Raw genomic sequence first — 71,834 nt, 5'->3', positions numbered from 1 at the left:
GTACACCAGCCCCAAGCATCCAGTATCATGCATCGAACCTGGACTGGTGATTCGTTTCATATATGATATTATCCATATTTCAATGCCATTCTCCCAAATCTTCCCACCCTCTCCCTCTCCCACAGAGTCCAAAAGACTGTTCTATACATCAGTGTCTCTTTTGCTGTCTCATATACAGGGTTATTGTTACAATCTTTATAAATTCCATATATATGCGTTAGTATAGTGTATTGGTGTTTTTCTTTCTGGCTTACTTCACTCTGTATAATAGGCTCCAGTTTCATCCACCTCATTAGGACTGATTCAAATGTATTCTTTTTAATCTCTGAGTAATACTCCATTGTGTATATGTACCACAGCTTTCTTATCCATTCATCTGCTGATGGACATCTAGGTTGCTTCCATGTCCTGGCTATTATAAACAGTGCTGCAATGAACATTGGGGTACATGTGTCTCTTTCAATTCTGGTTTCCTCAGTGTGTATGCCTAGCAGTGGGACTGCTGGGTCATAAGGCAGTTCTATTTCCAGTTTTTTAAGGAATCTCCACACTGTTCTCCATAGTGGCTGTACTAGTTTGCATTCCCACCAACAGTGTAAGAGGGTTCCCTTTTCTCCACACCCTCTCCAGCATTTATTGCTTGTAGACTTTTGGATTGCAGCCATTCTGACTGGCGTGAAATGGTACCTCATAGTGGTTTTGATTTGCATTTCTCTGATAATGAGTGATGTTGAGCATCTTTTCATGTGTTTGTTAGCCATCTGTATGTCTTCTTTGGAGAAATGTATATTTAGTTCTTTGGCCCATTTTTTGATTGGGTCATTTATTTTTCTGGAATTGAGCTGTAGGAGTTGCTTGTATATTTTTGAGATTAGTTGTTTGTCAGTTGCTTCATTTGCTATTATTTTCTCCCATTCTGAAGGCTGTCTTTTCACCTTGCTAATAGTTTCCTTTGATGTGCAGAAGCTTTTAAGGTTAATTAGGTCCCATTTGTTTATTTTTGCTTTTATTTCCAATATTCTGGGAGGTGGATCATAGAGGATCCTGCTGTGATGTATGTCAGAGAGTGTTTTGCCTATGTTCTCCTCTAGGAGTTTTATAGTTTCTGGTCTTACGTTTAGATCTTTAATCCATTTTGAGTTTATTTTTGTGTATGGTGTTAGAAAGTGTTCTAGTTTCATTCTTTTACAAGTGGTTGACCAGATTTCCCAGCACCACTTGTTAAAGAGATTGTCTTTAATCCATTGTATATTCTTGCCTCCTTTGTCAAAGATAAGGTGTCCATAGGTGTGTGGATTTATCTCTGGGCTTTCTATTTTGTTCCATTGATCTATATTTCTGTCTTTGTGCCAGTACCATACTGTCTTGATAACTGTGGCTTTGTAGTAGAGCCTGAAGTCAGGTAGGTTGATTCCTCCAGTTCCATTCTTCTTTCTCAAGATCGCTTTGGCTATTCGAGGTTTTTTGTACTTCCATACAAATTGTGAAATTATTTGTTCTAGCTCTGTGAAGAATACCGTTGGTAGCTTGATAGGGATTGCATTGAATCTATAAATTGCTTTGGGTAGTATACTCATTTTCACTATATTGATTCTTCCAATCCATGAACATGGTATATTTCTCCATCTATTAGTGTCCTCTTTGATTTCTTTCACCAGTGTTTTATAGTTTTCTATATATAGGTCTTTAGTTTCTTTAGGTAAATATATTCCTAAGTATTTTATTCTTTCCGTTGCAATGGTGAATGGAATTGTTTCCTTAATTTCTCTTTCTGTTTTCTCATTGTTAGTGTATAGGAATGCAAGGGATTTCTGTGTGTTGATTTTATATCCTGCAACTTTACTATAGTCATTGATTAGTTCTAGTAATTTTCTGGTGGAGTCTTTAGGGTTTTCTATGTAGAGGATCATGTCATCTGCAAACAGTGAGAGTTTTACTTCTTCTTTTCCAGTTTGGATTCCTTTTATTTCTTTTTCTGCTCTGATTGCTGTGGCCAAAGCTTCCAAAACTATGTTGAATAGTAATCGTGAAAGTGGGCACCCTTGTCTTGTTCCTGACTTTAGAGGAAATGCTTTCAATGTTTCACCATTGAGGATAATGTTTGCTGTGGGTTTGTCATATATAGCTTTTATTATGTTGAGGTATGTTCCTTCTATTGCTGCTTTCTGGAGAGTTTTTATCATAAATGGATGTTGAATTTTGTCAAAGGCTTTCTCTGCATCTATTGAGATAATCATATGGTTTTTATTTTTCAATTTGTTAATGTGGTGTATTACATTGATTGATTTGCGGATATTGAAGAATCCTTGCATCCCTGGGATAAAGCCCACTTGGTCATGGTGTATGATCTTTTTAATGTGTTGTTGGATTCTGATTGCTAGAATTTTGTTAAAGATTTTTGCATCTATGTTCATCAGTGATATTGGCCTGTAGTTTTCTTTTTTGTGGGATCTTTGTCAGGTTTTGGTATTGGGGTGATGGTGGCCTCATAGAATGAGTTTGGAAGTTTCCCTCCCTCTGCAATTTTCTGGAAGAGTCTGAGCAGGAGAGGTGTTAGCTCTTCTCTAAATTTTGGTAGAATTCAGCTGCAAAGCCGTCTGGACCTGGGCTTTTGTTTGCTTGAAGATTTCTGATTACAGTTTCAATTTCCATGCTTGTGATGGGTCTGTTAAGATTTTCTATTTCTTCCTGGTCAAGTTTTGGAAAGTTGTACTTTTCTAAGAATTTGTCCATTTCTTCCACATTGTCCATTTTATTGGCATATAATTGCTGAGAGTAGTCTCTTATGATCCTTTGTATTTCTGTGTTGTCTGTTGTGATCTCTCCATTTTCATTTCTAATTTCATTGATTTGATTTTTCTCCCTTTGTTTCTTGATGAGTCTGGCTAATGGTTTGTCAATTTTATTTATCCTTTCAGAGAACCAGCTTTTGGCTTTGTTGATTTTTGCTATGGTCTCTTTGGTTTCTTTTGCATTTATTTCTGCCCTAATTTTTAAGATTTCTTTCCTTCTACTAACCCTGGGGTTCTTCATTTCTTCCTTTTCTAGTTGTTTTAGGTGTAGAGTTAGGTTATTTATTTGACTTTTTTCTTGTTTCTTGAGGTATGCCTGTATAGCTATGAACTTTCCCCTTAGGACTGCTTTTACAGTGTTCCACAGGTTTTGGGTTGTTGTGTTTTCATTTTCATTCATTTCTATGCAAATTTTGATTTCTTTTTTGATTTCTTCTGTGATTTGTTGGTTATTCAGCAGCGTGTTGTTCAGCCTCCATATGTTGGAATTTTTAATAGTTTTTCTCCTGTAATTGAGATCTAATCTTACTGCATTGTGGTCAGAAAATAAGCTTGGAATGATTTCAATTATTTTGAATTTACCAAGGCTAGATTTATGGCCCAGGAAGTGATCTATCCTGGAGAAGGTTCCGTGTGTGCTTGAGAAAAAGGTGAAATTCATTTTTTTGGGATAAAATGTCCTATAGATAACAATTAGGTCTAACTGGTCTATTGCATCGTTTAAAGTTTGTGCTTCCTTGTTAATTTTCTGTTTAGTTGATCTATCCATAGGTGTGAGTGGGGTATTAAAGTCTCCCACTATTATTGTGTTATTGTTAATTTCTCCTTTCACACTTGTTAGTATTTGTCTTATATATTGCAGTGCTCCTATGTTGGGTGCATATATATTTATAATTGTTATATCTTCTTCTTGGATTGATCCTTTGATCATTATGTAGTTACCTTCTTTGTCTCTTTTCACAGCCTTTGTTTTAAAGTCTATTTTATCTGATATGAGTATTGCTACTCCTGCTTTCTTTTGGTCTCTATTTGCATAGAAAATCTTTTTCCAGCCCTTCACTTTCAGTCTGTATGTGTCCCCTGTTTTGAGGTGGGTCTCTTGTAGACAACATATGTAAGGGTCTTATTTTTGTATCCATTCAGCCAGTCTTTGTTTTTTGGTTGGGGCATTCAACCCATTTACGTTTAAGGTAATTATTGATAAGTATGATCTCATTGCCACTTACTTTATTGTTTTGGGTTTGAATTTATACACCATTTTTGTGTTTCCTGTCTAGAGAATATCCTTTAGTATTTGTTGGAGAGCTGGTTTGGTGGTGCTGAATGAGATCCTTGCTGGGTACAATAATCTGGGCTGTAGGTTATTTTCTTTCATCACTTTAAGTATGTCTTGCCATTCCCTCCTGGAGAGGGAGGAGACAGAGGTGGCCAGGAGGATAAAAGGAGGGAATGAAAAGGACAGAGACAGATCCAGCCAGTAATCAGTTCCCTAAGTGTTCTCCACCATCTGGAACACACAGAAATTCACGGAGTTGGGTAGAGTAGAGAAGGGTTAGGGAGGAGACACAGGCGACCTGGTGGGGAAAAAAGGAGAATCCGAAGAGGGAGAGAGCAGTCAAGCCAGTAATCTCACTCCCTAGTAAAAAATGGGTACTGAAGATTGGGTTCTTAAAGGTACAAAATTGGTAACTAATACCTAAAAGCAAAAATTTTAAATCTAGACTAGAGTTTGGAATTTCAAAAATACAATGTTAAAGAAAAGAAGAAGAAAAAGAAAGAGGAAAAAAAAAAAAAAACAAAGTCACAAAAATTATAAAGAAAATATAGGTGTAAAATTGATAACAAATACCAAAAAACTAAAATTAAAAATCTAGAGCAGAGTTTGGAACTTCAAAAATACAATGTTAAAGAAAAGAAGAAGGAAAAGAAAGAGAGAAAAAGAAAAAAAAAAACAAAGTCACAAAAGTTATAAAGAAAATATAGGTACAAAATTGATAACAAATACCAAAAAGCAAAAGTTAAAAAATCTAGAGTAGAGTTTGGAATTTCAAAAATACAATGTTAAAGAAAAGAAGAAGAAAAAGAAGGAGGAAAAAAAGTCACAAAAATTATAAAGAAAATATAGCTATAAAATTGATAACAAATACCAAAAAACTAAAATTAAAAATCTAGAGCAGAGTTTGCAACTTCAAAAATACAATGTTAAAGAAAAGAAGAAGAAAAAAAAACAAGGTCACAAAAGTTATAAAAAATATATATATGAAGTTTGCTTTTTTAAAAAAAAGTGTCTTTTTTTTTTTGCAAAGTAATAGTAGGTTATAAAAGTGAAAATTAAAGGAGTAATAGAGGACTTAAAAATTTTTTTTAATTAAAAAAAAAAGAAAGAATGAATGATCGTAAAATTATATCTAGGACTTTCTATGATGTTGTTGTGGGTATTGTGGCTTCAGTTCATTTTCAGCTAGTTCCTTGTTCCTGCTTATATTTCTCAAGATCTATAGGCCCCTTCCTATGTAGTTGGTACTAACCACGGGGTTTTAATCTATTGCCTGTCGCTTCCAAGGCGGTTCCATCTGTTATAGCTTCTTCTGTTTGCTGCTCTCTTCAGTGTCTGGTTTCCACCCTCATACAAAGGGGGCGGTGGTGGACACCTTTTTTTTTTTTTTTTTTTTTTTAAGGCTCACTTGTTCAGTCACGCTGTGAGGAGGGAGGGATGCTGCAAATAAATAAGACTGGCGTGTGCTCGCAGTGCCTCAGCCACACTGGGCCTGCCCCCGCTCATGGCGCGTGTAGCCTCCCTGCCCACGCTGCTCAGGCTCTAGGTTGTTCCACCAGGAGCCATCCGAGGCGGGCCCTGGGCTGCCTGCACCTCCCAGGTCCAAGCTGCTCAGGTTCGGGCACTCGGGTAGTCCTCAGAGGTGCAGACTCGGTTGGGCCTGCATTTTGTGCCCTTCCCAGGTCCGAGCAGCTCAGGTGATGAGGTGTTTGGCGAGCACAGTTGCTGCGACTTATCGCCTCCCCGCCGCTCGGTTAGCTGGGTGTACAACCGGCGCATCTTCTCAGGCGGATGTTGACTGTCCAGAACCCCAAGAAGTTTTAGTTAGCAAAGAAGCCTGCTTACAGTTTTGTAGATAATGTCTCTCTGGGGCTGCGATTGCCCCCTTCCGGCTCTGGCTGCCTGTCACCGGAGGGGGATGGTCTGCAGCCGGCTATCTCTGTACAGTCCTTTGTTCCATACGCGGGCCTGGCAGTGTCTTAGGTTAGGGCTGGCTTTTCGCATGATAGATATCCCACAGTCTGGTTTGCTAGCCCAAATTATTTTGCTCAGGTAGCGCTCAGGGTTTTCAGGCCAGATCCTTACCTAAGCGATGCAGCCCGCGCTGCGCCTCCCTGCCCAGCCCCCGCTTGCTAATGGCGGATGCAGGCATCCACGCTGCTTATCCACTGGGGGAGTTACCGTAGGGCTCGTAATCTGTGGGTTTTAATTTTTTGTTTATTTTTCCTCCCTGTTATGTTGCTCTCTGTGCTTCCAAGGCTCAGCACAGACTTGGCAGTGAGAATGTTTCCTGGTGTTTGGAAACTTCTCTCTTTTTAAGACTCCCTTCCCAGGACGGAGCTCCATCCCTCCCTCTTTTGTCTCTTTTTTTGTCTTTTATATTTTTTCCTACCTCCTTTCGAAGACAATGCGTTGCTTTTCTGGGTGCCTGATGTCCTCTGCCGGCATTCAGAAGTTGTTTGGTGGAATTTACTTGGCGTTTAAATGTTCTTTTGATGAATTTGTGGGAGAGAAAGTGTTCTCCCTGTCCTATTCCTCCGCCATCTTAGCTCCGCCCCCTGGAGCTCTCTTGCTTTTTCGATGATCCAGCAGATGTTGGCAATTTGATCTCTGGTTCCTCTGCCTTTTCTAAAACCAGCTTGAACATCTGGAAGTTCACGGTTCATATATTGCTGAAGCCTGGCTTGGAGAATTTTGAGCATTACTTTACTAGCATGTGAGATGAGTGCAATTGTGCGGTAGTTTGAGCATTCTTTGGCATTGCCTTTCTTTGGGATTGGAATGAAAACTGACCTTTTCCAGTCCTGTGGCCACTGCTGAGTTTTCCAAATTTTCTGGCATATTGAGTGCAGCACTTTCACAGCATCATCTTTCAGGATTTGAAATAGCTCAACTGGAATTCCATCACCTCCACTAGCTTTGTTCATAGTGATGCTTTCTAAGGCCCACTTGACTTCACATTCAAGGATGTCTGGCTCTAGGTCAGTGATCACACCATCGTGATTATTTGGGTCGTGAAGATCTTTTTTGTACAGTTCTTCTGTGTATTCTTGCCATCTCTTCTTAATATCTTCTGCTTCTGTTAGGTCCATACCATTTCTGTCCTTTATCGAGCCCATCTTTGCATGAAACGTTCCCTTGGTATCTCTAATTTTCTTGAAGAGATCCTTAGTCTTTCCCATTCTGTTGTTTTCCTCTATTTCTTTGCATTGATTGCTGAAGAAGGCTTTCTTATCTCTTCTTGCTATTCTTTGGAACTCTGCATTCAGATGCTTATATCTTTCCTTTTCTCCTTTGCTTTTCACTTCTCTTCTTTCACAGCTATTTGTAAGGCCTCCCCAGACAGCCATTTTGCTTTTTTGCATTTCTTTTCCATGGGGATGGTCTTGATCCCTGTCTCCTGTACAATGTCACGAACCTCATTCCATAGTTCATCAGGCACTCTATCTATCAGATCTAGGCCCTTAAATCTATTTCTCACTTCCACTGTATAATCATAAGGGTTTTGATTTAGGTCATACCTGAATGGTCTAGTGGTTTTCCCTACTTTCTTCAATTTAAGTCTGAATTTGGCAATAAGGAGTTCATGATCTGAGCCACAGTCAGATCCTGGTCTTGTTTTGGCTGACTGTATAGAGCTTCTCCATCTTTGGCTGCAAAGAATATAATCAATCTGATTTCACTGTTGACCATCTGGTGATGTCCATGTATAGAGTCTTCTCTTGTGTTGTTGGAAGAGGGTGTTTGTTATGACCAGTGCATTTTCTTGGCAAAACTCTATTAGCCTTTGCCCTGCTTCATTCCGTATTCCAAGGCCAAATTTGCCTGTTACTCCAGGTATTTCTTGACTTCCTACTTTTGCATTCCAGTCCCCTATAATGAAAAGGACATCTTTTTTGGGTGTTAGTTCTAAAAGGTCTTGTAAGTCTTCATAGAACCGTTCAACTTCAGCTTCTTCAGCGTTACTGGTTGGGGCATAGACTTGGATTACTGTGATATTGAATGGTTTGCCTTGGAAATGAACAGAGATCATTCTGTCGTTTTTGAGATTGCATCCAAGTAATGCATTTCGGACTCTTTTGTTGACCATGATGGCTACTCCATTTCTTCTGAGGGATTCCTGCCTGCAGTAATAGATATAATGGTCATCTGAGTTAAATTCACCCATTCCAGTCCATTTTAGTTCACTGATTCCTAGTATGTTGACATTCACTCTTGCCATCTCTTGTTTGACCACTTCCAATTTGCCTTGATTCATGGACCTGACATTCCAGGTTCCTATGCAATATTGCTCTTTACAGCATTGGATCTTGCTTCTATCACCAGTCACATCCACAGCTGGGTATTCTTTTTGCTTTGGCTCCATCCCTTCATTCTTTCTGGAGGATCCTTTCAGCAGGATCCTTACAAAGAAAGACACTCATGAGTCTTAAGACTTAGTTTTATCCCTCTTATTCTTCCTGGGATAGAACAAATGGCAACAAATAAACAATGAGGCTTGGAGGAGTTGATAATATCTACCCTGAGGGGAAGTTGGTCAGAATTTTGGAGACATCTATCCTAAGACTCTGGTGCGGGGATGATGTCTGGACAAGACTTCTTTTTTTTTCTTTCTCTAAATCCCCAATGAATGAGCATTTCTTTTTAGTGCTTAGTGATAAACAATGTTTAATTCTGTTTAACTATTCTGTTTAACAGCAAATGGGTCAGGAGGAATTGAAATGAGCTATAAACATTTGGAGCCAGAAGACAGAGTGGTCCTACAAAACATCCTCCAGAGAAAAAGGACTGCTCAAAGGACCCGAGCCCAGTGATGCTCTTGGCCAGCTAGAGCACCAGGGCTGTTGTCCTGCAGGAATGCTGTCACTGCAGGGCTTCCTGTGGATGTGTCACCGGTTCCACTCCATGACTCATGGCATCATGTGATCAACTAGAGGGGAAGTTAGAGTTATTCTCTTGAGTTTAGGTTCATGCTGTCTGTCTGCTCTGCCAACCACAAAAACCATACTTTCCAAAACTTTCCTGGTGGTCCAGTGGTTAAGACTTCACACTTCCAACACAGGGGATGTAGGTTCAATCCCTGGGTGGGGAACTAAGATCCCACATGCCGCACATCATGGGGGGAAAAAAACAACATACTTCCTTAGCAAATTTCAGGCTCTCCAGTCAGAGCCTACATAGGAATTATTTACATTTTCTCTATGACTGGCATTGTGCTAGAGACCAAGACATGAATAAGACAATCCCTGCCCTCAAATACTTCAGAATATGTTAAAGGAGATGGCTGCTGCTGCTGCTGCTAAGTCACTTCAGTTGTGTCCGACTCTGTGCGACCCCATAGACGGCAGCCCACCAGGCTTCTCCGTCCATGGGATTTTCCAGGCAAGAGTGCTGTAGTGGGGTGCCATTGCCTTCTCCGAAAGAAGATGGAGACAATAGCAAATACTGACAAGATGGAGAGGCAATACGCCAGATTATGGCAAGAGCCAAAGTCGTGAGAACTCAGAATACGTGCAGTTAACTCTGCCTGGGGAAGTCAAGAAGGGATCCATGGAAAAAGCAACATTAGTGCGTTTTTGGAGGAGGAAATCCAGAGACAAAGAAGAATAGGAGTATTTCCTACCAAGGGAAGGAAATGTGCCAGAATTTCATGGGATGAGAAAATGTAGAGTGTTCAAGAAAGAACAGAACAGGTGAAGCAGACTAGGCCAGCTTTATTCATCAACGTGGCTGGGCTACAGTACTCAGTTACTCAATCATAGGTGTTTCTACGAAGATATTTTGAAGACATAATTAATATCTACAATCAACTGACTTTATGTCAGAAAACATTATCCTGGATTATCTGGATGGAACTGATTCAGTCCTTTGAAAGGCTTTAAGTACAGAAATGAGTTTTCCCTGAGAAAACAGAAATTCCAGCAGCATCAGCACCTGCCTGAGAGTTTCCAGCCTGCCTTCCTGATAGCGTGACCCACAAGAGTCAAGCTCACCCAGCTCTTGGAATCACATAAGCCCATCTTTGTAATAAATCTCTTCATTTGTACACATATCCTTCTGGCTCTGTTTCTCTGAAGGAATTCCTTCAGATACACATGGAAATGTAAAGCAGTGAGTGGATGAAGGCAGGCAGGAAGAGAGAGTGAAGGGTCAATGCACAAAGTAGATACTTTATCTTAAAGGCAGATGATTCTCAAAGTGTTTGCACTTGCATAAATGACCTAGAGGACAAGAGTGAGGGGAAGGGATGAAATAAGAGAAAAGCCAAGAACATTAGTTCACTTTATATTCAGCCAGATTCTCTGCTCTTTTATCTGTTTCCTTATAGGATTTCATTGGGGGGGGGGGGTAGGGAAAGAAAGGAATTCACTCTTCAGATTATGGCAGTAAGGATGCAAAATAAAATTTTAAAAAATATATTTTTTTTAAAAAAATAAATATTTCCAGAACAACAACATGAAGAGATCCACAAACATTCTCCAGAGTGAAACAATCATAACTGGTGAAAATTAAAAACAAAACAAAAAATATTCAAGTGAGTGGAAATTGTCCTAAAGGCATTTAGCAAATGAAGACACATTTATCCAAGAAAATCTTGACCTCAGTAAGAGAAGTGAGAGTCTGTGGCATTTAAGCCTTGACCTGCTTTCTTCCTCCTTTCCACCCAGCCCAGTGAAACCAAAATTCTACTCTGGCAATGTGTGGCCAAGAAGATAGGGCTGCCCTATTACCCGGTTCCCAGACTAGAGTTACAGTTTCACCCTGAGGGACAATCACCATTTCTCATCTCATCTGGCTCTACATTACAAAAGGTCTGTTCCAGGCAAGCTTGGCAGAAAAGTCTTGAAGCTTCTTTTTTCCACTCAACCTCTACTCTTAGAACACAAACTCTATCCCAGGTGCAGCAAATGAGAAGAATGGACCTTGAATGATCTCACCCTGGATCACTCATAGGGTGGAAATTCCATGCCAAAAGAAATGGTTCCATACTTGGAGATGCAGAAGAACAAGGGGTACTGCCTTATTCATAAATAAGGAAATCCATCTGAGAAAAGTACGCCACTGTCTCCAACCCAGGTCAAGAGCAGTGGCATGGAGAATCTGCTCACAGAGAAGTAGGACAACAAAGACTTCCATGCATCTCCCTAGAGGGGCTAACTTTATTTGGAAGAGAGCGTGGGGAAGTTCAACCCTATTCTGTTCAAAAACAGGGGAGATTTTGGTGGTAAGCAATTAAGAAGAGGATGACAGCTTTATGAGAACAACAGTCGAAACCATAAACCAACTAGACATGTGTAAGAGAAACTACGTAAGGAGACAGTTAAGGAGAGACTTCCTAGGTTTAAACAAAATTCAAAGGCAGGTTTCAAAGACTACTCCCGTAAGTTCAGCTCAGTTCATTCACTCAGCCGTGTCCGACTCTTTGCGACCCCATGGACCACAGCACAGTAGACTGAGTCACCTCAGGCCAAACAACTACAGGGAGGAAGTGCAATCCCGTCCCTCAGCAGATAATTGGAATAAAGCTCTACTGAGCAAGGCCCTGCCCACCAGAGCACGACCCAGTTTTTCCCATCACCAGTCCATCCCATCAAGAAGAGCCTCATCTGTCAGAAGGCAGCCAGAAGAAGCAAGAAGCACAGTCTCACAGCGGCTAAAACAAAAACCATTTTACAGAAAGTTAATCATGATGAAAAAGAAAGAAAGTTATGTCCCAGAGAAAGGGACAAGATAAAACCCCAGAAAAACAGCTAAATGAAGTGAAGACAGGCAACCTTCCAGAAAAAAATCAGAATAATTACAGTGAACATGACCCAGGATCTCGGGAAAAGAATGGAGGTAAAGATTGAGAAGATGCAAGAAATGTTTACCAAAGACCTAGAAGACCTAAAGAACAAACAGAGGAATAATACACTAGAAGGAATCAATAGCATAACAACTGAGACAGAAGAACAGGAAAATGACCTGGAGGACAGAATGATGGAAATCACTGCCACAGAACACAATATAGAAAAAATAATGAAATGAAGACAGCCTAAGAGAGCTCTGGGACAACATTAAATGCACCAACATTCACATTATAGGGGTCCCAGACAGCGGAGAGAGAGAGGGGGCCTGAGAAAATGTTTGAAGAGGTAATAGCTGAAAACTTCCTGAACATGGGAAAGGAAATAGTCAACCAAGTCCAGGAAGCACAGAGAGTCCCAGAAAGGATAAACCCAGGGAGCAACACATTGAGAACACAGTAATAAAACTGACAAAAATTAAAGACAGAGATAAAATATTAAAAGCAACAAAGGAAAAATGACAAATAACATATAAGGGAACTCCCATCAGGCTATCGGCTGATTTCTCAACAGACACTCTATAAGCCAGAAGGAAATGGCATGATATATTTAAAGTAATGAAAAGAAAGAGCCTACTACCAAGAATACTCTACCCAGCAAGACTCTCCTTCAGATTTGATGGAGAAATGAAGAGCTTTCCAGACAAAAGTTAAGAGAACTCAGCACCACCCAACCAGCTTTACAACAAATGCTAAAGGAACTTCTCTAGACAGAAAACGCAAGAGAAGGAAAAGACCTACAGAAAATAAACCCCAAACAATTAAGAAAACAGTAATAGGATCATACATATCAATAATTATCTTAAACGTAAATGGATTAAATGCACCAACCAAATAACATAGACTGACTGGGTGGATGGAAAAAGATACATGTATGCACTTCCACTTACCACATCACTCTGCTTGATTGCCCCCTCCACGTTGTATGCAATTATCCTAAATTGTTAATCATGTTCCTGTTACAGCTTGCAATTGTAATTTTCTTTTATTTTTGTCTGGCTATTGATTGTGAAACTGATAAACATGATTATATCACTATTACTCACTAATGCCATTGTATCGTGATTGGTCAACAGAAAAATAATAGAACTCTATATCAACAAAACTAGGATCTAAGAGGAAAACCTGTAATCACTTTTTAAAATCTAGATACATATCAGAATTATCCTGAAATTTTTGAAAAATACAATGCCCAGTTATTGCTTTTCTTCACCAGAGCTCCAGATGTTTCTAATGAGCAGTCATATCTTAAAACAACTGGACTATATGATGATCTTTTACTTTTATCTAGTTTGTTTCACTTTTTCTATTTCATATTTAGTGCTCCCCTTCCATTTAGTTTATGTTCTCCAATTTCTCCATCTCTTTTTTTTTAAATGTTCATTCCCAATCTTTTATCAAGTGTAGTAGAAAGCTTTCCTACACAAATATATGTATCAGTTCATTTCAGTTCAGTCACTCAGTCGTGTCTGACTCTTTGCAACCCCATGGACTGAAGCATGCCAGGCCTCCCTGTCCATCACAAACCCGGAGTTCACTCAAACTCATGTCCATTGAGTCGGTGATACCATCCAACCATCTTATCCTCTGTCATCCCCTTCTCCTCCTGCCCTCAATCTTTCCCAGCATCAGGGTCTTTTCAAATGAGTCAACTCTTAGCATGAGGTGGCCAAAGTATTAGAGTTTCAGCTTCTACATCAGTCCTTCCAATGAATATTCAGGACTGATTTCCTTTAGGATGAACTGGCTGGATTTCCTTGCAGTCCAAGGGACTCTCAAGAGTCTTCTCCAACATCACAGTTCAAAAGCATCAATTCTTTGGTGCTCAGCTTTCTTCACAGTCCAACTCTTACATCCATACAGGACCACTGGAAAAACCATAGCCTTGACTAGACAGACCTTTGTTGATAAAGTAATGTCTCTGCTTTTGAATATGCTATCTAGTTTGGTCATAACTTTCTTCCCAAGGAGTAAGCGTCTTTTAATTTCATGGCTGCAGTCACCATCTGAAGTGATTTTGGATCCCAAGAAAATAAAGTCTCTCACTGTTTCCACTGTTTCCCCATCTATTTGCCATGAAGTGCTGAAAGAGATGGGAATACCAGACCACCTGACCTGCCCCCTGAGAAATCTGTATGCAGGTCAGAAAGCAACAGTTAGAACTGGACATGGAACAACAAACTAGTTCCAAATAGGAAAAGGAGTTCGTCAAGGCTGTATATTGTCACCCTGCTTATTTAACTTCTATGCAGAGTACATCATGAGAAACGCTGGACTGGAAGAAACACAAGCTGGAATCAAGATTTCTGGGAGAAATATCAATAACCTCAGATATGCAGATGACACCACCCTTATGGCAGAAATTGAAGAGGAACTAAAAAGCCTCTTGATGAAAGTGAAAGTGGAGAGTGAAAAAGTTGGCTTAAAACTCAACATTCAGAAAACTAAGATCATGGCATCTGGTCCCATCACTTCATGGCAAATAGATGAGGAAACAGTGGAAACAGTGTCAGACTTTATTTTTCTGGGCTCCAAAATCACTACAGATGGTGACTGCAGCCATGAAATTAAAAGACACTTACTCCTTGGAAGGAAAGTTATGACCAACCTAGATAGCATATTCAAAAGCAGAGACATTACTTTGCCAACAAAGATTCGTCTAGTCAAGGCTATGGTTTTTCCTGTGGTCATGTATGGATGTGAGAGTTGGACTGTGAAGAAGGCTGAGCACCAAAGAATTGATGCTTTTGAACTGTGGTGTTGGAGAAGACTCTTGAGAGTCCCTTGGACTGCAAGGAGATCCAACCAGTCCATTCTGAAGGAGATCAGCCCTGGGATTTCTTTGGAAGGAATGATGCTAAAGCTGAAACTCCAGTACTTTGGCCACCTCATGCAAAGAGCTGACTCATTGGAAAAGACCCTGATGCTGGGAGGGATTGGGGGCAGGAGGAGAAGGGGACGACAGAGGATGAGATGGCTGGATGGCATCAGTGACTCGATGGACATGAGTCTGAGTGAACTCCGGGAGTTGGTGATGGACAGGGAGGCCTGGTGTGCTGTGATTCATGGGGTGGCAAAGAGTCGGACATGACTGAGCTACTGGTCTGATCTGATCTGATCTGATAGGACCGGATGCCATGATCTTCGTTTTCTGAATGTTGAGCTTTAAGCCAATTTTCTCACTCTCCTCTTTCACTTTCATCAAGAGGCTCTTCAGTTCTTCTTCACTTTCTGGCATAAAGGTGGTGTCATCTGCATATCTGAAGTTATTGATATTTCTCCTGGCAATCTTGATTCCAGCTTGTGCTTCATCCAGCCCAGCATTTCTCATGATGTTCTCTGCATATAAGTTAAATAACCAGGGTGACAATATACAGCCTTGACGTACTCCTTTTCCTATTTGGAACTAGTTTGTTGTTCCATGTCCAGTTCTAACTGTTGCTTTCTGACCTGCATACAGATTTCTCAGGGGGCAGGTCAGGTGGTCTGGTATTTCAATCTCCTGAAGAATTTTCCACAGTTTATTGTGATCCACACAGTCAAAGGCTTGGCATAGTCAATAAAGCAGAAATAGATGTTTTTCTGGAACTCTCTTGCTTTTTTGATGATCCAGAGGATGTTGGCAATTTGATCTCTGGTTCCTCTTCCTTTTTCTAAATCCAGCTTGAACATCTGAAAGTTCACAGTTCATGTATTGTTGAAGCCTGGCTTGGAGAATTTTGAGCATTACTTTACTAGCATGTGAGATGAGTGCAATTGTGCAGTAGTTTGAGCATTCTTTGGCATTGCTTTTCTTTGGGATTGGAATGAAAACTGACCTTTTCCAGTCCTGTGGCCACTGCTGAGTTTTCCAAATTTGCTGGCATATTGAGTGCAGCACTTTCACAGCATCATCTTACAGGATTTGAAATAGCTCAACTGGAATTCCATCACCTCCACTAGCTTTGTTCATAGTGATGCTTCCTAAGGCCCACTTGACTTCACATTCCAGGATGTCTGGTTCTAGGTGAGTGATCACACCAACACGATCATCTGGGTCATGAAGATATATATATATATTTTAGAAAACTTATAAATTTTTACCTAACTAAAAAAATTATGACATTTTGATTCTACTTGTTTGATTTAGTATGAATAGAATGCTGGATTTCTAATTAAAAAATAGATATGCAACAAAGGTTTGCTATATAGCATAGGAAATTATAGTCAATATCTTGTAATAACCTATGATGGAAAATAATTTCAAAAATAATACATGTGCATTTGTGTAACCGAATCACCTTGCTGTGCACCTGAAACACTGTGATCAACTATACTTAAATAAAATGTATATATTAAAAAATACAACCACAGGAAAAATCAGCACAAAAAAATCTGTTGCATATCCAAGAAATAATGAACTATCTAAAAAGGAAATTAAGAAAGCAATGCCATTTACCATAACATCAATAAGAATAAAATACTCGGAAATAAGATTAACCAATGAGATAAAAGACTGGTACACAGAAAACTGCAAAAAAAAATAGAGACAGCTGGAAAAAAAAAATAGAGACACATAAATGAAATAAACATCTCATGTTAATCTTGTTAAGATGACAATACTACCCAAAACAATGTACACATTCAATCCAATCCCTATTAAAATCCTCACAATGTTTTTTTTTTTTTACAGAAACAGAAAGTCCATCCCAAAATTCATGTGGAATGGCAAGGGACCTTGAATAGCCAAATAATCTTGCAAAAGAAAAATAAAGCTGGAAGCACCACAATTCTTGATTAATTCTTATTCCAAAGTAATCAAAACAGTGTGATATCAGCATATGTTGAAAACTTATCCTACACCACACACAAAAATTAAATCAAAATGGATCAAAGACACATAGGAAACAAACTTGTAGTTTCCAAAGGGTCAGTGTGGAGAGGGATAAATCGGGAGTATGGGATTAACAGATGCACACAGCTATATATAAAATAAACAACATGGATTTACGGCTAGCACAGGAAACGATACTCTATCTTGTAATAAACTAAAAGGAAAAGAATTCAAAAAGAATATAGATATATACGTATACATGTACAATCAAATCACTTCACTGTACACATGAAACTAACACAGTATTATAAATCAAAAAATGAAAAAAAGAGGATCAAAGACCAAAATTCAAGGCTTTAAACTATAAAACTCTTATACAAAAACAGCGAAAATCTTCAAGACATTGGATCTGACAAATGATTTATTGAATATGACAACAAAAGCATCGGCAACAAAAGAAAAAATAGAGATAGAAAATAGATAAAATTCAAAATTCTGTGTATCAAAGAATGTTTTTAACACAGTGATTAGACAACTCATGAAATGAAAGAATTCTTTACATATCATATATATGATAAGGAATTAATATCCAGAATAAAGAACTCCTACAACTTAACAATAAAAAAAATTAACAATGCAATTCAAAGTAGAGCAAAGAACGTAAATGGAGATTTCTCTCAAGACATACAGATGGCCAACAAGCACAGGAAAACATGTTTAACATCACAATTTCCTTTCCTTTCCTAGCAATTTCTAATCACTAGGAAAATACAAATCAAATCCACAATGAAACACCACCTCTCACCTATGAAACCAGCTGTTGGTGAGGATATGCAGAAACCAGAACCCTGTGCATTGTGGGTAGAAATGTAAAAACTTCCAGCTACTGTTAAAAACAGTAGTGATTCTTCAAAAAAGTTAAACACAGAATTACCATATGATCCAGCAACTCCACTCTGGGTATACATCCCAAAAAACTGAAAGCAGGGATTGGAACAGATATTTTACACCAATGTTCATAGCAGCATTATTCACAATAGCCGAAAGGTAAAAACAACCCAAATGTTCATCAACAGTGAATGGATAAACAAAACACGGTGTACTGGAATATCGTTCAGCCTTAAAAAAAGGGATGAACTGACACATGCTGCAACACACGTTAGACATTGTGCTGAGTGCAGCCAGCCAGACACAAAAGGACAACTACTGTATGATTTGCTTCCAGGAGGTACTTAGAATACCTCAAATTGGTGACTGCCAGGGGCCACAGACAGGAGGGATAGAGAGTAACTGTTTCATAGATAGAGTTTCCATTTGGAAAGCTAAAAAAGTTCTGGAGAGGGAGGCAAAACATCATAATGTACTTACAGCCACTGACTGTACACCTAAAAATTATGCAAATGATAGTAAATTTTATGTTATATGTGTTTTATGACAATAAAAAGAAACTTTCATAAAATAAAAAAATTTTTATTATAAATTTAGTTTATGTATTTATACAGAATAATAAAAAGAATCATATATCTAGCAAAACTACATTCCAAAGATGAAGGTGAAATAAAGACATTCACAGAGAGACTTCATAGGTAGCAGGCTAACCCTAAAAGAAACAGTAAAACAAGTTTTTCAGGAAGAAGTAAGTGACGTCAGACAATAATTTGAACCCACCCATAAAAACCAAGAGAACCAGTAAATTTAGTTATGTAGGTAATTATAAAATACAGTTTAATTCAGTACAAGCATATATTTTTTCCTTTCTTCTTTTAACTGATTTAAAAGACACATGTATTAAATCAGGAACAAGACAAGGGTGCTTGCTTTCAATACTTAAATTCTGTCTTGTGCTGGAGATTCTGGCCAAGGCACTTAGGCAAGAAAAAAGAATAAAAGGCATTCAGAAAGATAAATAAGAAGCAAAGTATCTCTACTCTCACATGACACAATCTTGAATAAAAATAATATGCACATACTCACATGCAAAGCCATTTGAATCAATAAACAAGTTTGGCAAGTTTGCAGAATACAAAATTAATACACATCAATCAAATGCTTTTCTATAAACTAGCAACAAACAATCTGAAAATAAAATTATAAACCAATTCCATTTACAGTGATGCCAAAAGAGAAAAAATACCTACTAATAAATTTAACCAAGGAGGCAAAAGATTACCACAAACTGTAAGATTATAATAAAAAAAATTGAAGACACAAAAAAAATGGAAAGATATTCTATGTTCTCAGATTTAAAGAATTAAAATTGTGAAGATTTATATACATACATATATCTGATAAGGGACTAACTTCCAACCTACACAAAATAATGTACAGATTCAAGGCAATCCCTATCAAAATTGCAATAGGACTTTTCACAGAAATAAAGAAAATAATCCAAAAATTCATATGGAACCACAAACAGCCAAAGCAATCTTGAGAAAGAGGAGCAAATATGGAGGTATTTTTGGTATCAAATTATATTACAAAGTTATAGTAATCAGAACAGTATGATACTGGCATGAAAACAGACACAGATCAATGGAACAGAGTAGACAGTTCAGAAATAGTGTGTGTGTGTGTGTGTGTATATATGTATATACATGTCAACTAACCCATGAAAAGGGTAGAAAGAACACACAATGGGGAAGGAATAGCCTCTTCATTAAATGATATTGGGAAAACTGGATATCCACAAGCAAAATGAAGTCAGATCCTTATCTTACACTATATGCAAAATCAAGTCAAGATGGATTAAAGACTTAAATGTAAGATGTGAAGTCACAAAACTGTAGAAGAAAACATGGTGGAAAAGCATAGGGGAAATTGGTCTCGGCAATGATTTCTGGATATGACACCCACAGGACAACAGAGGTGAAAATAAAATAGGACCATATCAAACTAAAAGCTTCTGCACAGCAAAGGAAACAGTTAACCAAATGAAATGGCAACCTACCGAATGGGAGAAATATTTGTAAACCATATATCTGATAAGAGGGGCTTCCCTGGTGGCTCAGATGGTAAAGAATCTGCCCACAGTGCAGAAGATCTGGCTTCGATCCCTGGGTTGAGAAGATTCCCTGGAAAAGGTAAAGGCAACTCACTCCAGTATTCTCACCTGGAGAATTCCATGGGCAGAGGAGCCTGTCGGGCTACAGTCCATCTCGTTAACCTTTAAGTTATACAAGGGACAAGGAACTCATACAACTCTGTAGAAAAACAAAACAAAACAAAATGTCCAATTTAAAAATAGGCAAAGGATCTGAAGCTGCACAAAGATGAACAAACGGTCAACAGGTACATGAAAAGATGCTCAGCATCACTTAGCAGAGAAATGCAAATCAAAGCCACGATGAGATACCACCTCACACTTGTTAGGATTATCAAAAAGATAAGTGTTGGTCAGGATGTGGAGTAAAGGGAATCCTTGTATATTGCTGGTATGTAAATTGGTGTAGAAACTATAGAAAACAGTAGAGAGGTCCCTCAAAAAATTAAAAATAGAATTACCATATCATCCAGCAATCCCACTTCTGGGTATATATCCAAAGGAAATGAAAGGATCTTGAAGAGATATCTGCACTTCAACGTTCACTGAAGCACTATTCACAATAGCAAGATACAGAAACAACCTAAGTTTTGACAAATGAATGAATGAATAAAGAAAATGTGATATATGCATACATATGTGTGTGTGTGTGTGAGACCCAATGGAATAGCGTTCAGCCATAAAAAAGGAAATTCTGCCAGTTGTGACAACATGGATGAACCCAGAGAACATCATGATAAGTAGAACAAACTAAACACAGAAAGCAAATGCTGTATGATTTCACTTCTATGTGGAATCTTAAAAAGTCACATTAAAGCCAGAGAGTACAGCAGTAGTTACCCAGGGCAGTGGTAGGGAAAATCAGGAAAGGTTGGTCAAAGGGTACAAACTTTCAGTTATAAGATGTATAAGTTCTAGACATCTAATGCACAGCATGGTGACTATGCTTAATAATACTGCTTTGTATACTTGAAATGTGCTAACAGAGTAAACCTTAAGTGTTCTTGCCGCAGCAAAAAAAAAAGTAACTAATGAAGTAAGGGATGTGTTTACTGGCTTGACTGTGGTAATCATGTTACAGTTTGCTTTTATTTTTTGCAGAAATTTACAAGTTGATCCTATAATTTATATGAAAATGCAATGGACACAAAGCAGGCAAAACATTCTTGGAAAACAAAGAACAAGGGCAGATTCGCACTTCTCAATTTAAAGCTCACTATGCAGTTACAGTAACCAACACAGTGTGGCAGTGGCAGAGGCACACATATTGGCCAAGGGAATAAAATTGATGGTCTACAAAGAAACCCTTACATTTATGCTGAATTCACTTTCTACAAAGATGCCAAGGCAATTCAGTGGAGAAAGAATCTTCTCAACAGTCCAGGACAACTGTATAGTCATATGCAAAAGAATGAATTTGGATCCCTACATTACACCATACATAAAAATTAGCAAAATGGACCATAGGCCTAAATGAAGACTCAGATGATACAATTGTTAGAAGAAAACAAAGGAGTAAATTTTTGTGACTTTAGCATAGGCAACAGTCTCTTGGATATGGCACTAAAGTCACAAACAACAAATGAAAGTATATATAACTTGGGCTTACTTAAAATTAAAAACTTTTGTGCTTCAAATACAACCATTTAAAAAACTGAAAAGAAAGCAACAAAGTGTCTATATAAGAGTTGATAAGGGGCTTCTATCCACAATGTATGAACACATACAACTCAATAATGAAAAGATAAACAAGCTAAATATTTTAATGAGTCAAAGATCTAAATATGTATTTCTCAAAAGAATATATACTAGTGACCAATAGCATGAGATAAAGTGCTCATCATCATTCGCAATTAGGAAAGTGCAAATCAAAACCACAATGAGATACCCCTTCACCAAGAATATAATGTGTTGATGAGGATATGGAGAGAATGGAACTTTGTATATTGCTGATGAAAACACAGAATGGTACAACCACTTTGGAGAACAACCGGGCATTTCCTCAAAATGATACACACATCAAGTTATTTGGACCCCCTGGGTCAAGGGGAATGGTCCAGCAATTCTCCTCATAGTTATTTCCTGAAGAGAAATGAAAACATATGTATACACAAACATTTGAGTGTTCATATCACCATCATTTACAATAGCCCTAACTCGAATTTCCATCATCTGATGAGCAGATAAACACAATCTGGTATATCCATAAAATGGAATATTATTCAGCAACAAAAAGGAGTAAAGTGCTGACACATGATGCAACATGGATCAACCTGGAAAAAATGATACTAAGTGAAAGAAGTCAGTCACAAAAGGTCATACAGTGTATGATTCCACTCATGTGAAATGTCCAGAACAGGCAAATCTATAAAGATAGAAAACAGATTTGTTTGCCCTGACTGGAAGAAGGAGAGAAGGAAATGGCAACCCACTCCAGTATTCTTGTCTGGAGAATCCCATGGACAGAGGAGCCTGACAGGCTACAGTCCACGGGATCGCAAGAGTCAGACACAACTTAGCGACTAAACCACCACCACCAATGGGAAGTGACGGCTAATGGAGTGATGAAAATATTCTGAAATTGACTGTGGTGAAAGTCTCAGAACTCTCTGAACATTACATTACTAAACACCATTGACACATATGCTTTAAATGAGTGAAATGCATGGCATGCTAATTACATTTCAATAAAGCTGTAAAAATAAAGAAGAAAGGAAGGAAGGGACAAATGGAAAAAAGCAAGCCATGATGGACTTTAAGTAAGGCAATAGATGACTCCACCTATGCTACAGAGAATTGGGGGATGGGGTTGGGGATGGCAGTTAGACTAGAGATGAAGGTATTAGATAGGACACAGTCACTACAATCCATACAGAAGATGTTGAAAGACTGAGCCAGGGCAGAGCAGCAAGGACAAGATGGAGATATTTTGGAAACTATCCCAAGATGGCAAAGTTTCTGTTGAAACAGACATTTCATTTCATTTTCTGCATGAGAGTAAAGGGCATGAGTGTAAATTAACTCAGTGCTTGGGGAAGTAGCTTAATAACATGTTACAAAGGTTTCAAAATGTTCATACACTTTGGTCCCTATGTTAAGAAAAACTTTTTTAATGTCTTAAGCACAAAATATGTACTACAGCATTATTTATGAAGGAAAGCAATCTAAATGCCCAATAATAATGGATTAATTGAGGGAATGATGGTATATCCATATAATTATAATTAAATATTACACAGTTGACAAAATATTTAAGACATGAAACTACATAGCAAAATATCTTACAATAGTAAGGAGAATAGAAATATGACAGGAAATTACACATACAGTGTGCTCTTAATGTAAAAATATATAATGCAATTAGTGTTTACTGACTGCTTTTTCTGCACATTGTTATGAGTTTTATTTGTGTATCAAACTTCTATTTCCTACAAAGATAGTTCATTAATTTCATCAAGAAACATATTGTATTTCTTTTTTCTAGAAAAATAATGGCCATTTTATTCTTAGATTTGAAGAACATTTCCATAGCCACCCTGCATACCTTCTCCAGAGTTCCCTGGAGCACATATTTTGGCTGGCAGGGGCTGGATCCCACTTTTGTGCTATCATCATCCACCCTATCGCAACTGTAGCCAGTCTTTCATGTCCTACGATTTGATTCCCAGAGAATCCCTCTGGTATTTGTCCTCTGATAAATAAAGCCAGTCCCACTGAAATCTGCCCTCATTCCCACCTGTAGACAATGGCAGGTACTCACTCTCTCCCTCTGTCCAGAGTGGTGGTCCTACCAGGTAGAGGAGGAAGCAGAACTTGCCACCAGGCAGTCTCAGCTCCCAGAAATGAGAAATCTATCTTTAGCCTGCCGCTTTGCCTGTCTCCAAAAGTGACTGTGCAGAACAGGCAACTTGATGGACCCACCACCTCAGGTGGAATGAATTTATTTTTAAATTTAGCTCAATTCATTACTGAATGCATAGCACAGTCAGTTTTACAGTTGGGTATGGGGGAGGTATGGAGAAGGCGATGGCACCCCACTCCAGTACTCTTGCCTGGAAAATCCCATGGACGGAGGAGCCTGGTGGGTTGCAGTCCATGGGGTCGCGAAGAGTCGGACACGACTGAGAGACTTCACTTTCACCTTTCACTTACATGCATTGGAGAAGGAAATGGCAACCCACTCCAGTATTCTTGCCTGGAGAATCCCAGGGATGGTGGAGCCTGGCGGGCTGCCGTCTATGGAGTTGCACAGAGTCGGACACGACTGAAGCGACTTAGCAGCAGCAGCAGCAGCATGGGGGAGGTATAGGGGAATACAGAAGACTTCTGAGATCAGGACACAGCAGTTAGAAAGCTGAGCACCTCGGGAAGTTTCCCTCTAACACACAAAGCCTTTTACTACCATCCCTTCCGGGCCTCTGCCCATCATCAGTTACAAAGCCGATTAAAAAATAATTAAAATAGATAAATGAATAAATAAAACACTGCCAAGGAAGCAGGTTTTCCAAAACCAGCTCTAACTCCTGGAACATCCTTGCTATGGAGTCCACATCATCTTCCCTAGACTTCCGGCCATGCTTCCACTCCCAAACCATCTCCAACAAGTCCCATTGCACGCCCAGCCTTCCTGCCCCAAAGCTTCTGCAACCCTTCTGAGCGCTAGCCCCCTCCATACACCCTCCTAGGTGTCTGGATTCCAATTTTCCTGTCCTGGCCTCCCTCCCTCTCTGGCTGCCCTGCCTCCCACTACACACTGACCATCTCCAGGCCTGAGATGTGTGACTGGCACCTGACTCCCCTCAGTGCCCACCTACACCCGGCCTATTGTGACATTCCAGAAAGGCTGTGGAGGAAGCCCATGCCCACGGAAGTTTCAAAGTACCAACTCAGGTGTCACCCCTGAAAAGCTTTGCTGACGCCCCACCTGGGCTCCTCTTCCCGCCCTAGACTCCCCGAGCACCCCTGCTCTCAAGAATCACAGAACTGCCCCAGTCGCGCGGCCTCCCACTCCCCCTGGGGCCTCAGTGAGAGCAGGGGCTATGTCTGGTTTTTCTAGGGGGTCCCTGGAGCCCAGCCCTAATGCCTCACAGGAACTCGGGACTGAGGGAGGCCGAGGCAGGAGGGAAGGGTGAAGAGTGAAAACAATGACGGAGAAACGGAGTGAGTGAACGGAGGGACAGAGAGAGCGAGGAGGGGTAGCCGCTGAGGTGCAGTCAGTCCCCTGACTGCTAAAACACACGCCAAGTCGAGGACTTGAGGTGCAGGAATGGGTGACGCTCTTGATGCGAGTCCGGCGGGGTCAGAGCTGCGGGAGGGCGGGCCCGGGGGCGGGGCGGAGGCGGGAGCGGGGCGGGGGCGGGGCGGGCCCGGGGCGGGGTCAGAGCTGCTGGAGGGCGGGGCGGGGGCGGGGGCGGAGGCGGGGCGGGTCCGGGGGCGGGGTCAGAGCTGCTGGGGGCGGGCCCGGGGGCGGGGCGGAGGCGGGAGCGGGGCGGGGGCGGGGCGGGCCCGGGGCGGGGTCAGAGCTGCTGGAGGGCGGGGTGGGGGCGGTGCAGGGGGCGGGGCGGAGGCGGGAGCGGGGCGGGGTGGGGCGGGCCAGGGGCGGGGTCAGAGCTGCGGGAGGGCGGGCCGGGGGCGGTCCCGGGTGCGGGGGCGGGCCCGGGGCGGGGGTCCCGGGGGCGGGGCGGGGCGGGGCGGGGGTCCCGGGGGCGGGGCGGGGCGGGGCGGGGGCGGCGAGGACCCGGAGCGCTGGGACTGAGGAAGCTGCGGAGCCGGGGGGAGAGGTGCTGAGGCGCCCGAGGTTCCCCGTGCTGGCTGCGCCCGCGCCCCGCGGCCCCCGCTGCCCGTTGCCATGCCCTCCTACACCGTCACCGTGGCCACCGGCAGCCAGTGGTTCGCGGGCACCGACGACTACATCTACCTGAGCCTCGTGGGCTCCGCGGGCTGCAGCGAGAAGCACCTGCTGGACAAGCCCTTCTACAACGACTTCGAGCGCGGCGCGGTGAGGGCGCTCGGCCGGGACGGGCTGGGGCGGCCGCGGGGCAGGGTGCGGGCGCGTCCAGGACCCATCGGGGTGGCTGGGACCCAAGCTTGGGGGCGAGGGGCTGAGCACTTAACTGAGCACTTGCCCAGTTAAGGATTGCGCCCACTTCGTGGGACTCCATAGATGGCGCCTCAGCAGTGGAGAGAATGAGGAGGGCCAGGGATCCAGAGACCTGAGTTCCACCAGGGCCTGATCACTAGCTCGCTCCGCCCCCATCCCGGGCGTCAGTTTCCCCAGACATAAAGTGCAAGTCTAGGAGTCCTGGCTTCGGGTTGGTCTAGGAGTCCCAGCCGGTGGCTCAGTGTGGCACTAGCTGATGTCCCCACACCTGGGCAGCTCACACTCCCAGGCCAGGTTCCCAGAGGGATGCAGGGCGAGGGAACGAGAGACCGAGGCCAGGAGAAGATTTTTGCAAACCTGGAGGTTTTCACTGGCTCCCAGCAGAGTGTACACCGGGGAACACTTCCCCCCGGAATGTGAGTGTTCAGAGAAGGAAGAGGGAGGAGGGCTTCCCCTTTCCCCACCTCACCAGAAACCCTGGTGCCCTGGGAGTACAGGGAACAAAGGGACCCCGTGTTGACTGCGCCTCTAGTCTGCGGTGCCACGCGCTGCAGTAAGGTTTCATTCGGAAGTGGATTCCCAGTGTTGACCTGGGCGTGAATTCTAGCCTGTAGCGTTCTCTGTGAGCACAGAGGTGCTCACAACTGGTCCTCACCAGGTGTCTGGTGCCCAGTCCACTGGGTTTATTAAATGATCATTATACTTAAGTGCTCATTAAATGTGGTGATAGTCCCAACACACTATAGGTACACAGAAAATATCTGTTCCCTTGTGCCACTCCCAGCTTCTGAACTAGACCGTAAAGATTTAGTTTTCATGAAGCTGTCTTTTTATGTCTTCATTATTTTGTTGAACCAAAAGGAATTACTCATAGTTGACTATTTTTGACAAATAAAACTGGCAATTTCATATGGTTCAACCAAACACTTCTTGGGTAATATTCATGAAGCACGTTTTAGGTCTGCAGAGCCTAAAGTCAGCCAGTAATAGGCCACTCCTTTTCCAGACTCAGAATGGGCTTGATTCCCACCCAGCTGCCTCAGAACCTCGCTCTGTAAGTCCAACTGACACTTAGCCAGGTTCAGCATACTTATGCGGCTAGAGAGTACCCTTCTGGAAGAGTTTTTAGGCACTGAGTATAAGAACTACCTCCTGTTGTTTGATTTCCCCAACCAGGGACCTGGCCAAGAGGATGGTGGTGCAGGAGGGCTAATGAGTCATCCATTTGGGGTGATGATACCCTCAGCTGTTTCTGAAGCACCATCATTTGCTTCCATTATTTTGTGGCTTCCACCACCATGTGAGGAGGACAGGCTGCAGGCTGCTTGGTCTTTATAATCTGTCTTCAGGGGGTCCATTCTCCTTCACACACTATGCATCGGTGTCTACGCACCGGTGTGTTCATCTGTTCAGCATGGGGCACGTGGGTGTGGCTTCTCAGAGGGGAGATAAGGATGTGACCAGAACACGGGTGTTGGAAGAGAGATGAAAGCATCCCTCTGTTCACTATTTCCCCACCCTGAGAATTCATTCAAATGACATTGTGATTAAACACCTCGGTGAGAGTCCCAGAAGCAAATTTCAGAAGAGATTTGCATATCACATTTCCATTGGGGTGAGAAGGGGCACTTCAGGAGGGGCACTGCAGGGGACTTGCTGTCTCCAAAGGCTCTTTGAAAAAAATCAGCTTTTGAGAAAGTTCCCGTTGATGCAAAGTTACTCCACACTTGGTCTTGCACAGCCCTGAGCTACTTCCTCGTTCTCCAGACAATGTCTCTTTAAGGACAATCTGTCCCTTTGGGGTAAAGGTGAGGGAGAAATCTTAGAAGAAATACTTGCGGAGAAGATAATGCTATCCCATTTAACCTGAAAAACATTACAGTCATTATAGTAATAACAGTAATGGTAACAACAATAAAGACTTTTTCCAGGCAACCAATTCAGACATTTCCAGGTCATTGTCAGGTCAACACCGCACTCCCCTCACTCAAAATTCAGTCCCTGTAATGAACAGGACTGCTTTTTTCCCCCACCAATAAATTGAGTCACAAATCACTGGTTATTCTCATCAGAGTTCTGCAGAGTGATTCAGGACTGGAGTGGGAATCAGAGTCTTTCACAGGTGAGATTCTCCTGTCAAGACAAGTTGGTGTTTCTTTGACTCTGTCCATTTAAAGTAATTCAAGTCCAGGTGGGATGACTTTCACAGATCGGAAGACTTCTGGGAAATCTTAACCTGAGCCTTTTTCATTCCCTGGCAGCACTGTTAGGAAAGCAAAAGGCCATAGGTGCTGTTTAGTATATCTCCTTGAATGTAGTCAGTGAGTGTGAACAAGTCTTACAGCTTCACTTCTTAAATATTTTCAGTGAATATTCTTACAATATGTTCATGAAGAATATATTCTAGAATACTGCCTTCCCAGAAAGACTATATTAGTGAAGAATAAGGGCTTCCCTGTTGGCTCAGATGGTAAAGAATCTGCCTGCAATTCAGGAGACTTGGGTTCAATCCCCGGGGGAGGGGTGGGAGAGATCCCCTGGAGAAGGAAACAGCAACCCCTCCAGTATTCTTGCCTGGGAAATCTGAAGAAAACATATTTCCTTCTGATCCTCAGTCTATTCTTTACCTGCCCTCTCTGCGCCATCTATTCCCTGCGTTCTGCCTCTTCTTCCTCCTTCTCTTCCTTCCTCTGCTCCGTTCTCCTCACAGTTCCCCAATGCCTGGAATCTCTGTCATCTTTTCTGCTCCAGTTTCTCCCTTCTGCTGTCTCCTAGATTCTCCCAGGTCCCCAGTTCTTTGCTTCTTTAATCTCCCTAACCACTGCCCCTTTTCTCCCTCTCTCTGCCCTGCTGCTGCTGCTTCTGCTAAGTCACTAGCCTCTCCCTATCCACCCCTTAATCACCTCCCTCTCTCTGCTCCACAGCCCCCTCCTCTCCCTTCCCACCCCCCATCAGCCCCTCGTTAGCCCCCTCCACAACAGGCAGTCCAGGCTGGACCACATCATGACTGTTCTCTGTCCTTCCTGTAGCAGGAATCTGGGGCAGAGACAAAGGAACCTTTCTTTAAATGTCGATATAAAGATCAAAACAAAAACTGACCACCTAACACTTTGCTGAAATATTCCAAAGCCTTAGGGTTGTGTGTTCAATGTTGAGTTGAGAGCAACTGGATGAAATCAGCAAGCTGGCCCTTCTGAGAAAGGAGGCTAGTGAATATCAGGTTTCCCTGCCTCCACGTCTCTCTCCAATGCCCGACTGCTGCACCCACCACTTCTGCCCCAAGAACTCCATGCACCAGACTCCCTCTCCCATATGTGAATTCCTCACCTCCTTTCTCCACATTCAGAATGCCCTGCTCATTCCCCTTCTCCACTCAGCCCACCTCCAAAATCTTACCAACTCCTAAGAGCTGCCTCAAATGCTATCTCATAAGAAGCTTCTCCATGTCCTCCACCCCACTCCACATCACGTTCATACTCCATAGAGGGCTTGAACCCGGGCTGAAAGCCAGGTCACCTGGCTCCCAGACCAAGGCTTTTCCCGTGATGCGATCATCGGGAGAAGTGAGAGGAACCCAGACTGGGCCATCACACAGGTATGGGTTCTAATCATGGGGCCACCAGTTACTTACTAGCGTGGTAGCTGCCTGACCTCAGCCTGAGCCTCAGTTTCCAGCTATAAAATGAGATGATCATCCGCTCGCCAGGCACATGTGCTGTATTTAGTGTGTGCCCTGCCATCCACTGTCGGCCCTGTAGACTGTGCAGAACGGACGTGTGATGTTAATGAGTCAACAAGCATAGTATCCATCCGCACACCGGCCCAGGGAGAGGAGGAAGGAAGGTCATTACACCTCCGGCTCTTTGCTCCTTCCTAAGACCTGACTTTTTGTTTGATGGACAGGACCCTGAGATCTCCCCGGTGGCCCCCTCTATCCTTTGTGACTCTCCAGCAGCAACTCTCCCAGAAACCAGTTTCCAGTCACCAGACTGTCCCTAGACAGCCCGAGTGAGGACTGAATTCCTCGGACCCTCGTTCACCTCCTGGGGCACTGCTCCAAAGCAGGGCCAGCCAGAGACCGGCCAGACGCGCAGGCCTGTCCTGCCCGCTCCCCGTCAGATAGCATACTGAGTCCCTGTAAGTCTGTCCACTGATTCCATCCCAGGTGAAGCTCAGGGCCTTCCACCAGGTACCTGTAGGGGCCACTGGGGCTGGGGGACCTGAAGGGTCCATTCTCCTGTGACATAGGTGAGACAGGGTGACCCGGCTCTCCCTTCCCTCAAAGAAGCTACTTCATCTCTTCTTTATCAGTCGCTACCCACAGCTGGACGTCTGGCCCTCCCTCTGAGAATCGCCCTGGAGAGGCTCCGGGGGCTCCATCCCACGTTCCTGAGAATGTCCACCTCAGATACTCATGGCTCAGTGGCTGTTCTCTCCCCCTTCACCTCAGCCTTCCTGCATCAGCCCCCAGACACCTGCAGCCCCCGACCCCCACCCCTACAGAGCCTCAGGAAAGCCACTTCCCCTGGAGCCGCCACCCGGGGCCCAGGATTCACCGCACTTCACCACATGTCGACTTCCCTCTGCGGGGTCTGCGCTGCCAGCAGCAAGACGCCTGCAGACCTCACTCGGCCTCAGTTGAGTTCTCAGTGAGAAACAGTTTCTGGCAACAGAGTAGCCAGCCCATGTGGTGGGTCCCTGACAGGTGAGCCGCTCATCTGTTCTGCCGTATGCCCCACCCTTCAGGCAAAAGAGCCCTCCCGTCCCATGGTGTGTCTCGTGAGAGAGCAGGGATCACAGACAAGTGCACAGAGAATGTGACCCCCAGCCCGTGGGGCCTTGGGCAGGGAGGGGGCTGTCTGTACTACAGATCGTCGACCCCTGGGGAGAAGGCGGCAGGCCCCAGGTTGGGAAAGGAGTCCCAGTGAGGGGCTGGATGACCAGAGGAGCTGGGAGGAGGGAGAGGAAAGGTCCAGACCACAGGGAACTGGCAAGAGGCTTCCGCTTTCTGACCATAAGCGTCTAGCATCCGCAGCAGCAAAGATACGCAAACAGCTCCCTGTGCTCGGAGCCAGAGGGTTTGCTGAAAATACCCAACTTCCCACTCTTCTTAAGAAGTCCTCCCAGGGGTGTCCTGGGGTTTGGAGGGCGAGCATGGAAGTGGGGATGCACAGGGTCTTGTGCACGATGAACACCCATCCCCTCTACTTATCTCACTATTGCACTGACAACTCTTTAAGTTCTGCCAAGGAAAAACCTCAGAGATGGGTGAAATCTGGCTTAGAAAGTGCCTCAGATGGCACTGAGTCTGGGGCTTCCCGAACCTGCTGGTCTTCAGAACACCCGATGCAGTGTTCGAGCCCCAGCCTTCTCTCCCAGCCACACATAGGGTGAGGAGGGCCTCCAGCAGCACTGCCGCCGTGCCGGCTCGTCTTCTGGGGTCAGGAGCCTGGCAGCAGCCCTGGGTGCAGTGCTGCGCGTGGCCTGGGACAGACAGCAAGGCCAGCCTCAGCCCACCACTATGCCTCCGACGTGGTGGGAACCACTCATCTGATTTTCTTGGCATCACTGTGGCTCAGGGAACTGCAGAGGCCCCGGGACAACTTGAATCTGTGTGACTTCACTTTCACCCGAGCCTCCTCATTTTCACCCAGTTATCTGGGTGATAACTGATAACGAGAGACATATGGAAAGGCTTGGACTGGAAGTCCAGCTCTGCAATTAGTAGTGGAAGTGGGACTGAGTCTACTGTCTGCATCTGAGACACGGGCACAGCCTTCCCTCCTCCCAGGGTGCCTGTGGAATCGACACAGCAGCAGTGAGCCCTTTGCCAGTTGCCCCTGTGTGCAAGGACCAGTTTGCCTCGCCCAGCCCTGTGGGGAAGCAGGGCCAGCAGCCTGCTGCCCTTGTGAGTGGGGTCAGCTGCAGAGGCCCTCACAGCCTGGCCTGGAGGAGGCACTCCTGCCTGGAGACTCCACCTCCCCCATCCTGGGCCTTGTGAAGACAGCAGAAGGTCTCCCTCCAAGCAGCGCGATCACTTACTCACTTCCATCTCCCGAGGGCAGAGCTGGGGGACTCGGCCATCTCTGTCACCCAGGGCGCAGCACAGAGCCATGCCAAGAGCAGACATCTCTGCTAAATGAGCTGAGGATGATACGAAGGCTCAGGGGCTCCCAGACTCTGATTTGCCTTTTCTCCTTCGCAGGTTGATTCTTACGATGTGACAGTGGATGAAGAACTGGGCGACATCCAACTGATCAAAATCGAGAAGCGCAAGTACTGGTTCCATGACGACTGGTACCTGAAGTACATCACGGTGAAGACGCCCTGTGGGGATTACATCGAGTTCCCCTGCTACCGCTGGATATCGGGTGAGGGCGAGATCGTCCTGAGAGATGGGCAAGGTGAGCGGCTCAGTCTCCGCCCACCTCCTGGGCTTCCAGAAAATGAGAGGGTTTTGGGCCCTCCATCCCCGAAGAACTGTATCCACGGGAATAATAACAATGCCGCCCATGGCTGAGCACCTGCTCTTCGCCCTGATGCACCTGCAGGAAATGTGACTTCCTCTGGGTACTGATAAGTCCCGGGCTCAGAGGGTGGAGTGACAGGCTCCAAGCTCCATCCAGCCATGTCCCCCCTCTGCCATACAGTCCTTCAGGGGAAGATTATGAGCCCCCCACTTTTGTCAGAGGGTAACCAGGGTCTCTAGTAGCACGTACGCCTAGGACGTGTCCCTGGATGGATGGTTCTCCAGTTTAGTTCTTGGCTCTCCTCTCTGGGAGGTCACAGTGGGGCTTGGGCTCCTAGGGATCCCACTCAGGCCAGGGAAAGGAAGGAGGTGACCAGGAGTGCCTGTGCACCAGCTCGGAGGAATCACGGGCAAGGCTCACGCTCAGTGGTCACCAATCATTAAACCTGAAGTCTCACCTAAAATGTGCTCTCTTATGCAAGACCCTCAAATGTGCAGACCCCAATCTGATGCTTCCTCGCGAGGCCATTCTTGGTAAGAGACACACAGCTAGTTTGGTTGGAGGTGGAGGAGAGAGACGAGATGGTGGGGTCAGCTCAGGCCGCTTCCCCTCTGAACAATGCACCTCCCCACTCTCTCACCAGCCTCCTAACATGATTCAAATCCGTGCCTGGTGCTCTTAAACCCTCAGACCACATCCCGTTGTTTCTGACCTGGAATTTAACTCAAGAAAGAAAATTTCAGGAGCATTTCTGAACTAGATGATTGGGGCAAGAAGGATTTTTACCTTCTGTCCTCATGGCAGGGAAAGATCACAAAAGCCGTCCTGTCTTTTGGTGGCCACCATGGAAAAGGTCACAGACTGGACACTTCTCTTCTACCAAGGTTTTGAAATTGCGAGCTCCACTTCCTCCTGCCCCCCTGCCACCCAGGGTCTCAGCTGTATAGTGCAGTCCTTCTTCCCACAGACCCCAAATCTCTTTCCAGCAAAAAAAAAAAAAATGAAACATTCAAACTGGGATATTTGGAAGGCATAGGCCAGTGTGGAAGGCCATTAGCACTGCTAGTCCTAGTGGGGTGGGGGAGGGAAAAATGCCAGAGTAATTCAGAAGGGGAGAGTCCTGCAGCCAGACTTGCCTTGGGAGGAGCTATAGCCCTCAGCAGAGATGCAGACAGTCTGAGGAGACACTGCAGAGAGGCTGAGAAGAAATGTCTTCTCCTCACTGTCCCACGCCCTCCACTCTCTAGCCAGGGTTCCCAGTGGCTTGACCCAAAGTGAAGCCCACTGATGCACTGATCAGGGACCCTCAGGGATAAGACAAGATGAAGGGTGGATCTGGAGGGGCACATGGAAGCCACCCTGCATGTCTCACTGATCCGTTGCCCTGTGGCAATCTTAGTGGCTTTAAATAGCCATTTTATCTTGCTCATGACCTTAGGGGTCAGGAAGTTGGGAAGGGCTCAGCTGGGTGGTTCCTCTGTGAGCCGTGGGCAGCCACTGAGGGGGGAGGGCTAGAGAATCCACTTCTAAGATGGTTCTCTCACGTGGCTAGAGCTTTGGGGCTCCGCGGTCTCTCACTCTCCACATGGCATCTCATTTTTGAGGCTTCCCCATAGAGCTTAGACTTCTCACAGTTTGGTGGTCTCAGGGGACTCATGCTTCCTAAGTGGTGGTGGGCTTCCGAGAAGCAGAACGTGGATGCTGCCAGTTTCTTCACACCTGACTCTGGAAGCCGGCCTGCGTAACGTGCACCGTATTCTGTTGGCACAAGCAGGTTTCTGGGGGAAACCTGAACACTGGATGTTATTTCTGTCCTTCTCTAGGCTCATTTCACATATGTGCTTTCTTCACAGCGAAGTTGGCCTGTGATGACCAAATTCACGTTCTCAAGCAGCACAGACGCAAAGAACTGGAGACACGGCAAAAGCAGTATCGGTGAGTATTGGTGAGACCGAACAGCCATGGAGCCATGGTTTCTTCTGTCTCAGAGGCATAGCTGTGCCCACCACTTATGGCCATCAGTGTTGGTATGTGATGACCAAAGCACCAGATCCCTTCAATTCCTCTCAATACCCAAGCTCCACCTTACCACCACTCCAAGCAGAGATGGTGAAAGAGTTATGAAAGATGTGGAATCAACCATATTGACATTTGGAAGCAATGGGACAGCATTCTCTCACTTCCCATTGTAGGGATTACACCTCACTTTTTATGCCTTCTTATCATACTTACCATAAAGTATGACTTCCCTGGTGGCTTAGATGGTAAAGCGTCTGCCTACAATGCGGGAGACCCGGGTTCAATCCCTGGGTTGGAAAGATCTGGAGAAAGAAATGGCAACCCACTCCAGTATTCTTGCCTGGAGAATGCCATGGATGGAGGAGCCTGATAGGCTACAGTCTGTGGGGTCGCAAAGAGTCGGACACGACTGAGCTACTTCATTTTTTTTTATCATACTTAAGTTATAAATGTGATACATGATCCACAAGAAAATTGACAAATCTTTAGCAAACAGACCAAGAAAAAAGAGAAGACTCAAATTATTAAAATTAGAAAGAAAAGAGGGAACATCAATACCAACCTCACAAAAATTAAAATGAATGAAAGGGAATAGAATGAATAACTGTATACCGACCTGTTAGATAACTTAGATGACGCACTTACCTGGTGGTCCAGTGGTTAAGACTCTGGATTTCCAATGCAGTGGACACTGGGACATCCATTCAGTGGCATTGAATTATGAATGCATGCTAAACTATAGATGAGTCTCAAAAACATGCCAAACGCTATTTACAAAAGGCTGTATGTTATGTGAATCTCTTTTTGTGAAATTTCCAGAATAGGCAAGTCTATGGACAAACATTAGATCAGTCATCAGCTAGGGCTGAAAGTTGGGAATGGGTCGTGGGGAATGACTATTAGCTTGATGCAAAGTTTCTTTTGGGGGTGAAAATACTCCAAAATTAGATTATGGTGATGGTTGCACAACTCTGAAAATATGAAAACCTTATAATTGGATGTTTTTAAGGGATGAATTTTATTGGATGACTTTCATTAGATGAATTTTTACGGGATGAGAAAATTATATCTCAGTATAGCTGTTTTTCATCTTCACTTTTATTTATTTATGTGGCTGTGCCAGGCCTTTGTAGTACCACACAGGATCTTTGGTTGTGGCATGCGAACTCTTAGTTGCAGCCTGTGATGTCTAGTTCCCCGACCAGGGATTGAACCCAGGCCCTCTGTATTGGGAGTGCGGGCTCTTACCCACTGGACCACCATGGAAGCCCCTTAGTACAACTGTTTTAAAAGATAATACACATGAGCAAGAGTTCACACCTGAAAAGTGATGCTCAATGGGCTGTATGCAGCCTATAATTTAATGGGAATTTGTGGAATTCTGAGTGAATGGAGCTTTTATTATCTTTCCATTTTTGTGTGCATTTTTAAGTATTTCCTCAGGATAGATGCCCAGGAGTGAAACTGCTAAATCAAATAGTATAAATTATTAGTATGTGTTGACAAATTTCTTTTCAAAAATCTTTCAGCTAGTTTTCAGGATCAGTGTGTGGGCATCCATTTCACTTAATACTTGCCAAAGCTGAATAGTATCTTTTATTTTTTAACTTTCCTAGTTTGTGAAAGCATCTCTTAGCTCCTTATTCTTCCCCCGCTTCTCAGAGACCCACTCCTGCCCAGTGGTTGAGAAATCCCCATTGAGACCACTGATTCCCCAGTCTCAAAATTATGTTTAGCTCTATCCGCCTTTCCTTCAAAAAGTTACATTTCCATGAAACAGAATGGAAAGTGAAAGAGTCATACACATGTAGATATATTTGATATAAATACATTTTGATGTATTACAAAGGCGCTGATGGTGAGTGGTGTGGGGCTTTTCAGCATCAAGCAGAATGGAAAGGAGGCAGAGAGAGAGGAAAAGGAGACTAAACTGAACTCTGCATCACGGTGTTCAGAAAACTTACTTTTGGATTGAGTAGGCTTACATATTAAAGGCAAAACTGTTAACACTTTTAAACCATAAAAGATTCTTCTTCATGACCTCAGGAAAAAAGATTTTTCAAATAAGACTCAAAATGCCCTAACCATAAAGGAAGACTAATCTCACCTATTTCAAAGTGAGGAAGTCCTGTTCCTTACAAAACAGCACAAAGAGACTGAGAAGGCAGTTCACAGAATGATGAATGAGAATTATTATTCAGTGTGTACCAGGGATCTCTACAAATCTGCAAGAAGAGGATTGTCAGTTCAGTAAAAAAATAAAAAAGACACTTGCAGTCACTGCACAAAATGTGAACAGCAACATACAAAAAGGTGCTCAGCCTCATTTGTAACCGGAGAAATGAAAAGATCAGAATGAGCTATTGCTACTACTACACTACACACACAGGCAGAGCTGAAACCACCTGACAAGGCCCAAGGGTCAAAGAAGGCGTGCAGGGTGGGAAGGCTCAGGCACTGCTAACAGGGCTGGAAACTCAAACAACCTCTGTACAACACAGTGTTGTAACATCTGATGGAAGTCAAGCTACATTATGATCTGTGGCTCAGAAGCTCTGCTCCTGGATCCAAATCCAGGTGTGCAGCTGCACCTGGACACATGCACAGAGACGGCCACAGCAGTGTTACTTATGAGAGCAAAACAACAGAAACCACCCAGTGCCCATCAACAGTAGAAGAGAGGAATAAATTATGACAACTCCACCCTGCAAGGAAGAGCGATGAACTGCTGGCACTCAGAGCAACATGAACAGACCTCACACACACAGTGCTGAACAGAAGCAGCCATGTCTGGTCAGTTCATGAGGCTTGAAATTATATTGTTTAGGGAAACTTGTATAGCAGTAAAACAATAAATAGCAGCAGGAAGTGATTATTATAAAGTTGAGGTGATTGGGGAGGTTGAGTGGGCATGAGGGGGGCTGAGGCTACTGGCAATGTTCTGATTCTTGATCTGGATGTTGCTTACACAGATGTTTTGTGCATTTATCATATGTGAGTATGTGTGTGCATATATATATATATATATACACGCACACACACATATGTTTATATATTCTTTTTCATAGTAAAAAAATTTTAATGAAACTTTTATGATTTAAGTACCACATATGGGAGAATAAAGGGCTTCCCAGGTGGCACAGTGGTGAAGAATACGCCTGCCAATGCAGGAGACACAGGAGATGTGGGTTCGACCCTGGTTCAGGAAGATCACCCAAAGGGCAACCAACTCCAGTATTCTTGCCTGGAAAATACCATGGACAGAGGAGCCTGGTGGGCTACAGTCCATGGGGTCACAAAGAGTCGGACACAACTGAGCAACTGAGCGTGCGTGTGTAATGTTAAGGATCTATGAATTTGCGACTTGTAGAATATTTGTGAGTAAGCCTCTCAGCTCAGGCAGCATGTGAGCTTGGAGACTTTTGTGCTTGATGCAGCGCACAAGGCATCGTCCAAGAGCGCTGTGCCGCCCGTTCCCATCCTAGGGGATTGCTGTTCTCATACCCCTTCCCTTTTCAACCCATTTCAACCACAGCGGAAAGCCCCCACAGCAAGTACTCCACGTGCTTGTGGAAGGAAGGAGGAGTCCTATGCTACAGTGAGTTAAGCAGCAGCAGAGAATCTGCGAGTTTATGTGCAATTAAGAGAGTGGACAGCAGATTGTATCAGTTCCACACTAATTCTGGCTAAGATGTTAATTCTTATAACAGGCATTTTGTCTTAACCCAGTATTTTCCAAAATGCACCCTGGAGCATTGGTCCCCAAACTTTCTCTCCAGAAAAGTGTTCCATGGTAAAACAAGTTTGGGAAACTGTTTATCACATTCTCCTCCTGGAGGTTCACAGTGCACATAAGCACTGAGAATTCTGAGATGTTTTGGGGTAATGATCCCTGGTTGATCTTTTTTAACCCAAGAGTTCCCGAGAGAATTTGATGTAGGCCTCAATGTCCTGAAGAAGGAGGGCTCTGTTAAGCTCCTTTGGGAAACACCCCTTCCCCAGGGAGAGGTGGATTCAGTGGTGTGTTGATCTTATAGGGATGGGGCTTTGGCAGGGTCTAGAGAAGCCTGGTGGGCTACAGTCCATAGGGTTGCAAAGAGTCGGACATGACTGAGCACACACCACACACGAACGCACAGGGACACGGGGCAGAGGGTATTCTGATGAGGTTGTCTGCTCCTTTCGTAGATCTAATCATTATTTTTCTTCTTCTTTCTGCTCATCTGTTCTTTTCAGAGCTCCTCCTCTGTTTCCGTTTAGGAAACACTGAACTTTGCACAGTCTGCGTATTCTTAGAGTTCCTCTTTCACATGAACCCTCAGGCTTCCAGATAAGAGTTTGAAAGTAAAGTTAACAGCTAAGAATAGTCTCCAGAACATCAGAGGCTGGCAAATTCAGCTGGTTCTCTTCACTCACTCAGCCAAGCTGGAAGACGGAGAAGCCCACGCAGTGCATAACGCAGCACGCATGTTCTCTCACTGTGACCGCATGTGTGGTGCACAGTCACACACACACAGAGCAAACTAGAGTGCAGTGGGTTTTCGTCTACATCATTTAATCTAATCATTCCATGGCTTGCTTTTCCTTCCCCTGTGATTCTGTTGCAGACAGCTGCCAACTGATAGGTGCCGTCCATTCATTTCGGAGAAGGCAATGGCACCCCACTCCGGTACTCTTGCATGTAGCCTATGTGTAGCACACCGTCGTGTGAATATACCATCGTGCTCCCCACTCCCCTGCTGGTGGGCATGTTGGAAGGCTTTCATTTCTGGCCGTCACAACCCAGTGCGATGAGTCTCCTCATACATCTTGGCTCCTGATTTCTTCAATGAGTTGCTCCAGGGAACAGACAAAGGAGCGGACCGCAGGGTTGCAGACCACGTGTTAAGTTTTCCAAATATTGCCTATTGTTTTCCAAAGGGCTTCTGCCAGTTTTCACCCCAGGAGCTGTTCCTGAGTTGCTGTTTCCCTACGTCATCCACCCTCTTTACACCCTGAGACATTTTCATCCTTGTCAGTATAATGTATGTGCAATAGCATCTCACTGCTTTCCTCATCCTTAAGTTGCCTCTGTTTCTTGCTTTATGTGACGGTGTCAGAGTTTATTCAGCCGTTCTCCTACTGATGGACATTCAGTTTGTTTCCCATTTGTATACTGGATTATATTTTGTATTAAAACCAGTGCTGCAAGAAGCAACCTCATACAAACATCTTGATGTACTGGTGCTCGAATTACTGTCAGATTAATTTCCAGAACTCACATACCTGGCTCACATCATCATTTGTCACTTTAAGAAATAATGACAAAATTCTCTCCCCAAACTTTTACAGCAGTTTTCAATCTCACCAATGTTATATGAAATATACTATTACCTATACCTTCGCTAATGCCTGATGACATCAATTTTTCAAATTTTTAACAAAACAAAAGGCCCTTATCCTGAAGTAAGAGCCTACTGCTGTCTTAATCTGCATGCCTCTGACCACTGGTGAGTTTAGCCTCTGCTTTGCTTCTTGTTCAAATTGCCTGTTTCTACACTTTATTTTTCTATGAGTTCATTATTAATCTAAAGGGGTCTTCGTATATTGGGATAGCATCCCTTTGTTATATGTATAGTGTATGTCATTTATCTTCTGTTGCTCTTGCCGCAGATTTCAGCTCTTTATTTTCTTAATATATGCATCCTTTTTCTTTGTAACTTTTGGGTTTCCTGCTTTGCTTAAGCAGGCCCTCCCCATCCCAGGGTTACATAAGTACTCATATTTTTCTAATATTTTTATAATTTTGTTCTTGACTTTAGGCTTTTAATTCATCCGCTATGTACTTTTATACATGATGTGAAATTGGAGTCAGTGTTTCTGGTATCATTTGTTAAGTAATAAGTTTCTTCCTGCTGCTTTGGGATGACCCCACGGCACACGGAGCTGCTGTGACAAGCGGGTGCGCAAGCTCTGCAGTTGATGCCTGGGCTCAGCCCCACTTACTGCCTCTGTGAAAGCTGTCCAGCCTCTTTGCGCCTCAACTGCCCCATCTGTGAAGTGAAAGAAATGATAAGACCACCTCTTAGGGCTTTGAATGAAATAGGTCACACTATGAAAACACATTGAGTATTTGACACACAGAAAGCAGTGGGTGAGTGTTAGCTAGTTTTAGCTGTTAGCTACATAGGATTAGCTATTTTCTTGGGTCTGTTTTTCTACCCCATGACCCAGCATCATCTTTTGGTGATCAGAACTTTCTAATAAATGTGAATGGTTGTTTTGCTATCTCACTGTTCTTTTCAGTTTTTCATAATGAGAATTGCTTTGAATTACAAATAAATGTGTCCCGTGCTGGCATTTTAATAATGTTCCATCTTTCCACCCACTTAGATCTATGTGATGTCCTTCAGTGGAATTTCCACTTTTATTCATGAAGTGCTTTCACCTTTCCAGTCACTTTATACCAACGGAAACTGTAGCTGTTACCATTCTAAGTGGGATATGTTTTCCATTTTAAATGAATATTGCTGGGATAAAGATGAATTACTCATTTTTCACTATTTACTTTGTATTGATACCTTGCTGAACTATTTTATTGGTTCTAATTATATTTAAGTGAGTCTCTTTAATTGCCTGGTTATTTGATCATGTTATAAAAGTGATGATACTTTTGTCTCTTAGTTACATTATTTACATGATGTAGCAAGGATGAACAGTAGCAAGGATGAACATCCCTTCTAAGTCTTAATTTTTTAGAAAATGCCTTTGATATTCTTATTTGTTCAATATGTTGTTTTCTGATAAACACTCTTTGCTTATTTATTTGTTCAATATATTTGCTACTGTTTTGTGATAAACAGTAACTTCATGGTTCATTTTAACATCATGTCTGTTTAGCTGAACTTGTTCAATTAATATGGGGCTTCCCTGGTGGCTCAGCAGCAAAGAATCCTCTTGCAATACAGGAGGGGCAGGAGACGCAGATTAGATCCCTGAGTTGGGAAGATCTCCTGGAGGAGGGCATGGCAGCCCACTCCAGTGTTCTTGCCTGGAGAATCCCACAAACTGAGAAACCCGCCGGACTGCAGTCCATGGCGTCACAAAGAGCTGGACGCGACTGGAGCAGCTGAGCGCTCACACGCGCACTTTCAGTTAATATATGAAGACTGGAGCAGCTGAGCGCTCACACGTGCTTTCAGTTAATAGATGAAGACTGGAGCAGCTGAGCGCTCACACGCGCACTTTCAGTTAATATATGAAACAGTAGGCAATGCGATGCCCCAGTCCATGCTCGTCCCCACAACCCCTCCCCACAAAAGTATTTCTCCTGCCCTCACGAATTCCTAGACTTGATGTAAGAGGCTTAAATAATGATCTAAACAATGTGCGTTAAACAGCTGACACTGCCTCCCTGCCATCACTGTGGCCAATAGGAAGCCTAATGCTAGTTCCTTAGTTTCCTTTTCCAGAAGCTTGTGAGTTGGTAGGAGCAGCTCTCCTCCTCTATATCCCTTCCTTCTGCTCCCCTCCTTCCTCCAACTTTCTCCTATTTGGCATTTACAATATAATCAGAATATATCTAGGAATGTCTTTTTCTTCCTTTGTTATTTTTTTCTGTATAGGATTTACTCAGAAAATTGAGGTCTCTTCAGCTTAAGGACGGAGAAGGCAATGACACCCCACTCCAGTACTCCTGCCTGGAAAATCCCATGGACGGAGGAGCCTGGTGGGCTGTAGTCCATGGGGTCGCTAAGAGTCATACACGACTGAGTGACTTCACTTTCACTTTTCACTTTCATGCATTGGAGAAGGAAATGGCAACCCACTCCAGCGTTCTTGCCTGGAGAGTCCCAGGGATGGGGGAGCCTGGTGGGCTGCTGTCTATGGGGTCGCACAGAGTCAGACACGACTGAAGCGACTTAGCAGCAACAGCAGCTTAAGGAAGTTTTTCTCCAATTTCTTTGATTTTTACTCCTCCAGATATTACTCTCTGTCCTTTGGAACTCTGGCTCTCCACATATCAAAGCCTCTATACCCAATTTCCGTGTCTCCTGTGTTTTTTTCTATGGCTTCCATTTCTGTGTATATCGGTGTTACAGTTTCTTCCATTTGGCACAGGGCAGTTCCTGTCATATAACAGGTGCTCAACAATCAGATAATGAATAGACTTTGTCTTCCAGGAGACTGATCAGATCTCACAGTGACTAGTATTCTCTTCCCATTTTTCTATGGAATTTTCAGTTCAGAAATCATGTGTTATGGTTGCACAAAGTCTTTTTAGATTCTAATTACATCTCCTTAAGACCTCTCTAGCTCTCTCTCTTTTTTAAGAAATTAAATGTCTTTTCTGCTTTTTCCTTCCGATTGGTTGTTCAACATGGTCTTCCCAATGGAGTGTGGTTTCTCTTTGCCTACTTATCTATGGCTGTCTTTGGGCCTTGCCCAGGTCAGCCTGCCAGGTCTCTCGGGCACCAGGCCTTGAGTGGAAGGAACATAAGCGTTTGGTTCAGGTGCCAGCTGTAAACTGGCTGGCAGACCGCACTGTCTCCATGCACCGAGAGGCTGCGGTCTCATGACTGCCCGAGGCGGAAGCATTTCGGAGGCTGGGGTCAGCGGGAGTCAGGGAGGTCCTGAGGAAACGTGCTCCAGGTAAACTCTGCACTTAAAAAAACTGGGAATGCATTACCTGGCACCTCTCCCCTCATTGGCTCAGTGCTCGCATACTGAAAAAAATCCAGCTCCACTAAGCTCTTAAAATTGATTAGAGCCCTTGGACTTCCAGTGCCTAAGAGAAAATGTTTAGTAATGTTTAAATTGACTTGACCAACAGTAATTGGTGGCACAGTGATAAAGAATTTGCTTGCCAGTGCAGGAGACACAGGATAGGGGGGTTCAATCCCTGGGTCGGAAAGATCCCCTGGAGGAGGAAATAGCAACCCACTCCTGTATTATTGCCTGAAAAACCCCATGGACAGAAGAGCCTGGTGGACTACAGTCCACGGAGTTGCAAAGAGTCAAACATGACTGAGCGATTGAGCATGCATGTGCCCACAATTGGTAGTTAATACCAGTGGGGCTACCAGATGACTGTCTTAGTTTTAGAAATATATAGGAGATGCCTTGAATCATTTTTTAAAACAAAGGAAAAAATCAATAAATCGGTTGATATTTGTGCATTCACCCACATTTTTAGTCTGGTTAATGTCCCAGCATTGGTGTTAATACAAACAACAAAAACAGAAGGCTCCTTAATGTCTAGGAAAAGAGAACGTTGTAAGTAAACCAACAGCAGGAAATATAAGGTTCTATGCAACAGAAAACACTTTTCAAATGCACCCTGAGTGATTATAAGAGTGCTCATATCCATTTCCTGTTCACCTCTAATGATAATAATGAGAGGCTTACTGGACAAACAGTTCAGTTAGTCACTCACTGGTGTCCGACTCTTTGCAACCCCATGAATCGCAGCACGCCAGGCCTCCCTGTCCATCACCAACTCCCAGAGTTCACCCAAACTCATGTGCATTGAGTCAGTGATGCCATTCAGCCATCTCATCCTCTGTTGTCCTCTTCTCCTCCTGCCCCAAATCCCTCCCAGCATCAGGGTCCTTTCCGATGAGTCAACTCTTCACATGAGGTGGCCAAAGTATGGGAGTTTCAGCTTCAACATCAGTCCTTCCAATGAATACCCAGGACTGGTCTCCTTTCGGATGGACTGGTTGGATCTCCTTGCAGTCCAAGGGACTCTCAAGAGTCTTCTCCAACACCACAGTTCAAAAGCACCAATTCTTCGGCTCTCAGCCTTCTTCACAGTCCAACTCTCACATCCATACATGACCACTGGAAAAATCATAGCCTTGAGTAGATGGACCTTTGTTGGCAAAGTAATGTCTCTGCTTTTGAATATGCTGTCTAGGTTGGTCATAACTTTCCTTCCAAGGAGTAGGCGTCTTTTAATTTCATTGCTGCAGTCACCATCTGCAGTCATTTTGGAGCCCAGAAAAATAAAGTCTGACACTGTTTCCACTGTTTCCCCATCTATTTGCCATGAAGTGATGGGACCAGATGCCATGATCTTAGTTTTCTGAATGTTGAGCTTGAAGCCAACTTTTTCACTCTCCTCTTTCACTTTCACCAAGAGGCTTTTTAGTTCCTCTTCAATTTCTGCCATAAGGATGGTGTCATCTGCATATCTGAGGTCATTGATATTTCTCCCGGCAATCTTGATTCCAGCTTGTGCTTCTTCCAGCCCAGCATTTCTCATGATGTACTCTGCATAGAAGTTAAAGGAGCAGGGTGACAATATACAGCCGTTACGTACTCCTTTTCCTATTTGGAACCAGTCTGTTGTTCCATGTCCAGTTCTAACTGTTGCTTCTTGATCTGCATAGAGATGTCTCAAGAGGCAGGTCAGATGGTCTGGTATTCTTATCTCTTGAAGAATTTTCCACAGTTTATTGTGATCCACACAGTCAAAGGCTTTGGCATAGTCCATAAGGCAGAAATAGATGTTTTTCTGGAATTCTCTTGCTTTTTCCATGATCCAGTGGATGTTGGCCATTTGATCTCTGGTTCCTCTGCCTTTTCTAAAACCAGTTTCAACATCTGGAAGTTCATGGTTCACATATTGCTGAAGCCTGGCTTGGAGAATTTTGAGCATTACTTTACTAGTGTATGAGATGAGTGCAATTATGTGGTAGTTTGAACATTCTTTGGCATTGACTTTCTTTGGGATTGGAATGAAAACTGACCTTTTCCAGTCCTGTGGCCACTGCTGAGTTTTCCAAATTTGCTGGCATATTGAGTGCAGCACTTTCACAGCATCATCTTTCAGGATTTGAAATAGCTCAACTGGAATTCCATCATCTCCACTAGCTTTGTTCGTAGTGATGCTTTCTAAGGCCCACTTGACTTCACATTTCAGGATGTCTGGCTCCAGGTAAGTGATCACACCATCGTGATTATCTGGGTCATGAAAATCTTTTTTGTACAGTTCTTCTGTATATTCTTGCCACCTCTTCTTAATGTCTTCTGCTTCTGTTAGGTCCATACCATTTCTGTCCTTTATCGAGCCCATCTTTGCATGAAATGTTCCCTTGGTATCTCTAATTTTCTTGAAGAGATCCTTAGTCTTTCCCATTCTGTCCTTTTCCTCTATTTCTTTGCATTGATCGCTGAGGAAGGCTTTCTTATCTCTTCTTGCTATTCTTTGGAACTCTGCATTCAGATGCTTATATCTTTCCTTTTCTCCTTTGCTTTTCGCTTCTCTTCTTTTCACAGCTATTTGTAAGGCCTCTTCAGACAGCCATTTTGCTTTTTTGCATTTCTTTTCCATGGGGATGGTCTTGATCCCTGTCTCCTGTACAATGTCACGAACCTCTGTCCATAGTTCATCAGGCACTCTGTCTATCAGATCTTGTCCCTTAAATCTGTTTCTCATTTCCACTGTATAATCATAAGGGATTTGATTTAGGTCATACCTGAATGGTCTAGTGGTTTTCCATACTTTCTTCAATTTAAGTCTGAATTTGGCAATAAGGAGTTCGTGATCTGAGCCACAGTCAGCTCCTGGTCTTGTTTTTGTTGACTGTATAGAGCTTCTCCATCTTTGGCTGAAAAGAATATAATCAATCTGATTTCAGTGTTGACCATCTGGTGATGTCCGTGTGTAGAGTCTTCTCTTGTGTTGTTGGAAGAGAGTGTTTGCTATGACCAGTATGTTCTCTTGGCAAAACACTTTTAACACTTTCCCTGCTTCATTCCATATTCCAAGGCCAAATTTGCCTGTTACTCCAGATGTTTCTTGACTTCCTACTTTTGCATTCCAGTCCCGTATAATGAAAAGGACATCTTTTTTGGGTGTTCGTTCTAAAAGGTCTTGTAGGTCTTCATAGAACTGTTCAACTTCAGCTTCTTCAGTGTTACTGGTTGGGGCATAGGCTTGAATTACTGTGATATTGAATGGTTTGCCTTGGAAATGAACAGAGATCATTCTGTTGTTTTTGAGATTGCATCCAAGTACTGCATTTCGGACTCTTTTGTTGACCATGATGGCTACTCAATTTCTTCTAAGGGATTCCTGCCCGCAGTAGTAGATATAATGGTCATCTGAGTTAAATTCACCCATTCCAGTCCATTTTAGTTTGCTGATTTCTAGAATGTCGACATTCACTTTTGCCATCTCTTGTTTGACCACTTCCAATTTGCCTTGATTCATGGACCTGGCATTCCAGGTTCTTATGCAATATTGCTCTTTACAGCATAGGACCTTGCTTCTATCACCAGTCACATCCACAGCTGGGTACTGTTTTTGCTTTGGTGCCATCCCTTCATTCTTTCTGGAGTTATTTCTCCTTTGATCTCCAGTAGCATATTGGGCACCTACCGACCTGGGGAGTTCCTCTTTTAGTATCCTATCATTTTGCTTTTTCATACTGTTCATGGGGTTCTTAAGGCAAGAATACTGAAGTGATTTGCCCTTCCCTTCTCCAGTGGACCATATTCTGTCAGACCTCTCCACCATGACCTGCCCGTCTTGGGTGGCCCCACATGGCATGGCTTAGTTTCACTGAGTTAGACAAGCTGTGGTCCGTGTGATTAGATTGGCTAGTTTTCTGTGATTATGGTTTCAGTGTGTCTGCCCTCTGATGCCCTCTCGCAACACCTACCATCTTACTTGGGTTTCTCGTACCTTGGACGTGGGGTATCTCTTCACGGCTGCTCCAGCAAAGCGCAGCCGCTGCTCCTTACCTTGGACGAGGTCGCCCCTCCTGACCTTGAATGTGGAATAGCTCCTCTCGGCCCTTGTGCACCTGCGCAGAACGCCTCAAAAAACACTGGGAATTTTTGTGACAGTAAAAATGCAACATGATATTAAAGGGCCGTAAGGCTTTTTAATGACCTGTACACTCAGTGTTTTACTTCCCTCTCATAAGAGAGATTAAAAAGGAAAGATAATTAGGACTACAAATGGAAAAGCTGAAATCCCAGAACGTAAATTTTTGTTTTTAAACAAGTATAAGATCGTTCTCCCTGCCCTAAAGAAGTTAACAGATTTTTTGTTTAGTTTGCTTCTGTAGTAAACAAAATTTTTAAAAGACTTAGAGAACTCTCTGGCAGTGCAGTGATTAAGACTCTGAGCTTCCACTGCAAGGGGCTGGGTTTGATCCCTTGTTGGGGAACTAAGACTCCACAAACCGTGAGACATGGGGAAAAAAAATTTTAATGCTGCAGAATAAATTTCAAGGATAACAGACTCTAAAGACTTTGGTGGGGTAGAGTACAGGGCCTGTGTTTGAGGGGAGCTCTTTGACTGTAGCAATGTCTGAACCCGCTATTGGCAGCTGTCTGTGCCTGGAGGTCCTTGCCAACCACCCTGCTGCCTGTGCCCCATGTGTGAAGGCATGACCACTGTCCCCTTTCCCCTGACCACCACACACAGTACAAGGGTGTTGACCAAGCTGGTGAGACTTGGACATCCAGGTCAGATGTGGGGACAGCCTACATCACTTCCAACTCCAGTGAGCAGCAAGGCAGCTCTGGGCTGCGGGCATCGCCCTTGAATGTCACCTCAAAAAAATGAGGTCTTCTGATGCTCTCTGTATGCCCCTACCTTCCAGTCCTCTGCTGGAAGCCTAGCCTCAGGTTTAGGAGACCTCAGGCCTCCCACTGGGAGGCTCAGGACCCAGCAAGGTGGGGGGCTACCAGACCGTGGGAGGCATCCCAGTACCTCACCGGGCACACTCAGCCACAGCGTGGTCACCTGATAGGCAGCCTTCAGCCTGAGGGGCCGGTCCAGAGGCCAGACATTGAATTCTGTTTTTTCTCCTCCTCTTTCACACTCAGATGGATGGAGTGGAACCCTGGCTTCCCACTGAGTATCGATGCCAAATGCCACAAGGACTTACCCCGAGATATCCAGTTCGATAGTGAGAAAGGAGTGGACTTTGTTCTGAACTACTCCAAAGCGTAAGTGTGTGAGAACTTGAGCAGCTGCGGCCGGAGGCGGGACTCCCATTCCTCCCCTCATGGGGCTCTTGGGCTGAGGGAGCAGCTCTGCTGAGCAACTCGTCCCAAATCACTTGATTACCTCTTGGTCATAGCATGGATCCTGAATGCGCAATCCCCGGGGAACCTGTATCTAAACAAAGTCACAGCGCACAGGACTCTAGATGCCAAACTGACCTGTTTCCAGCCCAGAGTGAGGGTCTTTACTTGGAGTGCCTCGTCTCCCCGTGGACCCGTTCCAGGGTAGACAAGGCGTAAGCTGTCCCCTAACTGGCAGGGTCCTGCAGTAATAAAGGCCAGCATGCCAGATGGCTCACGCGCATTTCTGTTCATCTTTCACTGCAGCCCCATGAAGTGGGCACAGTTCTTAACCTCATTCTGCAGTTGAGGAATCTGCAGAAGAAGGAAGTCAGATATTTGCCCGATAGCTCCTGCTGATAAATGGCAGAGATCTGACTTCTGTGCTCCTTCTTGGCAGCTGAATTACTGACGGTTTTCAAAGACTCCTCGGGTGCTGGTTACCAACATGGAGCCCCAGGCCCACCCCGGGGCTAGTGGAGGGGTCTTTGAATCTTTACACTGACACTTTAGGGAATTCTCCCAGTCATGCAAATCTGGAAAACCCTAAATCCATGGATGTGCTCCCTGACCAAGCCTTGGACTGCCCTGAGGAGCTTCCGCGCCTCCTGGTGCCAGCCAGTCCCTACCGCCAGGGCGAGAGTTTCCCCAGGTGGGCCCTCGCCTTGGGTTGGCGTAACCAGGAGGCAGACAGGTTCATTTAGTTAGCCTCTGTGGCAACGTGTGCTTGGTTGCACAGCTTCTCCCCTCAAGAAGTTGCCTCATGTGGTTGAACTTCTGCACTTCTGTAAAGAAAGGGTGGGAGGCCACACCCCCAGGTCTTGCTCCTGGGGACATTTAAGAAAAACCCTACACAGACACATGCAGCCTGACCAGCAAGCTCTGCAGGGAACCCCTAATATCAGAGAGACCCAGTTCATCTGTCTTCCTGAGGCTGCGTCTCTGGGAGGAAGAAAGTAATAAGGGCCTGACGCTTACCACGCCCCAAGTCAGTGCCAGGCTGTAGGTATGGGTGCTTTCTCCATAGAATTGTCTGCTTTAACCTTCATGGCGACCCGGGTGGGGGGGAAGCTATTAATCTCTTAAAATTATAACAAATGTTAACTCATCTCTAAGTACCCTTTACAAGCAAGGGGTCACCTTATCTAGAGCCTGGAAAGCAGTGGCCATTTCAGATTCTAGCTGTGCCATCTTGGGAGAAGTTTTTAAGTTTCCTGACTTTAAAGTTCTCTGACTATAAAGTAAGGCCGATGCTGCCTAACTGCTAGGATTGTTGAGACTGAAATGAAGTCACGCAGGCACTGCCGCTGTGGGGAGGCCTAGCACTCTGTAGGGGTGTGGCCTCCAGTGGCTCCATTCTGGGTGACTGGGGGACCTCCTTCTCCTTCCTGAGTGCAGGAAGGAGACTGGCCAGGGAGCTGCCACCTGAGGCTCTGTCACGGCCCGTCTGCTGGCTCCCCTGGGCTCCCTCCACCCCCGTGGAAGCTGGCCCAGAGAAGGCCATCTGCTGCTCGCCCTTTGACAAATGTTTATTGAGCTCCTGGGAGTGGGGGCCTGAGATGCATCAAAAGCAGTCCAAGAAGCTCACAGTCTAGTGGAGGCAGAGCCGCGTGCGGCTCATCGCGATGGCATGTGATGGATATTCCTTAGGAAAGGAGCACTGGGGAAGCAGGAGGCAGGGAGGGAGCTCTGAGGAGGCAGCATCAGGAAAGAGCTTTCTAAGAGGGAAGCCCGACCTGGGTCTTGAAGGATGTATAGGAGTTCACCAGGCTGATTGGAGGAGGAGAGGGGTGGCATTCAGGGTGGTGACAACTCCATGACTGTGAGGACTGGAGCTGGGGGCCTGTGTGGGGAAGTGGGAATGAGGCTGCCAGTGCAGGGAATGGGGCAAGGATCCCAGCCTTTACTGGGATGAGGCTGCAGGACTAAGGGTTTGAAGCACCCTCACCAGGGATGAGGTCCATGGGGGTCAGTGTTTCAGTGTCAAGGAAAGAGAAGTTGGTTTGTCAGATGCTTTGGGGAGGTGAGGGGAGTTTAGAGCTGACTCTGTGGATACAGTGACTAGGATGTGATGCCCAGTGTCCTGGAGGAGAGCACTCAGGGACAGCAGAGGCGAGGAAGCAAAGAGGAACCAGTACATACAGATTCCTTGGTGAACTGAGTGTGAAGCAAGAAAGGGATGAGTGAATTAGACAGCAGGGCCCCAGGAAGGAGGGGGCAAGTGCTGTGCCATAGCCTGGATTGTGAGCTTATCCAGTGGTCCCCCCAGAACACCACAGCTTAAGGCTACAGACTTTAATATTAATATTAGCAGTAAGTGATGACCAGGGTGCTAGTCACTAATATTTGTTGAACTCATTTTACATACCAGTGCTTTTTTGTATATCATGTCAGCCCCGTGAGGCAGGGACAATCATTATACCCATTTCATGGACGAGGACACTGGGCACAGAAAGTTAAAGATTTGCCTGAAACCACACTTCTGGGAAGAGATGGGGCTAGGATCTTCAGCCAGGCTTGGCGACCTGCATCCATCTCAACTGTCCTCTTTGGCCCTGGCCTGGGCTTGCATATAGACTCCAGCCCCACTCAGGATTCTTGTGTCCAGACCCCAGCAGTGGAGCTGGGGCTCCAAGACCCTCTGGCCCATCCCCTCTGTGGTCAGAGGGGAAAAGCTGCCCACACTGCACGTGGCAGCCCTACTGACCTGAAGGTCCCTGATCTGACCCGACCTGGGCCCTGGCCTGCCTCCCCGCAGCTCCCTCCATAGAGGCACCACTCTGCCCTCAGCTAACCTCGCCGGCGTTTACTATGGAAAACAGACCCAGGGAGGAGATCTTCAGGGCTCTTCCCTCTTGAACCTCTGCCTTTGGACAGCTCGGTTTCTGCACCATTCTGGGTAACTGGCAAGTTTCCTCGGAGCCACCTGCTCTGCCTGGAACGGGGCTGGCCCTGTTCAGTAAGCTTGGCCCCCCACCCCAAAGAGCAAAACCATGAAATGGGAAATGGAGAAGCTGTTCAAAGAAGGAAAGGGGTGGAGGGGGCGGAGGAAGCAGGAGCTCCCGCCTCTGTCAGTGCAGGGCCCACAGCTGGTGCCCAGCCCAGGCCAGCAGGCAGTGCCATGTGAGTCCCGCCTGGCTGTCTCTATATCTGGTTCTGTTTTGACCTGGCTGCGCCATTACCTGTCCTTGCTGTCACCTGGCTGTGTGCCCTCTTTGGCCGTGGGTTCTGCTCTGTGTGATAACACGTCTTTAAAGTCCCTAATATCCAGTTGTCTGTGAGTATGTAACAATACTTTGCCTATAGATGACTTGCAAATAATTTTCCTCCTAACTCCTCTTCTTCCTGGATCTCTGGCTTCCTCTGGGTAGTCCTACCACACCCCACCCTGTGTTCAGTGCCAGCCTTCTGTTTTAAGGTCAAAGAGACCAGCTAGGGAGACCCGTGACCCACGTGGGGCTGTGACACACTCCCAACCCCCCACAGGGTGCCCCGGGGTCCAAGACCTCTTTCCAGGGCAATGTGTGGCGCTGGGCCATCCTCCAGGCAGGGAGGATTGTACAGGCCTGGGAAGGCCTCTCCAGACACCAGAGAGCATCAGAGGTTTAGTCCTCCACCTTAACAAGGATTCCTGTCCCAGGAAGCTCAGCTAACAAAGAGGGTTGGAGGAGGAGGGCTGGATGCTGGGTGAGGAAGGAGGAACACGGCTGGTAGAAGCTTAGCTGGGGGCATTGCTGGAGGCCTGCCTGCAGTGGAGAGGCTGCAACAAGCATGTGCGTACAGCAAGCATGTGGGTAAAAGCGCCCCTTCCCCATGAAGGGCTGGGATCATTGCTGGTGATAATAGACAGAGTGACACCAGGGTTCTCCTCAGGCTCCGAGGCGCTGAGCACTTACTGTGCGCCACCACAGCCCAGGCTGTGCTCTAGCACATTCCAGGCCTCGCAGTGTATCAACCATCCATAGGCAGCTGATTCCTCTAACTCGCTGAGGTCATTGGCCTCGTGGCCCCAGGACCTGCCCTCGAGCAGAGTGGGCTCCCAGGCCTCCAGGTGTCCAGGACCAACAAGAGCAGCATTTGCTAAACCGTGGCAGGACCCGGACAGGAGTCTTCAGGCAGGGGTGTCCTTTTCTGCATCAAGCCTTTCCTGGGACCAGCAGAGCCAGAAGGGACCCCAGAGCCTGCCGCTTGTCTGCTGAGTCCCCATCTTTGGTCGCTGGAACTTGCTGCCCTCCTGCATGCTCACAGGTGTCCCTACCCACCCTCTGCCCCCCACCACAATGCTGTTCAGAGCCCTCTGTACCCATCAGCCAGGTTCACTCCAGACAAAACACCCAAACCTCAGTCCTTGGAAGGCGTGAGGAGGCTCTGGGATTCCCAGATCTTTGTGGACATGCTCAGTCCCCGCCAGCCCACTGCCCCAGGAGTAAATGCAAGGAGAGGGCTGGGGCCTCTCCATAAGGGCTGCTTTCTGGGGGAGGCGCCCTTGGGGAAGATGGGTGGGCAGGACAGGCAGCCCACTGGAGGAGCACCGGCAAGGCCCCCCACCCCGGGCCCTGACTATGCTATGACCATGCACCCTGAGCCCACTGTTGCCCGGAGCCCAGGCCCAGCGGAGCAATGCAGACCCACCTCACCCTCCTGGTGCGTGGGCAGCAGGCAGGTTTTCATGTGAATGTGTTTGTACATAACCTGCCATCAGCGACGTGGAAGTAGCATCACAGGCCTATGGGAGAGGGGAAGCTTCACGAGATCAGAAGAGAAGTGGGGTTCACTAGTCAAGCCCTCCGGAAACATTCACCCCATATGCTCAGGAGGAGGAGAAAGAGGGGCACACGGCACTCCAAATGGGGAGACCACACATGCCAACACCACCAACTCAGGATCAAAGAGACAGAGGCGGTGGGGAGGCCTGGACCCTGGAAGACTGGCCGGCAGGAAGGAAGCAGGGTGACTGCTCGTCATTCTCAGCTGCGTGTGCCAGAGAGGGAAATGAGGCCGCCACCGCCGCCGTGAGCGCTGGCCAGGGTTCCCACAGCTCCGTCCTGCACCTTGCCTAGGTTACGTAGGAAAGCCTGGGATACCCCTTCCTGCCTTCTCCACCTTTCCCCACCCATCCCACACCTGCCTCCTCCAGGAAGTCCCCCGGGTTGCTCAGGCCTCTCAGATCTCTCTCCTTGTTGCCTGCAGCCCGCCTTTTGAGTTTAGTAAGCTCCTATCCTGGGTTACTTTGCTGTCCTGTGTAATGAGTATTTGGAAGCTGTGTCCTCCTCAGCACCAGGCAGAGAGCCAGAGTTAGGCAGACAGTGAAGGATGGCCATGCTCCACCGAACTGCTCATCCTCCCAAATCCAGGAGACCCAGGAGAGCAGCTGCAGAGGAAACAACAGTGCTCAGTCCCTGGAAGCTTGCCTTCATAGGGGGAAGCAGCAAGTCTGATGCCTGAATGGAGGCATGAGCACTGTAGACTATTGCTGAGGGCAGGCCACTGGGCTCCTTCTGAAGGGAGTGCAGAGGAAGCACATGGGCATGCGTGCCAGTTTCGTCCTGCTTTCCACAAGGCCAGTCAGCTGCGCCTTGGAGCTGCCCCGGGTTCAAGGCCCCTCGAGGCGCTGTGAGACCCAGGTGCAAAGGGACTCTCAGGGGAGGCAAGGCCAGAGCGCGTGCGAGGGGGCCACCATGTCTCGATCTGCAGGATGGAGAACCTGTTCATCAACCGTTTCATGCACATGTTCCAGTCGTCCTGGAGCGACTTCGCCGACTTTGAGAAAATCTTTGTCAGGATCAGCAACACTATTTCTGGTGAGTGTGTTTTGGGGCACTCTCGTGGTGCTGGGGGAGCCTTGCCTGGACATGGGAAAGGGCTGACCCCCCTGCTCCAGTCCGGGCCCTCCTTGTCCCCCAGGCTGGCACCGCCTGCACCCACACAGTGCCCTCTCCTGGGGACCACTCCCCTGGCCAGAGGTTTCCACTCCTTGGATGTTCAAGGCTGAGCACCCTCAACCTCATTCCGCCATCAAAAGTCTTGAAAATATCAGAATGTTTTCTTTACGTAAATCATTTTTTATGCTTCTTAACCAAAAAAAAAAAAAAAAAAAAGGCAGGAGTTAGAGTGGTTTTTTAAGCATTTACATGAAAGCAACAATGGGTTCCTTTGGACCAGGATGTGTTTGGTAGAGCAGTAGCATCGTATACCTGCCAGAGATGGCATAGGATGGACCATGCAGCAACAGAAAAGTTAGGAGACAGTCAGGAAGCAAGCACAGGGAACAGCTGCCTTCACCGACTCCTCCCTAGGTTGTCCCCCTGCTCCCCTCCTTCTCCTGCATCCCGGTCCCCCCTCCTTCCTGGGCACAGGACCTGGGCTCTTTTTCTTTCTGTAGGTACAGTGTTGCACAGCAGATCTCTAAAACCTATTCATCTTGCTTGATTGAAACTTCATGCTCATGGATTACTAAGCCCCCCGCCCCTCCCAACCACCACCATGCTATGCTGCTTTCTGTATAGATGTTTTCAAGATTTTTTTTTAATGTGGACCATTTAAAAAGTTTTTATTGAATATTTTGCAATATTGTTTCTGTTTTATGTTTTGGTTATTTGGCCATAAGGCATATGGGAATCTTAGCTCCCTGACCAGGGATTGAACTCATACCTTCCCCCCTCCCCGCACTGGAAGGCAAAATCTTAATCACTGGACTGCCAGGGAAGTCCCTATGCTGCTCTTTGATTCTATGAGTGTGACTAATTTCGACTTTTCCTGTAAGTAGAATCATGCAGTATTTGTCCTTTGGTGACTGGCTCTTTTCATTGAGCGTAATGTCCTCCAGGTTCATCTATGCTGTGATATACTGCACATATACTTCTTTTTAATGCTGAATAGTATTCCATTGGATATATACACCACATTTTCTTCATCCCTCTGTAAATGAGCATGTACATGGTTTCCACATATTGGCTGTTACGGATTGTGCTGCAATGAACATGGGGATGCAGATATCTCTTCAAGATCCTGATTTCAATTCTTTAGGATGAATAACCAGAGCTAGGATTGCTGGGTCACGTGGTCATTCTATTTTGACCTTTTTGAGGAAGCTCCACACTGTTCCTCATGACAGCTGTGCATCCTGCCTTCCCACCAACTCTGCACAAGGGCTCCATCTCCTCCACGGCCTCACCAGTACTTGCCTTTAAAAAGTGATAATAATAGTGTCCTGACAGGTGTGAGGTGGCAGCTCATGGGGGTTTGATTTGCATTTTGCTGATGATTAGTAATGTTGAGCATTTTGTCATATGCCTGCTGGCTATCTCTATACCTTTTTCAGAGAAATGTCTGTTCAAATCCTTTGCCCCCTTTTAATCAGGTTATTGGTGTTTTGCTATTGAGCCGTAGGAATTCCTTATATATTTTGAAGAGTAGCCCCTATAGGATATATGGTTTGCAAACCTTTTCTCCTGTTCTGTAGGTTGACTTTTCACTCTGTTGTTTCCTTTGCATGCAGAAGCTTTTTAATTTGATACAGTCTCATTTGTCTATTTTTGTTGCTTCTGAGCCACTAAAGGCTAGCTCAGGGAGGATGGGGTGGTGCCCTGGCCTGACTGAGTGGTCAAGAAGTTTGGCATGGTGGGCTGTCCAGTGAACACCTGGAAGAGAGTACCAGCTGGGACTCTGGCCCTTGGTCTGCATCAGGACGACCTCAGCCTGGCTCAGAGCTCAGGCTGAGCTGCAGTTCTCTCCTCACAGAGCGGGTCATGAATCACTGGCAGGAAGACCGCATGTTTGGCTACCAGTTCCTGAACGGCTGCAACCCTGTGATGATCCAGCGCTGTCTGAAGCTGCCAGACAATCTGCCGGTGACCACAGAGATGGTGGAGTGCAGCCTGGAGCGGCAGCTCACCCTGGAGCAGGAGATCGAGGTAGGACCTGGTCTCGAAGTAGGACCTGGTCGGCTGGAGACAGTGGCCCGGGCCAGAGGCAGCTCAGATGGCCAGGTCACACTCAGTCAGTCAGAAACCACTTCCTGCTGGCCCATGCTTGCTGGCCTCTGGGCCACTATCTCCAGGCTCTTGTTGATGGTCAGCTTGGCTGCCTTTGGTGAAGTGGGCTCTTCCTTTTCCTGAGCATTTATGAAAATGGTCTTGTCCAACATAGGTGAGGGAATTGAGAGTAACATTTCTCCACGATGCTCAGGTCTGAGAGCATAAGATCAATGTTTTCAGTAGCACCATCATAATTAAAAGAGCTCCCTCTAACAAAGGGCCTGTTATGGGTCAAGTATTGTGAGAGGTGCTTTACATGCAGAACCATCAATTGTTACCCACCTTGCAAAGGTAAAGAAACTGGAGAAAAAGCTAATGTTACATCAGGACAAAACAAAACCATAACAACCGGAGAAAACCGCTGGGACTCTGGCTTTTTAATTAGAAGTGTTGGTCTGCTCCGGTCCTCGCCCTCTTCCCACCCCTCTTCTTGGCCCTCATCTGCAGGACCAGCTGTCTCCAGTTCCAAGACTCATCTAGTTTTGAGACAGGAAGGGTCCAAACCTCCTCCTCTGGTGGGACTTGGTGTCAGCCACCTCCATGTCGGGAGCTTGAGGCTCTGGGAATGGCCCTTAGTCTCTCGTCAGCTGGCCCCTTCCCACTAGAGCCAGGATGAGCAGGCCTCCTGCCACCCGCCCCTCAGGTGTCTAGGGGGCTTTCTGCTGCTTCTAGGCACCCCATGTTGCTTGCTCGGCTCATCTTAGGAGCCTGGCAAGAGAGGGATGGTCAGTGCCATTTGAAGATAGACCTCCTAGCCCTCACACCCTGCCCTCCTAACTCCAGAGGGCCGCCTGCCCAGGTAAGGTCCCCAGGCAGGGCTCCTGCCTCGTCACATGGACAGGTGACAGCACATACCTCCACGCATAGAGGCACACACAGCAGGGCTTCTCTGTAGACTTAATTGCTGGACCTGGTAACATTGATTCAGTGATACTGATTTCAAGCTTCAAGTCAGAGAAGCTCTGAACCCTGAAAGTCAGAGAATCCTAGAACTGGAAGGGACTGAGCAGCCAGCCACCCTAGCAGGGGGATCAGCCTCCACTCAGGAGTCCTTGCCACCACAGTGGCCACTTTTCCTGTGAGTAATGGTCTTGGTGCTCAGCTGTGGCTTCAAGGGTGAAGCAGCAATCCAATAGCTACCGTTGACTGGATCCTTAGACATGCACCACCCATCTCTTACGCATACACGGCTCCATCTCCCATCTCTTATGCATACATGGCCCCATCCCCCATCTCTTACGTGTACATGGCTCCATCCCCTACAGTGTAGTTCTCAATCCCCACAATCTTTTCTGCTACCTCTCTTTGGCAGCATCTTATGATCTACAGAGATCATAGATTTGTAGCCAACTAAAACTCCAATTTTTTTTCTTCTTTACCTATGCAATTATTTTTTTTGAAATATGAATAGGTAAATTCTACCCCTATTGCTTTCAAGTCATTGTCACAACTCTTCAAGAGTGTTTTAGTTCTTAAACTTTATATTAGGATTCTGTGGTTTCAAGTTAAAACCAATTTAGTCTAAGAAGTGCCTTGGCTGGGGCAACAGCATAAAGCAGACTGAACTAGCTGGGTCTAAGATTCAGATGATCCATTAGCATCATTTCTCCAGTTATCAATTTTCTGCTGCTGTTGGAATTTATTTTTTCCTGAGGGTGTCCTTATGTGGAGGTAAATATGACCGCTAAGGGCTTCAGACTTACCTTCCATCATTTTAGCAAACACTGCTGAACCCCAGGAAAAAAAGTCCCTATTTCCCGACACTTTCAACAAATGTCGTGGGTCCAGTTTGAGTTGTGAGACAATTCCCTGAGCCAGTCACTGCAGCCAGGAGAATGAAGAATGCTGGCAAAAGGAGAGGACAGCAGACAAGCAAGACCACCGTATCTTCTACAGAACCTAGAATATCAGAACTGAGAGATACAGTTGACTCCTCACTTTTCAGAAGGATGAAATCACAGCCAGAGAGAGGAGGTGGCCTGGAATGACAGAGAAATGCCCCATAGGTAGCCCCAAATCCCAGGCCTCCAGGTTCCCAGGGTCTCCCTTTAGCCTCTCATACATCAGGTTAAATACTTTGGTCTGCTCAAGAGTTGATTGGCAGACATTTCTTCTGCACAGTGGTCACTGGTGGCCGCTCTGCTCTAAAAGTCCATTTGTCCAGCCCATCTCAGAAGCCCAGCCAGTCCCATGACCCACCAGGCCTGGGAGTCTCCAATTTCTGGCCAAGGTGTCCCGAGGGACCATCACATACTCTGCTGGAGGCTGCCTGTCCCCACCTTCCCTCTGCCCTGACTGGCCAAGGGCACCATTACCTCTTTCCCCCGCCCTGGCCCCTTCCTGCCCCAAGTGCCACTCAGGCCGATGCTCAGAGCTCATACTGGTGTCCGACAACCGCAGGGCCCTGTGCCTGTGCGCTGTGGTCACCCCGCGCCCTCTGCTGGCAGGCTTATGGACACGCAGCTGACTTGAGCACCTGTTGACAGGTCTCTACTGCATATACCTTGATGGCCTTCCCCAGCCGGATCGCAACCCCTGCCTCCATTTCTAGCTTAAAACACAAGAGGCTTTAGAAGAAGCACCACTTGCCCTCCACCCAGACTCTTCCAGCTCTGTCCTGAGCAGGCCCCGGCCCTGCAAAAGGAGCCCTCACGACCCTCAGGTTAGGCTCCGTCTTGGTGGCTCAGATGGTAAAGAATCTGCCTGCAATGAAGGAGACCCCAGGTTCGATCCCTGGATCAGGAAAATCCCCTGGAGAAGGTATTGGCTACCTACTCCAGTATTCTTGCCTGGAGAATTCCATGGACAGAGGAGCCTGGAGGGCTACAGTCCATGGGGTCACAGAGTCGGACACGGCTGAGTGACTAACACGTGGGGGACTCAGGTGTAACCTGGGATGGGCAGCTTGCTACCTTCCCCACATGCATTTTTGTTTTATATTAAAGTATGATATCTACAGGAGTCAAGAGTGGCAGCAAGCTCAATGATGGCTTGGTAGCACCAAGTTGCCCTGCCATGCCAGAACCTCAGCAGGACACAGAACACACGCCACCCCTGCAGACCCCACCCCCACCCTTGTAGACCTCCTTACCCCTGAAGACCCTCCCTGGAGACCTCAGGGTCCGCCAGCCCTGACGACCCCCTCCTGGCATGGCGGATGCCCGCTTTTGAAGCTCAGAACCTCCCTGCTGCTGCCTTTCCAGCTCTCCTCCCAGGGGCAGCCTGTGTCCTGACTCTGACATGTGAGTGTGCCCAGCTCTGAGCTCCTGTAAGTGGAATCCCGCAGCATCCCTCTTGGCGTTGGACTTCTCTCGTTTATTTCATCCAAATTCTGTCTTCTTTCTTGTCACCGTGGGTGGTCTTTCAACACCTTTCATGAGGGTCAGGCAGACTCAGGTACAGCAACTGTGTTAGGAGCCCCTGACATTTCTTCACCTTGCTGAGCCCCACCACAGCCTATGAAAACTTCTGTCAATCAGCCTTGGAGTCAGAGGACTCCAAGAACTCTAAGCTCTGAACTCCACTATGTTGACTGGACCTCCTGTCCCTCCCACTGGGCCCGATTCCTGGGTCCGTCTCAGACTGAACCTGATTTGGATGTATTTCCTCTTACCTCCTGCAGCAAGGGAACATCTTCATTGTGGACTTTAAACTGTTGGATGGCATCGATGCCAACAAAACAGACCCCTGCACTCTGCAGTTCCTGGCCGCGCCCATCTGCTTGCTGTACAAGAATCTGGCCAACAAGATTGTCCCCATTGCCATCCAGGTAGGCGGCCCGGCCCAGTCCTCATCCTGGGCGGCTCCATCCTCAGTAGCCAGGGCTCAGGGATGATTTCCTGGGTGGATCCGACAAACCTCCAGGAGGGAAAGGCAGCAGCGCTGCCTGGGATCTCCTGCTGAAGGCTCTGCCAGGCGGGCAGGACAAGCGAGAACACAGGGCTTCCTGCCAGTCTGGGGAGGGCTGACCATAGTGAGCAGAAAGGGCTCCACTCCACAAGATGCCCTTGAGCACTTCCTGGCTCTGGGGAGGACCTGCCCTGGGATGGCACAGGCTCCCCACTCCAGCATTCTGACCAGCCCCAAATCAAAACACCAGTAGGACATAGAAAACCCTGAAGACAGTATCAGAAAACCACTAGAGCTAATCAGTGAATTTAGCAAAGTTGCAGGATACAAAATCAATATACAGAAATCACTTGCATTTCTATATACTAACAATTAAAAATCAGAAAGAGCAATTAAGGAATCAATCCCATTCACCATTGCAACAAAAATAATTAATATCTAGGAACAAACTTACCTAAGGAGACAAAAGAACTGTACACAGAAATTATAAGACACTATGGAGGTGATGGAATTCCAGTTGAGCTATTTCAAATCCTGAAAGATGATGCTGTGAAAGTGCTACACTCAATATGCCAGCAAATTTGGAAAACTCAGCAGTGGCCACAGGACTGGAAAAGGTCGTTTTCATTCCAGTCCCAAAGAAAAGCAATGCCAAAGAATGCTCAAACTATCGCACAATTGCACTCATCTCACGCTAGCAAAGTAATGCTCAAAATTCTCCAAGCCAGGCTTCAGCAATACGTGAACCATGAACTTCCTGATGTTCAAGCTGGTTTTAGAAAAGGCAGAGGAACCAGAGGTCAAATTGCCAACATCCTCTGGATCATGGAAAAAGCAAAAGAGTTCCAGAAAAACATCTATTTCTGCTTTATTGACTATGCCAAAGCCTTTGACTGTGTGGATCACAATAAACTGTGGAAAATTCTTCAGGAGATGGGAATACCAGACCACCTGATCTGCCTCTGGAGAAACCTGTATGCAGGCCAGGAAGCAACAGTTAGAACTGGACAACGAACAACAGACTGGTTCCAAATAGGAAAAGGAGTACGTCAAGGCTGTATATTGTCACCCTGCTTATTTAACTTCTATGCAGAGAACATCATGAGAAATGCTGAGCTGGAAGAAGCACAAGCTGGAATCAAGATTGCCAGGAAAAATATGCAGATGATACCACCGTTATGGCAGAAAGTGAAGAGGAACTAAAAAGCCTCTTGATGAAAGTGAAAGAGGAGAGTGAAAAAGTTGGCCTAAAGCTCAACGTTCAGAAAACTAAGATCATGGCATCTGGTCCCACTACTTCATGGCAAATAGATGGGGAAACAGTGTCAGACTTTATTTTTGGGGGCTCCAAAATCACTGCAGATGGTGATTGCAGCCATGAAACTAAAAGACGCTTACTTCTTGGAAGGAAAGTTATGACCAACCTAGATAGCATATTAAGAAGCAAAGACATTACTTTGCCAACAAAGGTCCATCTAGTCAAGGCTATGGTTTTTCCATTGGTCATGTATGGATGTGAGAGTTGGACTGTGAAGAAAGCTGAGCACCAAAGAATTGATGCTTTTGAACTGTGGTATTGGAGAAGACTCTTAAGAGTCCCTTGGACTGTAAGGAGATCCAACCAGTCCATCCTAAAGGAGATCAGTCCTGGGTGTTCATTGGAAGGACTGATGCTAAAGCTGAAACTCCAGTACTTTGGCCACCTGATGTGAAGAGTTGACTCATTGGAAAAGACTCTGATGCTGGGAGGGATTGGGGGCAGGAGGAGAAGGGGACGACAGAGGATGAGATGGCTGGATGACATCACCGACTCGATGGACATGAGTTTGAGTGAACTCTGGGAGTTGGTGATGGACAGGGAGGCCTGGCGTGCTGCGATTCATGGGGTCGCAAAGAGTCGGACACGACTGAGTGACTGAACTGAACTGAATGAAAGAAATCAAAGATGACATAAACAGATGGAGAGATATTCCACGTTCCTGGGTAGGAAGGATCAATATTGTTAAAATGACTATACTACCAACTGCAATCTACAGATTTAACTTGATCCCTATCAAAATACTAATGGCATTTTTCACAGAACTAGAACAAAAAAATTCACAATTCATATGGAAACAAAAAAGACCCTAAATAGCCAAAGCAGTCTTGAGAAAGAAGAATGGAGCTGGAGGAATTGAGCTTCCTGACTTCAGGTTATACTACAAAGCTACAGTCATCAAGACAGTATGGTACTGGCACAATAACAGAAATATAGGCCAATGGAACAAGATAGAAAGCCCAGAAATAACCCCATGAACCTATGGGTACCTTAGTTTTGACAAAGGAGGCAAGACTATACTATGGGGCAAAGACAGCCTCTTCAATAAATGGTGCTGGGAAAATGGGATAGCTACATGTAAAAGAATGAAATTAGAACACTTCCTAACACCACACACAAAGATAAACTCAAAATGGATTAAAGACCTAAATGTAAGACCAGAAACTACAAAACTCTTAGAGGAAACCATAGGCAGAACACTCGATGACATAAATCAAAGCAAGATCCTTTATGACCCACCTCCTAGAGTCATGGAAATAAAAACAAAAGTAAACAAGTGGGACCTAATTAAAGTTAAAAGCTTTTGTACAGCAAAGGAAACTGTAAGCAAGGTGAAAAGACAACCCTCAGAATGGGAGAAAATAATAGCAAATGAAACAATTGACAAAGATTAATCTCCAAAATATACAAGCAGCTCATACAACTCAATACCAGAAAAACAAACAACCCAATCAAAAAGTGGGGGAAAGACCTAAACAGACATTTCTCCAAAGAAGACATACAGATGGCTAACACATGAAAAGATGCTAAACATTGCTCATTACTAGAGAAATGCAAATCAAAACTACAATGACCTCACACTGCTCACAGTGGCCCTCATCAAAAAGACTACAAACAGTAAATGCTGGAAAGGTGTGGAGAAAAGGGAACACTCTTACACTGTTGGTGGGAATGTAAATTGATACAGCCACTATGGAAGTCAGTATGTGGATTCCTTAAAAAGCTAGGAATAAAACCACCATATGACCCAGCAATCCCACTCCTAGGCGTATACCCTGAGGAAGCCAGGCTTGAAAAAGACATGTGTGTCCCGTTGTTCACTGCAGCACTGTTCACAATAGCCAGAGCATGGGAGCAAGCCAGATGTTCATCTACAGATGAATAGATGAAGAAGTTGTGGTAAATGTACACAATGGAATATTACTCAGCCATAAAAAGGAATGCACTTGAGTCAGTTCTAATGAGGTGGATGAACCTAGAACCTATTATACAGAGTGAAGTGAGTCAGAAAGAGAAATACCATATTCTAACACATATATATGGAATCTAGAAAAATGGTACTGAAGAATTTACTTACAGGGCAACCGTGGAGAAACAGACATAGAGAATAGACCTATGGACATGGAGAGGGGAGGAGAGGGCGAGATGTATGGAAAGAGTAACATGGAAACTTACATTACCATATGTAAAATAGATAGCCAACGGGAGTTTGCTGTAGGGCTCAGGAAACTCAAACAGGGTCTCTGTATCAACCTAGAGGGGTGGGATGGGGAGGGAGATGGGAGGGAGGTTCAAAAGGGGATGTATGTATACCTATGGCTGATTCATGTTGAGGTTTGACAGAAAACAGCAAAATTCTGTAAAGCAGTTATTCTTCAATTAAAAAAAAAAAAAACCACCAGTAGGGCCTGAGCAGGTGAAGCTGTGAGATGAGCTCTTAGCTGTGGTTGCCAGGGAGGACTATGGCGGTCAGGAGCCATGCCAGTCCTGAGATGCTCCCGGATTCTTGTCTCCACCGAGGATGATGGAGGAGGAGAGGGGTGCAGTTTGGGGAAGGGACAGGCAGGGCCAGAGCTTCCTGTCTCCCCATTCCTGGCTGCAGGTGCTTTCTCAGGGTATCATGCCACTGCAGCGCTGTGGGAGATGTTACGCAAGCAGCAGGAAGCCACGCCGAGGCCAGGACCAAGTGTGAGTCTGTGAAGGAGGGAGGCTCCACAGGGCCCCCAAGGGCACAGCACACAAGCACTCAGCAAACAGCACTTTGAGTCAGTCTTGAACCAGGCACTGGGCGCCAGGGGCGTGATAGCAGCTGGTTTTGCCAGATGTTAACCACATGCCAAGTTTACCCAAGGGTTTACCCGCACAGTCCACAATCCCTTACTCCCAATTCTGAAATCTAAAACTCTTAGATTCTCAAAAAATCTGTAGCAGATTCATTGGCAGCAAAGCTTGCTCTGAACCAATGTGCACACATGCTCGATCGCTCAGTCGTGTCTGACCCTTTGCGACTCTGTGGACTAGCCCACCAGGCTCCTCTGTCCATGGAATTCTCCAGGCAAGAATACTGGAGTGGGTTGCCATTTCCTCCTCCAGGGGGATCTTCCTGATAGAAGGGAATACTTCAGAGGCTTTCTCCCACTCAGTGTGAAAGGTGTATGTTTCAAGCAGAAATATTAGCATGTTTGAGTGTAAAATATTGTGTTGCTGCAGACCCAGGGTGAGGAAGACAGTTGTCACATAATTGTGTGTACACGCTGCTAAAATCCTAAAAATCCTGGATTCTGAAACATTTGGCCATCAGGGTTTCAGAACAGAAAGCCTGCCTTTATTTACATAATTGTCACTACAGCCCTCTGAGTAGACAGGCAGTCCACCTACTGATCATTTTAAGCAGATAAGGGGACCGAGGTCCCAGGGCACACAGTCAGCGGCAGAACAGAGATTGGAGCCAGGTCATCTGGCTCCAGAGTTCGTGTCCCCCCCGCTGTCCCCCACTCCCCACCAGTCTAATCAATCAAGGGCAAGAAGGGGATTCAGAAGCAGCCAGACAGAGTCTGGGGAGCAGCAGCATGTAAGGGGAGAGCCGAGGAAGGAAAAATCAGGAGACCAGAGAGCAGCTACAGAGCAGTGGGTGGGACCAGGAGAGAGGGGAGAGATGGGGAGCGGGTGGAGGGCCACCGCCCACACCTCCACACGCCACGGCTCACCCCGTGCTGCCTTCGCCCCTTCCATTCGCTTCCCCTGGTAACTGCCAGGCTAGTAGACCCCGTGCCCTTGTTAACGACAGGGAAGCTGGAGTTCATAAGGGCTAAGTTGTCCAGGGTCCCACAGGTAGTAAATGATGCAGCCGGGAGGAGAAATTGTTACAAATCTGGGGCCTCTGCCCTCCTCCGTGATCCTCTCATGATTCAAAGTCTCTGTTGAAGAAATTTGGATTCTCCTGTAATTTCCTGAGAGGCCAGGCTCTCCTACAGTTACAGCCTGGAGCAAAATATTGCAATGCCTTCTCTTTCTGTAACGTATCAGCTCAACCAGGTGCCGGGAGAAGAGAATCCCATTTTTCTCCCTTCGGATGCAAAGTATGACTGGCTCCTGGCCAAGATCTGGGTGCGCTCCAGCGACTTCCACGTCCACCAGACCATCACCCACCTTCTGCGCACACATCTGGTGTCTGAGGTGTTTGGCATCGCCATGTACCGCCAGCTGCCTGCCGTGCACCCCATTTTCAAGGTACAACAAGCTCCTGCCTCACCTGGGGGGAGAGGACAGAAGGAAGGGAGGAGGGGTACCGACATCCCCGCAGGACTGTGGCTGGGAGAGGCTGGGGAGGAGGGGAGGCAGCCCCAGGGAGAGAGCAGCTCAGAGCCTGCTGGGCCCTGGGACATCAGGCCGGGGCCAGGGCCTGGGCCTTCCCTGGCTCTGGCTAGCCTTGGGGGAGGGAGCAGAGTTTGAAGAGACGAATGAGTTCAGTGTCGCTCTGCCTGGTCCCCGCGGGCAGCCCCACGGTCACTGCCCTTCTCTCTCCTGAATCCTGCGGACACTGGCTGCTGGCGTGGCTGCGGGCTGAGATCACCTCCATTTCCCATCTGTAACACCGAGATCAGATAGTACACCTGCCCCCTAGGATCGCTGTCAGGGTTGAAACAGTGGACACAGTCGGAGAATTTCAGAGTGCCCAGCGCACAGTTACGCTCTGCGTAAGCGCTGACGATGGTCATTTTCGTCACGATCATTCTTGCTGAGCATTAGAGCGGCCGTCCCCAGGCTGCCGAGCCAGCAGCTCGCGGCAGTGCAGGTCGACACGCCAGCTTCTCTTCCTCCGTGCCCCTTGGCATCGCTCCTCCACAGAGCACTGGGGTGGGGTGGGGCTGGGGGCCTGGGGAGCCCGAGGAGGCACAGACCGGGTCGGGAGCCCCTGCCCCGGCCCCCTCTGAGGTCCGCCCCTGTGGCTGCGCCAGCTCCTGGTGGCACACGTGCGGTTCACCATCGCCATCAACACCAAGGCCCGGGAGCAGCTCATCTGCGAGTACGGCCTCTTTGACAAGGTGAGGGCCTCCTCCCGCCCAGCCCAGTGCCCGAAGAGCCTCGGCAGCCCCCACCCGACCTGAGGCCCAGCTTTCCTCTCCGGAGACCAGCCCCCTAGGCACCACCTGGGTGGAGACCTGGAAAGGTGGGAGGCTGGGTGCGCTCGAGTGAAGCCCCCATGTTCTCTGGCTGGCATCCGCCCCTTCCGTCCACCCTGTCTTCCTCTTCACCACAGTGTTCTTGTCACCTCCTCCTACCCCTCCCCTCCCCTCCCCCTGGCATCTGGGTGTAAACCCTGCCTGCCTGCCCACGCCGCCCACACTAGGTTCCTGCATCTCCCCACCCACTCTGCCGCCCATCACTCCGAGCACAGCCTCCCACCCTTCCTCCCCTCCAGGCCATGGGCACTCCCAGCCCACTCTTCCCTTCAGTGGGGCCTTGTGTCCCCACCCGCCCACCACGTCCTCTCAGGCAATACCCCTTGCTGTGACCCCTCTGGAGGCTTACTGAGCCTGGAGCCTCCCACAGCCTTACCCCCCCACCTTGTTCCTTTCCCACCTCCAGTTAGTAAGCCAGCAGACCATCCCAAGGGTCACCGTTTGGGTGGAAAATGACAAAACTCATCTCAGGCCGCTACAGCTGGAGTGGGACTGTGTCATCTCACACACCTGGACACGTCCGGGTGCTTCAGCTCCTGCTCCAAGTTCCCTTGGGCAACCTGGCCCGTGGCCTCCACCTCAGTACCTGGTGCTGGGCCCGAAGCCCCCAGGCGCCCCCTGCCCTCTAGGGTGCCTCATACACGGGGCCCGGGACTCAGTGTCCCCAGGGTACAAGCCCATTGGCTGGCACTCTGCCTCTCTTTAAACTGTGTGGGCCTCACTCTCTGAGATGGGCTTTGCAGACAGGCTTCCCCCAGTGGGAGCGGGGACATCACAGCAAGCTCCAAGCTTACAGTCGCACACGTGACATCACCTTCCACGCAAATAGAAAATACCGGGCAGCAACTCTGCTGGTCCTGCTCGGGTCACACGCCCACCGTGGACCAGTGTCTGGTCCCAGCCCCCAAGTTCTCCTCGGAAGATTCTGTGCCCTGAGCACTCAGCCACGTGTATGCCTGCCTGCAGGCATGTGTACCGGCATATCTGCAGCTGGGATGACGACCAGCAGCCCTCACTAGGCACACAAGAGGCTCTCGGCAGAGTGGTGTGTGTCCTGGGGTCCAGTGTATGCCCCTGTCTTATGCTCAAAGATCGGGTCTCTGAGAGCAATGCTCGGCCCTGGGCAGCCTGTGCTCAGAACGAGGGCAGGCCTGGTGCAGGGGCTGCTCTGGCCTGGATTCCACTCTGCCTGCCGTCCTCACTGCACCACTCGGGTAGGGGGCTCACCCCTCCCTCCTGCATCTCAGCCCCTCATATTTGGATCAGGACGAGGCTCCTCCCCATAACCTCCTCCTGGGGCTGCCCTGGGCATGCTCCGAGTTAAATGTCCCTCCAACTCTACCTCGCTGGACATGGGTTTGCTCTGGTGGGCCCGGACATCTCCCTGCCCTTTCAGTTTCTCATGCTGAGCTTTGGCCCTGGAGGAACTGGCCTTGGCTCACAGCGCTTCCTCCCCTCCTGCTCAAGGCCAACGCCACCGGGGGCGGTGGGCATGTGCAGATGGTGCAGAGGGCCATGCAGGACCTGACCTACACTTCCCTGTGCTTCCCTGAGGCCATCAAGGCCCGGGGCATGGACAACGCGGAAGACATTCCCTACTACTTCTACCGGGACGACGGGCTCCTGGTGTGGGAGGCCATCAAGACGTGAGCTCCAGGCCTGGGGGGTCAGCTCTGGGCAGCGGGAGCTGAGGGGCTGCAGGAGGAGTGGGCGGGGCTCGGACGGTCACGACGGGGGTGCTGGACCGCTGACTCAGTGGGCCGGGGGGCCTGGCTCCATTGTCGGGGCAGTGCTGGGGGAACGGGGCTGTGCCAGGTTGGACGGGGTTGGGGGAGAGTGTGACCTGAATCCAGACATCAGGAAGTGACGGGGTCATGGATGGGGCCAAGGGGCCAGTTCTGCAGACCCTGGCTGGTCACCCACTCTTGGTTGGGCCTCTCCTTCTGAGCCAGGTTCGTGGCCGAGGTGGTGGGCATCTACTACGAGGGCGACCAGGTGGTGGAGGAGGACCAGGAGCTACAGGACTTCGTGAAGGACGTTTATATGTACGGCATGCGGGGCAGGAAGGCCTCAGGTGGGGACTGCGCTCCGTGCCGCGGCCTCTCCTCTCTCTCCCCTGTGCCACTGAATTGCTGTAGGTGATGCTGGCCGTTGGCCTCCATCTTAGCACCTGGTGCTGAGCCCACAGCTCCCAGGGGACCCCTGCCCTTCAGTGTGCGCCATGGGGATATCCAGGAAAGGGAGGAAGAGCAACTGGAACACTGGGCCAAGCAGCCGTGCTCTCCCAGTGCGTCTTGCTCATGCCCAGGCCCTCCCAACACTGGTGTGCGGGCACCCAGGGACCTGTATGGGTGGAGTGGGTGTCTGCTGGTTGAGTGGCCCTTCCTGGGGGTGGGGCCTCAGCCAGCCCAGGGCTCTCCCTTAGGCTTCCCCAAGTCCATCAAGACCAAGGAGAAGCTGTGTGAGTACCTGACCGTGGTGATCTTCACGGCCTCAGCCCAGCATGCGGCGGTGAACTTCGGCCAGGTGGGCAAGGACGGGGCAAGCCCTCTGGGTGGGAGATGGCCAGGGCCAACTTGGCTGCTTCTGAGGGCCCTGGGTGGGCCGCCCCACTTCCTCCACAGGAGCGGGGGTGGAGGGGCGGAGGGGCCAGGAGTCTGGTGTTCCCAGTGGCCAGTGGAGTTCTGTTCTGTGCTAAGCACGGGATGCCAGTATGAGGGAGGGGGCTTCCCCAGCCCCGCTGGAGTTGGAGGAGGGGGCTCGGGGAGGTGGCATGGGAGGCAAAGGTGGGTGAGGCTGCACTCGCCACAGGGGCACCCAGCTGGGTCGGTGGCTGTCCCGGCAGTATGACTGGTGCTCCTGGATCCCCAACGCACCCCCGACCATGCGAGCCCCGCCGCCGACGGCCAAGGGTGTGGTCACCATCGAGCAGATTGTGGAAACGCTGCCTGACCGCGGCCGCTCCTGCTGGCATCTGGGCGCAGTATGGGCTCTGAGCCAGTTCCAGGACAATGAGGTGAGGCCGGGTTTAACGCCTTCCTCAGTCCCAGGGTTTTATGATTCAGGGCTCAGGCTGGACCCCTGCCGGCCAGGAACCCTGACTTGCAAGGCTGGAGGGACCTGTGAGGTCCTCAGGCCAGAGTCTGGATGGAGCTCAGAGTGGGGTGGGGCAGGAGAGCAGGGGTCACTGCTCCACTGTGATGCTCCCCACAAGGGCACACCCAACCTGTTCCCACTGTTGGCAAAGCTCTTCCATGTGGGTTTCTCCCTGGCACCCCACAGGTGAGGGCTGAGTTTCCTGGGTATCTTTTGAGACATACTCATACAACCTGTTGAACCTAATTCCAAAGGCCCAAAGCTGGCTCTCAGACGCCACCCCCGGTGTTAGCCCGGTGCCACCCAGAATGACTGGCCGATTGGACTGGCCCCAGACCCACCAGCATTTGTTGGCCGTGTGTTGCTTGGGGACCTTTGTGTCGGCCCCTAACATCTTCACACATAGGTCTCAGCACAGGTGTTCAACAGAACCAGTACATGCCTTGTAGAGGAATTTCTTGGTCAAAGACTGTTGAGACTGAATGGCCCTCCACAAGCTGAATCCAACATCCCGTCAACAGTGCAGAACATTTCTCCCACCCTGCCCAGCCCTGGCTATGAAACTTTTCAATTTTAACATTCTCGGATTTTGTTTCTAAAAGATACACCTAGGTTCAATTTGAAGACATTGGTGTGAATGTGCAAATGGGCCTGGCTGTGGCTGACCTGGGCTGCAGAGAAGGTCAGACTGGCCCTGTGCCCCCGTGGCCCCAACACCAGGCGGGAGCGTGCCTGGGGACTGGGCCACATGCCCACCACAGCCAGGACCACCCCAGCCTCCACATCTGCCTGAGCCATTACCAGTCCTTATAGCCTCCCTGCAGCGGGGCATTGATCTGTGAGGCCCCAGCCCAAGAGCATACTCGGGTGCTCTCAGCAGGTGGCAGAGGGTGGAGATGCGGGGAGCAGTGATGAGCACAGGCCGACTCCCAAAGGCTGGGCTCTAGCGGTGGGACGAGTCCTGTCGATTTACATCACCTCATCACAGGTTAACCTATCTCTGTCTGTCTGGCTCTCAGCTGTTTCTGGGCATGTACCCAGAGGAACATTTCGTCGAGAAGCCCGTAAAGGAGGCCATGGCCCGGTTCCGTAAGAACCTCGACTCCATCGTCAGCGTGATCGCCGAGCGCAACAAGAACAAGAAGCTGCCTTATTACTACTTGTCCCCAGACCGGATTCCCAATAGCGTGGCCATCTGAGAAGCCACCTGAGCCCGTCTCATTGCAGGATGCCCAGCTGCTCGAGGCTGGGCTCGGCCCCCAGACTGCAGCCTGCCTGGTTGGGCAGGCTCCTGGGGGCACCAAGGGGTGGGCCTTCAGATTCCTGGGAAGTGGCCTGAGGGACCCAGGCTCCTGGCTTCAAACCAAACACTCCCCAGATTGGACCACAATGTAGCTCAGCTTTGGAGCATTTTCCTGTTTGTTCCTCAGTCTTTAGCAAATGCCATACTTTGATCAGTGTGTGTAAAGACTGCAGGGACCTTTCCTACACAGAACAGGACTGTGCCCCTTCCAGTCCTTACACCCAGCTCAGCGCTTCACGGTAGGCAGCCCAGAAGAGCAAGACGACTAATGGATGTTCTTGCTGAGAAATGGGAAGATGATCTTCTGTTATATTTATGCTTAGTCCAATCTCTTGCATACAGTAGGTATCCAGATAAATTCTTGTCGAAAGAATTAAGAACTGGTTGTCATAAAAATAAAGGAGTTTGCTCAAAACAAGTCTCCAACATGCTATGTTCCAATCACCCCAAACAGCTCACATCCCCTCCCCACACAAAAAAAGCCATAATCTTTGTGATCCCATCTAGGCAAAAGCTGCCCCCATTCCATTTGGACAAAAGGTACTTTTCTCTCTTCTTTGCCCACAATGTTCCTACGCTTCCTTCAGAACACACTTCCTTCAGGACAGTTCCTATGTCTGTGGAAG

At 46.7% G+C, this 71,834-nt stretch overlaps 1 protein-coding gene across 1 annotated transcript; it reads left to right on the top strand.

Annotated features, from left to right (window-relative positions):
- The first annotated feature begins 25,513 nt into the window (after positions 1 to 25,513).
- ALOX5 (arachidonate 5-lipoxygenase) lies at positions 25,514 to 71,626 on the top strand. Its single transcript, XM_027530748.1, has 14 exons — positions 25,514 to 25,765; positions 32,073 to 32,271; positions 34,191 to 34,272; positions 48,184 to 48,306; positions 54,118 to 54,224; positions 56,164 to 56,336; positions 60,082 to 60,228; positions 65,653 to 65,856; positions 66,585 to 66,671; positions 68,277 to 68,455; positions 68,762 to 68,883; positions 69,235 to 69,335; positions 69,655 to 69,825; positions 70,925 to 71,626. The coding sequence occupies exons 1-14, from the start codon at positions 25,616 to 25,618 to the stop codon at positions 71,102 to 71,104; spliced, it is 2,025 nt and encodes a 674-aa protein (XP_027386549.1). The 5' UTR covers positions 25,514 to 25,615; the 3' UTR covers positions 71,105 to 71,626.
- The last annotated feature ends 208 nt before the right edge of the window (positions 71,627 to 71,834 follow it).

Source organism: Bos indicus x Bos taurus, chromosome 28 (assembly GCF_003369695.1).
Source record: "Bos indicus x Bos taurus breed Angus x Brahman F1 hybrid chromosome 28, Bos_hybrid_MaternalHap_v2.0, whole genome shotgun sequence".
NCBI classification, from domain to species: Eukaryota; Metazoa; Chordata; class Mammalia; order Artiodactyla; family Bovidae; genus Bos; species Bos indicus x Bos taurus.
Note: the sequence above shows the minus strand (reverse complement) of the source record. Positions and strands in the feature narration are given on the sequence as shown.

Excerpts from the sequence above, each read along its gene's own strand:
- ALOX5 (XM_027530748.1), top strand. The coding sequence starts at position 25,616 with ATGCCCTCCTACACCGTCACCGTGGCCACCGGCAGCCAGTGGTTCGCG. Across the intron at positions 54,225-56,163 it reads GATCAGCAACACTATTTCTG|AGCGGGTCATGAATCACTGG; the intron begins GTGAGTGTGTTT and ends CTCTCCTCACAG. Across the intron at positions 66,672-68,276 it reads AGTACGGCCTCTTTGACAAG|GCCAACGCCACCGGGGGCGG; the intron begins GTGAGGGCCTCC and ends CTCCTGCTCAAG.